Below are 72089 nucleotides of genomic sequence, written 5' to 3'. Positions count from 1 at the left end.
AATGTTCTCAATACTCTGGAATGACCTATATGGGAAAAAGAATATAAAAAAGAGTGGATATATGTATATGCACTGTGCTGTATAGCAGAAACTAACACAACATTGTAAATTGACTATATTTCAATAAAAATTAATTTAAAAAAAGCCAATGGTGACATCCTAATTCACATAGCTTCCTGAATTAACCTTCAAGGCTTTCCTGACTGCAAAACCAAACCCAAAGTTCCTGAGAGAGGCATCTCACAACCTTCCTCTTATGTTTTTTGGGCTGTGTGACATTTGAAAGTTCCATGACCTTTCTGGGTCTTAGTTTCCTATGAATTAAGGCAGATATATGTGTCACATGAAGGTTCTGAAGGATAAATCAGAGAAAGTGTAGGAAATGCTTTGTCTAATGTAAAGTGCAAGATCACTGTTCTCTTGCCTCCTTTTTTATTCCACTCTGTTGAAATTCTCCACCTTTGACCACAGGTTTCTTTACCCTCAGAGAGAGGTAAATTGAAAAGCTTGGCATTTCTTCTACTTTGTTTAAGTTCCTGTGAGACGTTCTCATGCCTCCCTTCAGTTCCGGCACTTCTGCTGAGAGTTGCTGGTATACGTAGGTGTCTAAGTGTTTCACAACAGTGCACTGATGGACATTTGGATGGCCACCTCGGGCTCCACCAATACAAATCCTGCAGCTCCCCATTAGCCTGCCTGTCAGAAAATGGGAGGGGAAGGAACCAGCCCAAGGAGACAGATCCTGCTGGCTTGTACCCTCACTAGGAGGAGAACCTCCCCTCCAGATGTGTCTTAAAGGGATTTGAGTGTTTAGAAACTGATGAACCCATCTATCTCCACATCGTATAGAAACTCCTAATTATACCCACTCCCATCACCAAACAAACTCTATTCCATAAAAAGCATTCAAGATTCAGGACAGTAGGGAGGAGTAGTACTTAAATGCAACCTTTGAACTCACCTTAGAGATCTGGGTCTTCTGTGGCCACTTGGGAACACCCGGCATCCTGGAGAGAAAGCACCCACTGTGCGTGTGTACAAGTGTGTACCAGTGTGCCGATGAACCCAGGCGTCCTGCAACTTGGCAGCAGGATGCTTACTGAGTCATCCCCTCCTGGGTGACAGGGCATGTGGGAATCTCTGCACTGCTCCCCACTCTGAGATCTGCAGCCTTTCTTCTGAGCAGAGTTTCCATGCTGTGGTGGTGACCCACATGTGGATGGAGCTTTGACTATTCTTTTAAAAATAAATTATAGAGTAGAGTGCATCAGAATCCATCACAAATAATAAAGGTAAGATGGTTTGGGGAAGCCTTCCATCGGTGGTGCACATGCATGATGTGCATGCGTGAGCTGTGAGAAGGTGCTGAGCTGGGCTCCACCTGGACATTTCTTGCACCTGGTGTCAGGAGATACACAGCAATGTGAGTGCAGAGCCAGGTGAACGGTTTGGAGCAGACCAAGTTCTCAACTCAGCGGCTTAGCCTCTACACTATGTCCCCAACTCAAAGATGCACAATTGTAGTCTTCTGAACATTTTGGAAAGCAGGATGCATCTTAAAACTGATTTGTACATTTAATGTAGTTATTTTCTGTTTGTACTCTGGAAAGCTATTCTTAGGTCCATAAAATGTGTCAGAATTATTGCCCTCTGAAAAATCAACAAAATTGCGTGTGTTCTCCCAAGCATTGAGCATGGAGATAAAATGAATTTGAACATAATAGAAATCCCACTCATCAAATGGGGAGAAGTGCAGTGTCCTGCTCTAGGAATACAGACTGCATCAACTTCAGAGGAGAATGTGGGCACCATCAATCCTTCTCCATCAATACGGTAATACCGTTCCAGAGGATCAGGATCCTGCAAATCCAGCTCTCTTCCTTCCTCTGTGTCTTAAACAGGTTATTCGAGTTCAATTCCATTTCAGCATCTCCCTTTTAAATGATATGAGAACTCATTCAAGTGACCAGTTTCAGTTGGAAATGCACTTTATTCCCTTTATACTTAATGACACAATGGATAACTTTGTATATATCAGTTGTTTCTAGTTTTGCTTTATTTTAAATGATTTCATACCAGTCCTCGGGGGCTGCTGGATCAAGTTTTAAAGTCTCTTTTTCATGTTGCCAAGCTAGTTTTGAAAAATGATATGCTTATTATCAATACTAGCAGGGTATGATTTACCAGCCTCGCAGTCAATACAGCATTATTTATTTGGTTAATTTGAGAAACAAAATATTACAATGTTATTTTCTTCTGCATTCTTTGATTGTTCATTGGTTTGCATATATTTTATGCATGTTTCTTTACTAATTATATAGGTGAGGGGTTTTAATTCTGAGCACTAGACGTATATAATTGAGCAGCATAGATAAAATTTTTCCTGCCTGGATACTCTGGGAAGCAAATGTCTAGATGGAGTTAGAGGTCAAAGGTGACACAGGGAGCATGCCATGAGGCTAGAGGGGAGAGGGAGCAGGAGAGATGGAGAGCCTTCAGACCACATCCTGATAAGGTCTGGCACCTGTGAGAGGAGAGAGAGATAGAGGGGGGACCAGACAAGAGGAGCCTCAGACGGCAGGCATTCCTGAGAATGTGCCGGCCAGCACAATGGGCGTCTCAGAGCAAAAACTAACCTTCAGGACAGACCCTTGTGGTGTCAGGGCAGGAATGTCCCACTGCAGCTCTCCTCCCTGCTCTGTCACTTCAGGAGAGAAGCCTGACGGAGGAGGATCCTGGCATGAACAAGCCCCCACCTCCCAGCCTTCAGCTAACTGTCCCTTTAGCAGCTCCCTCTGCAGGGTGGAGGGGAGTGATACCACTCCTCACAGAGCTTACACTTTAGTCTGAGGGAAGAAAAATAAGCAAATGACAAAAACACTCTGTATTCCAGAAGTAGGTGCTGTGGAGAAGAGCAGAGCAAAGAAGAAGGATGTGTATTACAGAAGGGAGGGTTATAGTTTAATGCTGCGTTAACTTTGATGTTACTTTGTTATGGAAAACAAGTGATATTTGAGCAGATGTCTGAGGGAGGAGAGAGGGAAAGCATGTGGAGATACGGGGAGAAGTCTCTGGGCAAAATGAATGGCAGGTGCAAAGGCCCTGTGGCAGAGGATTCACTGACACTTTCATGGAGTGGTCAGGTGGTCAGTGTAGCTAAGCGAAGTGAGATGCAGGAAAGGAGTAAAAGTGCTGCTAAGGTTTCACTCTGTTCGGAAGGGGAATCCACAGGAGGCCCCATGATGGGGACAGTGGGGAGTCCCAGAACCACTCTGACGTGGGTGGAGGAGAGACGGCACAGGTGCATGCATGAGCTCAGAGCCCTGCTACCATACAGGAGGCCACGTGGGCAGGACCAGGGCAGGAACTGGGGGGAGGTGAGTGCAGGTCCTGGATATTCTTCAAGGGAACAGCCAGCAGGATTTACTTGCAGGCTGAATGTGGTTGTGAGAGAGTAAGAAAAGTCAAGGCTGACTCCTGGCTGTTGGACTGAGAATTGTTTTAGGGCTATTTGTCTTGTCTATTTCTTTTAAGTGAGTTAAAATTTAAATAACATGAACGTGCTCATGTTTAAGTGTACAATTCAGTGGCATTTAGTACATTCTCAGTGCTGTGCAATCATACCACTATCTAGTTCCCCAAGTTTTCCCCAAAAGGAAGCCAGTATCCCCATTAGGCAGTCACTACCCATCACCCTCCCTCCAGCCTCAGGACAAATGTACATTCTGTTTCAATGAATTTATCGATTCCGGATATTTCATTTAAATACATTCATACAATCCATGGCCTTTTGTGTCTGGCTTTCCTCACTCAGCATAACTTTTTCAAGGTTCATCCATGTTGTTCCCGAGTCAGTACTTCATTCCTTTATATGGCTGGATACTATTCTATGAATGTACTACATCTTGTTTATCCAGTTGTCAGTTAAAGGACATTTGGGGTTATTGTAAGGAAAGCAGGAAGGGACATGGATGTGAAAATATGTGTCTAATATTGTTTTCAATGCTTTTGTGTGTATGCCTGCTGAGAAATGTTTTAAATGGGCTGTCATGATTGAGTTGGTCTAGGCTATGGGAAGATGCAGTCTGAAAGGAAAGAGTCCTGTTCTGAATGATGCCAAGTCTGAGATGCTTATTAGACACCCAAGAGGAGGACCTGAGTGGAATGTAGGACCTAGGCTTCTGGAGTCAAGAAAGCCATTGAGGATGGACAAGTAGGGCATGGCATGTGGTGAGGGCGTCTCAGTGGTCAGGGGAGCAGAGGAGTGGGGTGTGAGCATGAGGGGGACAGAGACAAGGAGCGTAGTGTTTAGATGGCAGGCACATGTGCATTTGCTGTTGAGGAAGATTCAGGAGAGGGGAGGAAAGCGAGCGTGCTGGGGAGAGGAGGGGAGAGCTATTGAGGATCCCTCCTGGGTAGGCAAGAGAGGTGGAGTCCGATCTTATTGCTTGACATTTTCCAACCACAAGCCGACCTGATCCACCTGTAGTTTCCTTCTACATTATCTCACACAACTAAGAAATATATATTTTTTGTATGAATGAATAAGGGTGTTAAAACTTCTGGGCCACAAGTTATACATAGTTTACATTTTAGGAAATACTTCCAAATGGCCCCCCAAGGTAGCTATCAAAACTTAGTGTTTGAGAATATTGATTTCCCTCCACCTCCACGAACACTCATTATTATCAAACTTTTTGGATTTTCTGAAACGATGGGAAAAATAAATTTCATTTTATTTACTTTTCCCAAGTTGAGCATCATAGGTCCTGAGGTTTGTTTGTTGACCATTTGTATTCCTCCTTAACTGAATTGCCAATTCATATACTTCCTTGTTCTTTCCATTTTCTTTCTTATCTTTTTCTTAAGTGTTTGTGTTGATTCAGTTTTGTGACCCTTTGTACCATACACTGCAAATATATCCCAATGTATCAAGCAGCTTTTATTTCTAAATTTTACTGCTTTTAATTTATTCTTCAATTTTTTTTACAACTCCTGTTTGCAGTGGAAAAGGTAAGGACGTGGGGAAAACAGGGCAGGGAATGGATGTGATTTCAGGTGAGGTCTGGCTCTTGGATGCCCTGGGGGCTCTGTAGGGAGCTACACTTCAGAGCCATCTGACCCTGAAGTGAGGGAGCCAACGTCCGCAGTCCTGGCAGTTTAAGTGGGGATTTAGAGCTACAAATGTCCAGGCATTTTCAACCACCTGCATGTGCAGGATACACATCTTCCGGAGCCCAAGGGTGAATAAAAAGGATTCAAGGGCATCTGAGCAATTTGCTTTCTATTTCAATGAATTTTGTAAAGTGAGACTTTTCCTAAGCGACCTAATTATTTATTTATACCAGTAACAACTCTTAGTTAAACCTTCTTTCTTATTGCTTCATCAGTTTATTATTTTCTTGTGTTTAGTCGTCATACTTCAGATTCTTACAAATAACAGTGCACATTTCTACCCTCTTACTTGCTTTCAGTCATGTGCAAACCTGTTTCTGAGCTTAGATAAGCATGGGGGCGCCACATGCTTCCTTTCCCAACCTGGCTCCAACCACTTCCTGATGAAAAACAAGTTACAGAAAGTGCTGGAATAATGAGGATCCCAAAATCATGCTATTTTGCCATTTTTCCAAGGAGAATATTTTAAAATTGCTTTTGTCTAAATTGAATGCATTAAGTGTTTTGGGGGACATGGTTGAAATTGATTCTTACTTATTAAATTTACTTTGCATACATTTAAATTTTACATGAAGGAAGCCAATAGATTAATCTAAAATGTTAATTTTCCCTGCACTCTGTTGACACAGAACAATTTTATTTCAAATGTTCATATTGAAACATTGTTTCCAGTATCACAGGAAATGCTTCCTGTATCGCTGGAGACAGATTTCCAGAACACAATGTACTCAGCTCGACTTAAACACTCAGTGATACTGCCTTGCAGAATTCATTTATGGATGCTGGCATGCCTTCATTCTACAGATAAGGTAACTTAACTTCCGTAGAGTGGGGTAGCTTGCCCAGGGTGAAGCTCCAACATGATGGACTTGCTTCCTGGTCACATTTTAAGCCATCCTGTTACTGTTTCTCTACTTCTTTCTGTCAAAGCACTCTTTAGTTTTATCTTCTTGATGAATTTGAAACCTTTTCCTAATGTTCCGTGAAAAATTATACCCAAACTTAAGTGGAATCCATTAATTAATCTGATAAAAACTGACATATCATAATTAACCTTCCCACCTAGAAAGTGGGATATTGATCGCTGTATTCAAGTCTTTTATATTTCCAAAAAAAACTTTAGTTATTTTCTGTATAAAGGCCATGTGTCTCTTCTTAAATTTGTTTCTAAATATTTTATGTTTTTGTTTCTATAGTAAATAGAAATTCCTTATAAATGATTTATTCCAGGTTACTCCTGGTATGGAAGACTATAATTGATTTTAGGTATATTTACTTTATGTCTTGCCAATCCATACAATTTTTATTGGGTCTAAAGTTTCCTAACAGAAACATTTAAACTTTTCAAGGATGCAATTATATTTATCACAAAACTTTTTTTTTCACTTCAATTTTTAATCTTATTTTGTTTCAAGTGTCCATGTCATGTCAAGAGATTCAAGGATGTCATAGGAATCTCACAATCGGTACTGGAGTTCAGGCCTCCTGGGAATCAGAATCAGAGTCCCAATGTGATAGGGGTAAAGTACCCACTAAATATTTCCTGGTTCATATCCCTGGAACTTGTGAAGGTTACCTTCAAGGAAGAATCTTCTTTGTAAATGTGATTAAGGATTTGGGGATGGGGAGATTATCCTGCATTATCTGGGTGGGTGGTAAATGTAATCAGTGGTGCATATGAGAGTGTAAAAGAAAGATTTGACTACAGAAAGAAGAGAAGAAGACCACATGATGGAAGCAGAGAGGAGGCAAACAAGAGAGAGAGAAGATGTTATGGTGCCCTTGGAGATGGAGGAGGGTCATGAACCAAGGCATGCAAGGAAAGCAGCTCTAGACTCCAGAAAAGGCAGGAAAGGAAATGGATTTTCCCAAAGAGCCCCCAGACAGCACACATAGTCAATGGAAGGCTGCTGTTGTGTCTATAGCCCCTCACCATGGAATATGAGGACACAGCTAACCAGCAAGGCCTGAGTGATAGAGGAGGAGTTTGTTCAACAACACCTATTTCTGGCTATATGCCAACAAATTGGACAACCTAGAAGAAATGGACAAGTTTCTAGAAACATACAGCCTACCCGAACTGAGTCAAGAAGAAACAGATAATTTGAACTGGCTGATCACTAGAAGTGAAATAGAATCTGTAAAAAAAAAAAAAAAATTGCTGCAAACCAAACTTCACTGGGGAATTCTACCAAACATACAAAGGAGAATTTATATCTATCCTTCTCAAAACCTTCCAAATAATTGAAGAGGAGGGAACACTCCCAAATTCATTCTAAGAGGCCACCATCACCCTGATACCAAAATCACACAAAGACACTACAAAAAAGAGATAATTACAGGCCAATATCTTTGATGAATATTGATGTAAAAATCCTCAACAAAATATTACCAACTGAATCCAACAATACATAAAAAGAATCACACGCCATGATCAAGTTGGATTCATCCCAGGGTCACAAGGATTGTTCAACATATACAAATCAATCAATGTGCTGCACCACAGCAGCAAAAGAAAAAACAAAATACACATGATCTTTTCAATAGAGGCAGAAAGAGCATTTGACAAAATTCAATGTCCATTCATGATAAAGACTCTTACCAAAGTGCATGTAGAGAGAACATATCTCAACACAATAAAGACCATTTAAAACAAACCCACAGCCAACATAATCCTCAATGGTGAAAAGCTGAAAGCCTTCCCACTAAAATCAGGAACAAGACAAGGATGCCTACTCTCACCACTTCTATTCAACATAGTATTGGAAGTCCTAGCCACAGCAGCCAGACAAGAAAAAGAAAGAAAAGGCATCCAAATTGGAAGGAAAGAGGTACATCCAGAACTATTTGCAGATGACATGATACTCTATATAGAGAACCCGAAAGTCTCCACATGAAAACTATTAGAACTAATAAATGAATTCAGCAAGGTAGCAGGATACGAGATTAATGTACAGAAATCTGTTGCATTCCTTTACACTCATAGTGAAATATCAGAAAGAAAAGTTTTAAAGATCCCATTTAAAATAGTATCAAAAACATAAAATACCTGGAATAAACTTTACTAAGGAGGTGAAAGACCTATACGCTGAAAACTATAAACATTGATAAAGAAAATTGAAGATGATTCAAAGAAATTAAGAGATAACCCATGCTCTTGACTGGAAGAATTAATATTGTTAAAAGGGCCATACTACCCAAAGCAATCTACGATTTAATGGAATTCCTATCAAAATACCCATGAAATTTTTCACAGAACTAGAACAAATAATCTTGAAATTTATATGAAACCACAAGAGACCCAGAATTGCCAAAACAATCCTGAGAGAAAAGAAAAACACTGGAGGTACTGTAAGTCCCCTATGTATGAACAAATTCTGTTCCAAGAGTGCATCGTAAGTCCAATTTGTTCATAAGTCTAACATAGTTAGCCTAGGTATCCAGCAAACACAATCAGCTATATAGTACTGTACTGTAAAGGTTTATAATACTTTTGATGCAAATAATACAGAGAAAACAAATAAACACAAAAAATAAAGAAAACATTTTTAATCTTACAGTATAGTACCTTGAAAAGTACAGTAGTGCAGTACAACAGCTAGCATACAGGGGCTGACATGGTGAGAACAGGTGAGAAGAGTTACTGACTGGAGGAGGGACAGGAGCTGGGACATGGGAGAGTGAAGGATCCTCAGCAATAGGAGATGGAGGACAAGTTGCAACTTCACTCATGCCTGACATTGATGGCACAGGTTCTAGTTTCTTGCTGGATTCAATTCTATCTACCCTTTTGAAAAAATGATCCAGTTATGTCTGGGTAGTAGCTCTTTTTTTTCCCATTATAGGTGACACGGTAGCACTGAATTGCATTCTGAATGGGTGCTTCAACCTTCATGTACCATTCTATGTTCAGGTTCTGTGCCTCAAAAACTAACAGTGCTTCCTCAAATAGAACTAACTTACATGATTAGACATGCAAACACACGTTCGCATCTTTGAAAGTTCGCAACTTGAAGGTTCATATTTTGGGAACTTACTGTATAACTCTTCTAGACTTCAGACTATATTACAAAGCTACAGTAATCAAAACAGTATGCTATTGGCACAAAAACAGATGTATGGGTCAATGGAACAGAAGAGAGAGCCCAGAAATAAACCCATCCACCTACAGTCCATTAATCTATGACAAATGATACGATGATATAAAATGGAGAAAAGAGTCTCTTCAACAGTGGTGTTGGGAAAGCTTGACAGCTACACATAAAAGAATGAAATGAGAACATTCCTTCACACCACTTACAAAGATAAACTTAAAATGGTTTAAAGACTTAAATTTAAGACATGACACCATAATACTCCTAGAAGAGAAGATAGGCAAAATATTTTTTGACAAAAATCATAGCAATATTTTCTTAGATCAGGCTCCCAAGGCAAAAAAATAAAAAGAAAAAAAGAAAAACTAAACAAATGGAACCTAATGAAACTTGAAAGCTTTTGCACAGCAAAAGGAGACCATCAACAAAATGAAAAGACAAATTACAGAATGGGAGAAAATATTTGCAAATGCTGTGACCAATAAGGGGTTAATATCAAAGTATTGTATATGAACAACACATACAACTCAATATTGAAAAAGCAAACAACCCTGTCAAAAAATGGGCAGAAGACCTAAATAGATGGTTTTCCAAAGAAGACATAGAGACGGCCAACAGGCATATGAAAAGATGTACAATATTGCTAAATAGTAGAGAAATGTACATCAAAACCACAATGAGGTATCACTTTTCACCTGTCAGAATGGCTATCACCAAAAAGTCTACAAATAATAAATGCTGGAGAGGATATGGAGAAAAGGGAACCCTCCTAAACTGTTGGTGGGAATGAAAATTGGTGTTGCCACTATGGAGAACAGTATGGAGGTTCCTTAAAATACTAAAAATGGAGTTACTATATGAAGTAGCAATCCCACTCCTGGGCATATATCTGGAAAAGACAAAAACTCTAATCCAAAAAAGTATAGGTACCCCAATGTTCATAGCAGCACTATTTACAATAGCCAAGACATGGAAGCCAAGACATCCAAGACATATGTATATATATATGAAATGGAATATTACTCAGCCATAAAAAAGAATGATATGATGCCATTTGCAGCAACATGGATGGACCTAGAGAATATTATGCTTAGTGAAATAAGTCAGACAGAGAAAGACAAATACTATATGCCATTTGCATGTGGAATTTTAAAAGTAATACAATAAATCTATATACAAAACAGAAATAGACTCACAGACATAGAAAACAAACTTATGGTCACCAAAGGGGAAAGAGAGGGGAGAAAGGACAAATAAGGAGTATAGAATTAACAGATAAAAACTACTATACATAGAGTAGATAAGCAATGAGGATTTACTGTTTAGAACCAGGAATTATATTTAATATCTAGTAATAACCTGTAATGGAATATAATCTGAAAAAAACCCTGAATAACTATGCTCTATACCTGAAACTAACACAATGCTATAAATCAATAATGGTTCAGTTGAAAAAAGAAAAAAAAAAGAAAAATAATTATACTCATTCCTAGAGGAACCACGTGAGGAAAAGGAAGCTGCAACCTCTAGAACCTACACCTTCGCAGTGTCTTCGTCATAAAAACTGGGACACAGAGATTGTGGGAAGCAGATATGAGGGCGGTGAAGGACTGCCCTTCCTGATCTCTGCATTCAGTTCAGATCTCTTCTTTCCCAGATTCTTCAGAACTGGAAATATGATGATGAGCAAATGAACATGTGTGAGCTCTCCCAGCCCAGGAGTTAACTGAAGTAGCCTAGCACCCAGAGTAGAGAGAGGGCTTTCTCTCTCATCTCAGTAAAGAAAGAACCAAGGATGGGGCATCCAAACTGTCTCTCTGCTCAGAAATACTGAATTTTACAAGTTGTCTGCAGAAGAAGGGAATACTCAGCACCAGGACAACTGGTCCTGACATTTCCAGAGGGATCATCTGGAGACAGGTGCTCTACCAGAGTGCTGTAGACTGAATGTTTGTATCTCCACAAAATTTATGCTAAATCCTAGCCCCAATGTGATGGTGTTTGGAGGTGGGGGTCTTTGGGAGGTGATTCAATCTTGAGGGTGGTGACTTTATGATAGGATCAGTGTCCTTACATTGTAAAACAGCGGTCCCCAACCTTTTTGGTACCAGGGATCAGTTACGTGGAAGACAATTTTTCCATGAACAGAGGTAGGGGGGATGGTTCAGGAGGTAATGCAAGTGATGAGGAGTGGTGGGGAGCGGCAGATGAAGCTTTGCTTGCTCACCCGCCGCTCACCTCCTGCTGTGCGGCCCAGTTCCTAACTGGCCAGTCTGCAGCCTGGGGGTTGAGGACCCCTGTTGTAAAAGACCCCAGAAAGCTTCCTCATCCCTTCCACCAGGGGAGATTGTTGGGTTGTGAGAAATAGAGAAATTGTGAGAAATAATTTTTTTGTGTATAAGCCACCCAGTTTATGGTGTTTTATTACAGTCATGCAGACTGAGACAGACAGAGACCCCAATGGCATTAGCCTTCCCTCATTCTTTGCAAAGTCACATCAGCCTCTGTGAAGTCCCCCTTCTTTCCCATTTCTTTCCTCTCACCCCCCTGCCAGATTCAACTGTGTTAACATCTTTTGTATTTTCTCTCCTACCTACCCAGACACTGGGTGTTCAGAGTCTTCAGACTCTCGACTAATGCTCAAAACTTCTCTGTCTCCCCACCCTCATGAAGAACAGTTTTATCTGGCATCAAGACAGCAGCAGCCCTCAGACAAGCCCTTTGCATCCAGTTACTGGATTTGGGATTTGCGTTGTCCAGTCACATATTTCTCGCCTGGAATGTTTTCATATTGGGGCAGGTAAACAGAAGAGTATGAAATTTTAAAAAAGCTGGACATTTTTAGCTGTTGCCTTTTCACTGCAGTGCTTACATATCTAGGTCACACGTTCCTCTTAGAGATGAGAACTAAACTGTGACACTATGTTACATGTTTAGGGCCCTTATATTTAATTTTGATACATAGGAAACTCCAATAATCCAAGCAGAAGTTTAGAAGCTATGAGGAAGTTATATATTTTACATTTCCCTCATTGAAGAAGCGTATTTCTGGCATCATCAAAATGCATCCTAAATTTTTTGTCCTTGCTCCAGGACGTTCAAAAGAAGGTGGTGAATCTGATTGATCACCTGACTTCCATAGCTTTTGGCTCTGCACTCTTTCACTGTCGTTCTTGGTATCGTGGTTGTGTCACACCTAACGACAATCTTGAATGATGATTCACTGACAAGTATTCTGTCATAAATGCGAACAGACAATAAAACATTAGCCCATTCTGCTGCTTAATGCTGCAAGCAGCTTTAAATGCTTAGTGGCTGATAAATTACAGTAAGCGTAGAATTTGGGAAAAGACTACGGATGCTGGTATGATCATTCCTGGGGCTAGAGGTAAAGGGGCCCAAAAGTGAAGAAGGGAAGGGAGGGAGGGAGAGGGTAAGAAGGGCCGGGAGAGGCAGAGAGGCGTAGTATGGACGAAGGTGCCTCCCGTCAGCATGAGATGCTGTCTTTCCAGAAAAGCCTAGGTCACATTTCAGGACATTCTATCCATGGCCAACTTGTTATCAAGGTGGAGAAGAATTGAACCTCTGGTCCTGGCCCCATGTGTCCCTTATGTACAGGAAGGAAGCTGGTGGGACCAGAGTGCCCAGTCTGTGAGCCCTCCCCCAGCACAGTTTGGAATCCTTGTGAAAGAGTCATACCTACATTGCTTACACTCAATTGGTTTATTGCCTCTTTGCTCTCTTTTAAGCGCTTTATATTGCAAGGTGATTCTGTTTATTCCATTTAGGAGATGGCATACACATTTTTGGAAAGCCCAGGAGCTCATTAAAAAGTTGCATATTTAAGGAGGGCTGTTGAGATAAAAGGCATGCATTTAAGAAGCACCCGGTCTGTTCTGATGCAGGACTCAGGTGTGGGGTGAAATCTCTCTAGCGTGAATGACTGAGCAGAGTGCTGCTGTCTCATCCCCACACGCACCCGTTTACTGCTGCATCCTTTAATGGCTCAGCTGCATATCTGGGCAGCTTCGTTAACCTGTCAGTTCAGCCATCCGCTCTTGAAGTGATGTATGGGGAAGTTCTATCCGTGCTAAATAAGACCCCTTTTTGCCATTATTAATAATACCACAGTGATTCAGAGTGTGAAGCCATTAGAACAGTAATAAAAAGAGACTGTCATTATTTCAACCACAGAGCAGAAAACGAGAGGATCTTCCATAATTATGGACATTTGCAGCTGCCAGGCTCCAGTTGGGAGGGAAAATGCAGAGCAGAGCAGAGCCAGCCCAGCAGGCTGCCACTGCGGGAAAGGGCAGGCCAGGGGAACTCAAACTGTTGGCTTTCCCCCAGTCCTATTTGCCCTGAGAAGCACAAACAGGCTTGGCCTTCCTCTGATTGGTCTGCCCTGACCTCTCTCAGTTGTTTGGAGAGGAGGGCATTTAATATCCATCTTTCTATTGCATTACTGTTCATCGAAACACCCATGCTATGACTATACCACTATATACCGTATACCTCCATACACCACTACAAACTATGGGTGCTTCAGAATGCTCCTTCACAATTACAATTTTAGTAAGTAGCAGCTGTTATCGCATTTGCTTATTAAGGCTGTATTTATGTTTCTATTACCAAAGTGCAACTTGATTCAAGAGAACTGTTCTTTTTTTTCAGCAAATCCATATTTGGCCTTTGGTAGTTTTTTTTTGACTTAAGCATATCATCTAAAATCCAGCTTTGCATTGCAATATTCATCTAATATCAGACTTTGTTTTAACATCTAAGAGAAATTAACACCAATTCTTCACAAAGTCTTCCAGAAAAATAGAAGATGGGATACTTTTAAACTCATTCTATGAGGTTTGCATTACCCTGATACCAAAATCAGACAAAGACATTAAAATTAAAGAGAAAGCTCTCATTAAAATAAGAGAAACTATAGACCATTATCCCTTATGAGTGCAGATACAAAAATCCTCAGCAGAACACTGGCAAATTAAATCCAGCAATATACTAAATAGATTACACACCAGTGAGATTGAACCTAGAAAATGAGGTTGGTTTAACATCTAAAAATCAATTAATGTTGTCAATCATCTCAATAGATGCAGAAAAATTATTGATATAATTCAACAGATTTTCATGGTAAAATAAAACACTCAGAAACCTAAAAATTGAAGGAAACGTTCTCAACTTGATAAAGGGCATCTATGAAAACTTACATATAACATTAAGCTTAACAATGAAACACTGAAAGCTTTCCCTCTAACATCAAGAACAAGACATGGATATCTGTTCTCATCACTTTTATTCAATGTTGTACTGGAGGTTCTATCCTGGGCTGTTATATCAGAAAATTACATATAATGCATGTTGCTGAAAAAGGAAGAAGTAAAAAAGTATCTCTATCTGAAGATGATGTAATCTTGTACACAAAATATCTGAAAGAATCCACTACAAATTATTGGAATAAGTGAGTTCAGGGAGGCTTCAGGATACAAAGTCAATATATAAGAACCAATTTTATGTATACACATTTATAATGAACAACCTGAAAATAAAATTAAGGAAATAATTCCATTTATTCTAACATTGGAAAGAATAAAATACTTAGGGAAAATTAAGCAAAAGAAGTCCAAAACTTACACTCTGAAAACTACAATGCATTGTTGAAAGGAATTAAAGAAGACCTAAATAAATGGAAAGATATTCCATGTTCATAGATCAGAAGACTTAATATTGTTAAGATGGTGATACTTCCCAAACTTATCCATAGATTTGACACAATCCCTATTATGATCTCAGTTGAGATTTTCGCAGAAATTGACAAGTTGATTCTATAATTCATAGGCAAATTCAAGGGATGAAGAATATCCAAAACAATCTTGAAACAGAACAGTTTCCAATTTCTAAACTTACTACAAAGCTAAAGTAATCAAGATAGAGTGGTACTGGCATAATGATAGACTTGTAGATTAATGAAACAGAATTAAGATCCAGAACTAAAGCCTAACATTTTTGTCAATTGACTTTTGAATAAGGATACCAAGACAACTCAATGGGGAAAAAATAGTCTCCAGCAAATAGCCCTGAGACAACTGGATATCTACATGAAAAAGAATGAATTTGGATCATTACCTCTCAAATATATAAAAATTAACTCAAACTGAATCAAAGTTCTAATGTAAGTTCTAATGTAAAAGCACAACTAATAAGCAATGCCAAAAGCAGAAGCAACAACAACAAAAAAAGATAAATTGGAATTCATCATAATTTAATACTTCTGTGCTTTGAAAAGTGCCATCAGTAAAGTAAAAAAAAATACCACACAAAATGGAAGAAAATTTTTGCAAATCATATTCTGATAAGGAATTTGTATGTATAATATATAAAAACACTTATAAATCAAAAAGAAAAAGTAACCCAAATAGAAATAGGCAAAGTATCCAAGTAAAAATTTCTCCAAAGGAGATGTACAAATGACCAATAAGCACATGTAAAGATACTCAACATAATTAGCCGTCAGAGAAATGTAAACACAAAGCACAATGAGATACACTTCATACACACTAGAACAGCTGTAATCAAAAGGGGTGATAAGAATGTTCTAAAATTGTGGTAATGGTCACACCATGCTACATATACAAAAAATATTGAATTGTACACTTTAATGGGTCACTTGTATATGAATTATAGCTCAATAAAGCAGTTATTAAAAAACAGAGTAAATATTGGTGAATTACACCTGCCTTTCATTTCCTCTTACTTTTGTCTCCTCTGCCTCCTCCAAACTTCTTGCAAATTGTAACCCATTTATTTTAGGACTTAAATCCCATTATACAACTCTCATAAATGACTGATTAACCAAGGTTTATGAGGTTATACCTTTCCAGAACAGTTACATTTTAAGAGCGGTTTTTAAAGAAATAAAAAGCTTAAAAAAACAGTTTCTGCATATTTAATTTTTGGAAGATCAGCTACTAACAGAATAATTGGAAAGACATTGGAAGAAAAAACTAGTTCCTCAATTCATGACGTTGATCTGTAAGGTCACCTCAACTCTATTCCGGAACAAAAATAAATCCAAATGTGCTTTGCTACAATCACGGGTCATTTTGAATGGTGCCCATTAAGTCCCAGGGGGGTTTATGGATGCTGGCTGGCTTCTATGTCACCTACAGAACCTGAGAAGTCATCACCTCTAACTCGGTTGTCGCCTGGGAGGACACTTGGTTTGTTCTGTTCTTTCTTCCTGGTCCTAGTGTTTCAGAAGGATGAGATCCACATCTGTGTGTCTGGGATCAGAATGGACTTGGAGCCTGGGGCCAAATCCAGAGGTAATCCTGGCACCTGGGAAAGCAACATTTTCACTGTAGGCTTCTCTGTCTTTGAAAATACTTGTGGATCATCCTGAGGTCCTACATGAAGATGAAAAGACACTAAAAACTTACACCTTTGTTGCTTTCTTGTCTTTTGAGTACTTAAATTAAAACAAATACTTGAACAATTTCTAAACAAAATTCTTTCAGTGTCATCAACCTGTATTCACTGCCCGGGCTTGCTGTGCTACCCATCCTGTGCTCCGGGAGAACTGTTGCCCCCCTGGTGGACATACATTTGCAGTCCTGGAACCTTGAAGAACCAGGGGCTGTGTCACCCTGTATGGTCATTTCCAGGGCCCTGGTTTAGGCTGCCTGTGAGCCCAGAGAGCAGATGAAGGAAATGGTCAGCCCACCTTTCCTTTCTCATTCCCACGTGCAAAGCAACAGCAACAACAGCAAAAACAAGCAGCAAAGATCTAAATTCCCTTGATGCCCCACAAATAGTCAGTGAAGAAGAGTTTGTGGATTTTTTTAAAAAAAGCATCAGAGAACTGAAGGTTAGTATTTGGCTACTACATGGGGTTAGGGAAGGCCTGGTCTCTTCCCAAAGTTCTGAGATTGTGGGTTAGTGGCCTTTCCCCCATCTTTGGACAAGCTGGTCTTCACTGGCCATTCTTCCTCAATGTAGACTGCCTGGGACACTTCAAAGAGAAAAATAACATAAAACAAAATATGGCACTAAACTATTCAGATGTTTATGGGGCTTATCATCTAGAAGTTTCCCCAGGTGGTAAAATATGAACCTTATTACAAATCAAACTTAGAAATACATCCTAGCAACACTGGGAAGAAACCAGTTATGCTGAGTGCTGACCATTGTTAAGGAATCTCATTTTCCACCTGCATAATGATGGAAGATGTGGCAGAGGAGCCCATTGCTTGGCAGGACAAGATTTTATTTTTATATACTATGTGTAGTGTAGGAACATATAAATACAGCTTTATGGAGGAGAGTCTTGAGAGCATTAGTACTCCCAAAGCTGTCACTGTCTTTTCATTTTTTGGGGTGAAGAAAATAGACATTGGATATATCCTTGTGTCTTCAATCACAGCTGTTTTGCTGAATTTCACTCAGCTCTTTACACTAGTGGCTTCCCCTTAAACACCCCCTGTATTGGTCCACTTTGGCTGCTATAACAAAAATACCATAGACTGCGTGGCTTTTACACAACAGAAATTTGTTTCTCACAATTTTGGAGGCTGGAAGTCCAAGATAAGGCACTGGAAGATTCAGTATCTGGTGAGATCCCCCTTTCTTGTTCATTGTTGGCCCTCTTCTTGCTGTGTTTTCACAAGGCAAGAAGGGGCAAGGGATCTCTCTGGGTCTCTTTTATAAGGGCACTAATTCCACTTCTGGGGGCTCCATTCTTATTATCTAATCACCTCCCAAAGGTCCCACCTCCTAAAACCAATACTTTGGGATCAACATATGAAGTTTGAGGGGACACAAACATTCAGTCTATAGCACCCCTTCACCTCTACTTCCTGTAGGTGGGAGTTCCATTCATCTAATGGAATAAACTCAGGCTGATGGGGTGTGTGTTGTGTGGTCATGAACCCTGTAAATAGCCCGGGGAACTTTAAGGAATAAACATGGGCTGGAATTAAATTGTAATGCTAAGTTCATCTCCATCTTTTGCCCCCTCTATAGTTGTATTTCTGAAAGCTCTCATAATATTGTTGTTATTGCCAAATGGAAAATTGGATTTTCTATAATGCTCCTCAATTTTCACATTGATTTTTCATCTCCACTAATACCAGATTAACAAATATCAATAGCACAAAGAAAAAAATAAATGTTCAGTGTTGCATATACTATTCAAAGTAATATATGCAAGATATTTATCTCACAATAATTTTAACTCACCCCTAAAGCAAAGTATTCCTGATTTTCTCACTAGAATCAGTCCCCAGTGGCATCATGATTCCTTGACAAAAGCTCCTTTCATGGGAGGTACACTTGAAACAGAACTGGGTTGTGCATTTAGTAGAACAGAGGAATGAGTTTTGAGTCAAATTCAGAGCTCAATGGCCCCAAGCATGCATCTCAGAGGATATCTGAGGAAATCTCTCTGTTTGGAACATTTCTAGTCATTGCTTTTCTTTATAGAGTAAGTATGCTAAGCATTTGAAGAATTAGTAGTTCCACAACTGGTATATTTTCATGGGGTAGATTTTCATGGTTTCTACGCCTTCTGCACATAGAAACTTCTTCCTCTCCCAACACACATCTGTCGATCAGGCTTCCACATCCCATGTCCTGCCTCTGGTTGAAAAGACAGCACTTACATTTGCACTTCGTAAAACTCTGTAATTATATCAGCCTCATTTTTATATCATTACAATTTTCCACAACAATCTTTCCAATGTATGAATCAGTAAAAAATGTGATTATGTCTTGCAAGACAGCTGTCACTGCACCTTTAAAAGGTGTTCTTTGCAATTATTTTTTTGCCCAGAAAGCACAGGCATAAAAGAGTGGAGACTGGGTTATATTATAATACATTTCTGTTGTTGATGTTCAGACGATGCCTCCAAGTCAGAGACCTCGTGGCCAGCCTGGTGTTTGCTGCTGAAGCTGCACAGCCCAACACCTGGAGTTGACAGGGTACAGTGACTCTTTAAAACATCACAGTTTTACAGCTCAGGAGGAAAGTGGGCTAGAGCAACTGGCATGATACAGGACATATGATGAGTGGTTTAATCCAAACAAAAAGCGGGTCCAGATCTTCTGAGTCCATATTCACGGTCCTCACCATTGCCATGGTGGGAAATACCAGAGTTTCTTAAAAACTCATGTTGAAGCTGCCAATTGGGAAACTTGAATACCCCTATTTTACTGAAGCCCTGCTAGTCTGTGGAGAGACTTCTTCCCTCTCCAGGCACACTCCCAGGGAGATCCAACTAGAAGAATTAAACAGAAGGGTCAAAATCAAAGCCAAACACCCAGGATATGTATTCTCTAAACATTCCACCATTAGGGATTCATTTACTTGGCAATGATGCATTGAATGATCATACTAAAGTATAATTTCTTCAATCCTTGATCTTATATAATAAGACAATTGTCAGGAACATAGGTTTTGTGGAGAGATCTATATTGTTAATTGTGGCTGGACAGAAGGAAGAGCCCAAACACAGAAGATTCCTATTTTTCTCACTAGAATCATACATTAGGCACAGAGTATAATTCTTCAACAGAATATTTACTCTCTTACAGATCTACAGTGACGTTTATTTTTTTTCAAATTCCATATTAAAGTGTTTTATTTCTGTGTTCTATAAATCAACTATCACATAGAGAAAATGGTGCAACATTAGATTTAAGTTACTTTAATTTAATATTTTATAATAACTATAAAAGGACTAAAATTTTGGACCTTTACAAATTGTGAATTATGTTGTACACCTAAAACTTATGTAATATTATATATCAACTATAACTCAATAATGAAAAATAAATGTTTCTTTAATTGACGTCTTTGAATCCTGAGCTTGGAGGAAAAATGCGATCCACCATTTCCTCTCCTAGTCTCCCAGTGAGGGAACAGAAAAAATCTCTCTGGAGGGTTTGAGATGCATCAAGGCTATTCATCCTGGATAAATTCTTCATGAGTGAATGTGCCAGTTGATTGTATCTGCTCCCATGATGTCACATGCTCTCAGGTTTAAACCTTTCTAGGCTGTGTCCTTTGGTTGCCTTTTGGAACCATGTAAGACTGATGTGGAAAGAACTGGGTTAAAACAGAAACTTGAGACATTACACCTGAATTTCATAAGTTACATACAAAGAAACTGCCTCCCCAAGTTCTGAACAGCCCATTTTCAGCTGAGTTGAACCAGAATCCAGTCTTCTCTGACACTTTGGGGTCTTTTAGATGTACTCTGATGCTTCAGACAGGAAGGGAGCCACCAAGGGTGCCAAGAAAGGAGGCACTCAGCACCAACCCAAGAGAGAAAAATGTGAATTCTACAACATCAAAGGAAATTTTGGAAGGAGTCGTAGATACTTTGTCATATCTTTAATTAGTGTGTGTGCAGCCATATGTTCTTAGAGGCTAAAGACAGCAGGAGTTCTCACGCTCACCTGTCACATTAGGGCACAATTGATCATCATTGTTTAACATGATATACGATTGTGTGAAAATTGTATTCGTGAGTCTATCAAAGTAGAATCTTCGATTTGGAATTGAACCAGAGGTCTCATTTCAAATGTGTCCCTCTATCCATGAACAAAGCTTCCTGACATTTGGTGACCTGCTTCTTCTTGAAACTCTCCTTTTAAAGGCCAATCAGCCCCTGATAATGTTAACATTAACCACCTATTCGGGGAGCTTCACCACTACTTGGTTTGACAAGGTCCTTCCTATAAAGTGGAGCCGAGGATGCCCCAGGGCTCTGGGTGTGGTGTCTGCTCCCTCAGTGCCTGCTACCTGCCATTGCTCCAACTAGTCATGGGTCTGACCTGGTGCCCACAGGTCCCCCACTGTGCAGAGCTGCTCCATTCTGTTGCTTTTCCTTCCATTGGGTCTTCATGTTTTCTGCACACACACACACACACACACACACACACCTTTCCCTGCCCCCGACAGAGTGCTTTGCCTTCGTTCTTGACTTAGTAATTGATATGCAGCTCGGTTGCCATGGATCTCTCCTTGTTTCTTTCATTAAGTCAGATTCCCTTGTTTTAGTCCATTCAGGCTCTTATAACAAAAATACTATAGTCAAGGTGGCTTATAAGCAACAGAAATTTATTTCTCACAGTTCTGGAAGCTGGAAGTCCATGATCAAGTCACCAGAAGATTTGGCATCTGGTGAGAACCCACTTCCTGGTTCATAGAGGGCTGTCTTGTCACTGTGTCCTCCTATGGCAGAAGGCACAAGGGAGCTCTCTGGGTCCTTTTTCATAAGGGCACTAATCCCATTCATGGCGACCCCATCCTCATAACCTCATATAAACCTAATTACCTCCCAAAGGCCCCACCTCCAAGCACTATCACATTGGGAGTTTCTGATTCAGCAGATGAATTTTAGGGACACACATCATCTGGTCCATAACAGATAGGCAGGTCAGTTCTCACTCTGAATGTTCATGCAACTCAGTTGAGCAGGAGCTATATAACGAGTCTTGTTAAACACTGTCCTTAAAATCATCTGTTTGTGCCTAAGTCAGACACTGGTCAGACCAGCAGTATCCTTCCCTAGTAACCCATCACCACCCACCACCCCCTGCCCCACCTCCAGATGGTGTTTCTGCTTCCAGGAAAGTTCTGTGAACACAGGAAAATCTACACAGAGAACTGAACACCAGGTATTGGACACCCACCCACAGTCCTGTACACACATTTTCCCAAGGTAGTGTTTTATTTCTGCTAATTCTAATAAATTACTCTCTTTTCTAAGGATAAGAATGACTTTTGATTTTGGCAACCACAGAACAAAGAATAAGCCCATATTGTGCAGGAAGCAGGGGTGATGCCTTTTAATGGAAAGGCCCTTCTCCTTCTTCTGTCATGTTAGAAAGGTTATTCCTTGAATTCACAGTCCAAAGTAAAACACACCCATTTTCCTCAGGATGTAACTCACATTTCCTCCTTCTAGCCAGGCGTGTTATATTCATTCAACCCACAGAAGTAAACGGAAGGCCCACTATGTCCAGTCTATGTGCCAGATGTAGGGATGGACAGCTGATCTGATCCCTGTTATGGTGCTTACCGTCCAGGGAGGAGGACACACACTCTCCAGAAATGACACTTAATCACCACTGAATGTGATGGTGTAGTTAGTTCATGGGATAACTCATGTATCCTCTTGCATGTCTAATTCCATCTTGGCATTTGCTTCTCAGTAGATACAGATTAAGAAAAATTGTAGTCATTCAGATGGTACTTGAAGCCATAAAAAAAGACAATATTAATGCTCCTCAGTATGAAGGTAGAGAATAAGCCTCAAGCCTTAGCCTAGAAGAAGAGGAGCAGGAGAGAAATCAGAAATTCTACTTAGGGTGGGCAGTACACCAAGAAGCAAGCTGGTTTATGCTGTGGAATTCCAGATTTCAGGAATTGGAGGCAGGCACTGGTCCTTCTGCAGATAGGGATGGGGAATATCTGGAAACAGAATGAGTGGTGGAAAATCTGCATTAGAAGCAGTTTGACCCATAGAGCCTCTACTCTCCTCCAGCTCAGCAGAAGACTGGAGACTTCCCATCTGCACTGAAGGGCACCAGGCATAATTCAGCAGGAAGCCATACCGAAAACACAGAATCAAGTGAATGTCCACTCACTGAGTGGGGAAGACAAACCCCCCTGCTCTCAACTGTCAGCATGCTGGTGGCCAATTTCATGTGCCCAGGCAGCAGACTGGAAGGTCTTTCCAGGGAAGTCAGCTAGTGCAACTAAGAGTCAAGGGCTCCTTGACTTAGTTGCCCTACAGTGAAGCCCACCACTCTACAAGCCATACCCATACAGGGTTCCAGGCCCAGTTTTAGTGTCTCACTCTTAAAAATACACAGACATCCACTGCTCAGGATTCTTGGGGGAAAGGGGCTATCATGAAACACAGAGAGCAGAATAAGCAAACAGGAAAAAAGGAACATGGAGGGAACAGACAATGCCAAAAGGAGTAAAAAAGGATCTTATAGTAAAACCCATGTAATCAGTGGCTTTAGAGAAATAAGTTTGCAAACATTCATCAAGCACAGTATTCTATACAAAGGGAATATTCAGAGAGCAAAAACAATCTCTAGGCTATTAAAAATATTATGGTAGAAATAAAAAAAGAAATTCAATAGGCTTTTTGGAAAATAAAGCTGAGTAAATTGCCCAGAAAGTAGAATAACAAGGCAAAGAAGTGAATAACCAGAGAGCAATGGAAAGAAAATTAGAAGATTGTTTTAGATTATCTAACATCCAACTGATAGGCACTGCAGAAAGGAAGAAAGCAGAAACTGAAAAAGAAGAAATTATCAAAGAAATACAATTCCCAGGATAGAAAGACTTAAGCCACCATATCGTAAGCTACCATGACATACCCAATGTGAAAACGAGGGCTTGCCATTATAAAATTTCAGAACAATGATAATAAAGATGTTAAGGCATGAAAACAGGGATAAATGAAAATAAAGAATGGGCAATTAGAATGTCATCAATTGCGCCACTAGAGTCAGGACACAGTGAAAAGATGCCTTCAAATTTCTTCAAATTATTTCTAATTTATAATTTTATGTTCAGCTCAATGATGGGTTTTCACACTTGGAAAAAAAAATTACCCTGAAGGATTTTTCTTAGAATATACTCAAAAAGATGCTCCATCAAAACTAGAAACTGACCCTTTATTTAAAAGTATAAAATAATTGCATACAGGAAGCAGAATGTCTCTAAAGGATAAAGGCAAAGGCAATGTGAAGGTAACTGATAGGATGACTACAATGCAACAGGGAGAGAAAGCAGCCTGTGTTGAAGTGACCAGAATGGAGATATGCAGAAAGAAAAAAATATATATAAGAAGGAGAATGGACAGATTATTTGATGTGTTTGAATTAATGAGAAGATGTTCTACTTAAGGAGGAAAATTTAGGGATCAGTTACAGATAGAAACACAGAAAATCAAGTAATAGAAAAAACTCAAGGTAATTATTAACTCAAGATAACATAAAAAGTGTTAAGAAACAGGAAGGAATTACAAAACCAAGTTTGAGGTGTGAATTTTGACCTAGTCTTAATATTTTAAATACTAAATATATTGTTGGGAGCAGAGTGAGAGGGCTTAAGAGAGAGCTAAAACCTCATCTTTGGTAGCAAATCAATACATCACAGCTACAATGGAAAATAATTAAGAAATAACTATATCTGACTGTATTTAAAAATATAACTATGTTGTGGCCTTAAAGTACTGTTTCTTGTAAACAAGCCAAGGCTCCATGAAGAAATAGCAATTTGAGGTCTTAGGCATGAAGCATGCAACATAACATTCAATAATCCTGTCACACCAGAGAGTAAGGTAGCTGCTGAAGATGACCAGGACCACATTTAAGTAACTTGGTGGCAAAATTTAACTCAGGGGCTCTCACTAGCCAAAGGCGGGAGAATTTGAGTATCAGTAGAATAATAATTGCAGTAGATTGAAACGCATCAAAAATACCTACATCCTTGAGTTCATAAAGATTTTTAAAAGAAAATGCTAATTGATCACTGTTGGAAGATGCTAAGGAACTAACCCATTCTTTTGAAAACTGGTGAATGCAGGGAAAAAGCAAACATCCATCCTGATTTTCCATGTAAGCTGTATCACTGGACTTCCAAATAGTAGAAGGGAACACTATCTATGCAAAAATACTCCAGCTAATAAATGAAGGCAGAATAATAGAATCAGAACATCTCCATTTTGTCAGCCCCAAGGGATGAAAGGACCAAGTTATTGATCACTAATCCCTGCCCACACCACAAGATGAAAGACAACCAGACAATTCAGATTGAAGAACATAGACACCTTTGAGGCGATCTTGTGTGGGGCAAACTTGAACTTGATCAAACCTCTAGCTCCATTTACCAATGGGCAAGAGCCCCTGCTAAATGACACCACAAGGTTTCAGTCAACAAAATCCAGACTCTGGGAAACTCTATAGGACAAACGTCCTTTTCTTTAACTAATAAATTGAGAGGAAACTAACAAAAAGATATGAAGGGAGAATTTGTCAATTAAAGGAGTCTTTAAAAAAAAATTATTGGAGTATAGTTGCTTTACAATATTGTGTTAGTTTCTGCTGTGCAGCAAAGTGAATCAGCTATACATATATATATATCCACTCTTTTTTGGATTTCCTTCCCATTTAGGTCACCACAGTTCCTTCAGTAGAGTTCCCTGACCTATACAGTATGTTCTCATTAATTATCTATTTTATACATAGTAGTGCATATATGTCTATCCCAATCTCCCAATTCATCCCACCCCCTCCCCTGCTTAGTATCCGTATGTTTGTTCTCTACATCTGTGACTCTATTTCTGCTTTGCAAATAAGTTCATCTGTACCATTTTTCTAGATTCCGCATAGAAGTGATATTATATGATATTTGTTTTTCTCTTTCTGGTAAAGGAATCTTAAGAGACATTTCAACCACTCCCCCGCTCTCTCTCTTTTTTTTTTTTTTTCTCTTAGTTGAAGGTCTTGCCTTCTCTGACTTCAAGGTGGAAATGTAGGTCTCTGGCAGGATGTTTATAATCCCTGCTCTCAAATCTACAAATACCCTGGCTATAGTATCAACTAAGAGCTTGGACTACAGCCTGGTAACTCTTTTCAAGTACCTGATGCTTTTGGCAAACTTCTGTATCCTCACCACTTCCCTGTGTTCTCACCTCCTAACTGCCCCCCAGAGAGCAGGTGTGCAGAATTACTCACACTGGAGCCCCTTCTCTTCTCTTCTTCCTCACTCTGTTTTCTCTTTAATATATATATATATATATATTTCTCTCTCTGTCTCCATGCCAGTTCTCTCTTCACTCACACATTGCTCTGCTTACATTTTCTAATAATCAGACCTCCAGAAACACTGACTCTGCTTTCACTGTGAACAGACTCTCAGATAGGCAACCCGCCTGTCGTTATAGGTCTAGTGATTTGGAAATGACAGGAAATGAAAATGAGAGAATAATGACTCAGCTGATGCTGGAGTAGAGACATGTAGTGTGTCTGTCTGTTTCTCTTACACACACATACTCACATTAAAAAAAACCTCCTCCATGTGCATAAATAACTGGTATTTATCATTCTGTGATAAACAGACCCCATCAAACCAAGTACTAATGAGATAATAGCAACAAAATCCTAAGTACAGGAGAAACTACTATTTAACATACCTTTACCTAATTGTTTACCCCAAATAATACAGGGAACAAAAAGATTCCCTCAGGAATGCCAAGTTTCCTGAATCCTGTAGTTCAAACCAAGAATGAGTGAATAAAAAGCCTCCTTTTGAAAAGGAAGAAAAAGAAAGTATTTTTGACAAAAGTGACTCTGATTATATTTCATTTCTAACATTCAAATACTGGAGGAAAAAGGAAAATGAGATATTTATAGAACAGAATTCAAATCTTATATATTTCATATAGCATAAATTTAAATTGATTATTATGTTCTTTGGGAAATTTCCTTCTTCAGAATATTTAATTCAGTACAAAGTAAGTGTGTGTGTGAGCTACCAGTGCATATTAGTGAGGGCGCCAGCTGGAAAGGAAATTTATATGAGAAGGGATCTCTAATGAAGGGACTGTATGAAGCATGGGAAGGGTTAAGAGAACAAATACTGAGGTGCTGGACACAAGTGATACCAGAGAGCTATCACTACTTTAGAGGAAAGGGTGCTCCTGGAGTCCAGAATGACCCCAGGTCCTAGAGGAAAGACCACGGGGAAGGACCACCCAGGAGAGCCGTTGTCACAGATGGACGGACAGCTGGTCACCTGAGATGTACAACTGAATGATGAGGAAGCAGGGAAGAAACACTGGCTCTCTCTCTTCGCACCTGTGCTCCTCCTCCTGCTGGCTGAATCCAACCTGGACCCTGGTCTGGGACCCAAGTGATGGTTGGCACAGGGGAAAGCCGCCTGGGATGAAAGCAGGGCAGACAAGGGCAGGAATGCCAGGTGGAGAGTGGACATGGCAGGACTGGAGAGTAAACAGCACCCAGGGTTACTCGTCTCCTCCTGAGTTATGTATCTGTGTTTCTTTCTGGACACAGTTACCTCGAGGCATCTGGCACCAGATAGTGATACATCTTTCTTCCTTCACTGACTGTTACGGTTGCTGTTATTTGAGCTTAATGACCTAGCTGGAAAACTCCGAGTTTTGCCAATGTTTTAGATTCAGTGTCCAAACTCAGCAGTGTTTGGGTTAAATTTCTGGTTGTCATTTGCTCTTTCCACCCCACAGGAAATTAAATCCAGATTACTTTGGTGGAACATGAGCAGGTCTATATGGCAAAAATATATCAGCTGTCCTGGTTGATCATCATTTAACTAAGTGATTTTTAGGTACAACCTTCAGGAACTCAGTCCCTTGACCATCAACTACATCTGTCAAGTTTATGTCCATTGCACCCGCACAGAGTGTATATGGGTCATGTACAAACCCAAATTCAAAGAGTGGCAGATGCTGAGCTACCCAAGGAATCAGAGATGGGTGGATGAGGAACTGCTCCTCTCCCCAGAGAGACCCAGATTGCTACGAGATCTGGGTAATAGGAAGGTTTCATCATGAGGGTTCAAGTTTACAAATTCTTCAACTTCCAAATGTGAAACCTACTGTGCTTTATTGTAGAAGGAAATGGGAAAGAATGACCCACAAGAAATGCATATCTGGACTAGGTTCCAATCATAATCTTGTCCCTGCTTCCTGTTTTATAGTTGAACATATAGTCAGTTTGGCTCGGGGCCAAACTGAAATAATCACATTGCAATGCCTCCTCTCCCTCTCAGCCCTTTGCTAGTTAACCCAAGAGGCTGACTCACCACAACTAGTTATTTCCCTGTCCACGCCCTGGTTTCCTCATTACATCCTCTTCAGTTATCCCGTTGTCTGAGCCAACTTTTATTGGTTGAAATTAGACTGATAAAGCTATTGAAACATCTTTGCTTCTGTTCTAAATGTGATAGGAAGATATTGGAGGGTTTTGAAGGAAAAAATGACACAAGCTAATATATGGTTTTAACATATCACTCTGGCTACTGTATGATTAACAGCCTAAGACTCTTATTAGCCTAAGACAGTGCATTCGTGCAAACATAAGGTGTTGGTGGGCTAGCCTTGCTTGGGTGCAGTGCAAGTGGTAAGTAAGGGTCATATGCCTTTAAGATAAAGCCAGCCAAACATGCTGATGGTTTGGATATGGGGCTTCAGCCGTCAAAGCTGTCCCTCAGGTATTCGCCTGAACAACTTGATAAATGAGCGTATCATTGACTACAGTGGGAAACTGAGGGAACACTGGCAGGAAAAATCAGGAGTTTTGTTCTGGACATTGTAACTGGAATATTTCCTTTAGATGTCCAAGTGGTGATGTCAGAATACATGAGTCTGGAGCTCAGGACAGAATATAAGCATTTGAGAGTCTGCAGTTTCTGCAGTAATTAAGGATTGGGATAACACAAGGTCACCTGAAGAGAAAATACATGGAGAAGAATTCTAAGGAAAGAGCCCTACAGGACCCCAAAATTTAGAGGCTGAAATAAAAGGGAACAAGAGAGGGAAATGGTCCCAAGAGGAGCCTCCGTTTAGACAGGAGGGAACCCATGTGAGTTTCATTTTTCTTTTCCTCTAAAAATGCGGTACTGTCTGTAGAAAAGTGGATGCTGGAAGACAATCGTGACTCATATAAATTATATAACACAAGACCAAGGGAGCAATCCAGGGCATTCTCCCTAATCCAGTGCATGTGTGCGCCCACATACACACTCAGGCCCGTCTTCACAGACATGATGTTAAGCTTCTGTCTGCACATTTCTCCACCTACAGCCATATAGCAATGAAGACACGTGATCCCTGGCAACCTATTCTAAATATAACCAGTCTGTTTTACTTTTCTGGAGGATCAATTTGACATTTTAATTATGTGTAAAAGTTCAACCAAATATATTACTATTGAATATTTTGACAAGGTCTTTCCTTCTATGCTCTCATTGAGATTCCAGGAACCCACTGCTTGGCTATAATTACATAAAATGAGAAAACAATAAAAGAACGAGTGGGCAACTTACCCATTGAATACTTGGAAATAAGCCTTAGATTTCTGAGCTCCTGCCTCTTTGTTATCTATTGCTGCATAACGAATTGCCCAGTACTCAAAACAGCATTTATTATCCCATTACCCCACAGTGTCCATGAGCCAAGCATCTGGATGCACCTTAGTTGGGTGCCTCTGTCTCAAGGTCTCTCAGAAGACAGTAGTCGAGGTTCAGCTGGGAGAGGATCTACATCCAAACACTCTCACATGGCTGTTGGTGGCCTCAGTCCTGGCCGTCGGCCAGAGGCACTGATTCCTCGCACCTGGACCTCTCCATAGGGCAGCTCGCAGCCTGGCAGCTGGCTTCCCTCCAAGAAAGTGAGAGATGGCACCCAAGGTGGAAGCCAGTATTCTCGCAGCTTAATCTCAGAAGTGACGCCCCATCACTTCTGTCTACCATATTTGTTAGAAGCCCGCCATTCAATCCAGCCCACCCTCAGAAGTGGGGACACCACAGAGGGGGTACAGTGGGTCCCTAGGTGATGTTGCTTCCAGCCCATAGCCCAGGGAGCTGCATTTCTTGACACAGTGCTAAAAGACTGTTCATATATGACACAGATGCTCTGCAGTTTCAGATATTCCATAACCATTTTTAGTCTCCACTCTGCACACGTCTGGAAATTGGCAGACAACGGGGAAACAGTGGTGCTATATTCCCTACTGCGGTGATTTTCCTGCATCTCATCGCAGCTCAATGCATTTCAACTGAGCAGCAGCCATGTAGCAGGAACAGGAACTTGGCAGTGTAGGTTACCTTAATGAACACTTTAAACAAAGTCTTCACCATCTGTTCTGCTTCCTAATTACAAACCTACACTCATTTGCAGTTGTATCGTTAAAAGTGAAATTCTGGTGAAGTGCTCTAAATGCCTGTCAAGCTTGTCCTCTTGATTCTATACTAATTTTCTCAGTTGTGAAATCCTGAAGTCCAAGGCATCTCATTTGAGGCAAACACATAGAAAACAATATTTCTGTACATACAGTATTCAAAAGTATGAATTCCTGTCTGTATTTTCCTCTCTCTCTGTCTGTGAAACTCAGGAATTCTTTTTAAGAAGGATTTTACATTTCAAATTCCCCAAATGTCTTTGGTAATTTTAGCTTGCTTTAGGGATAAGGAGAGGATTTAAATGGAAGCCCTTTAAACAGGAATTAAACTCATTTGCACAATTTAAACCTACAGATTTCTCCCATGAGCATGATGAGGCATTTTACAGAGTTTAACTCTGCAAATATTGTTTTACTTCTTTGCTTCCCCCTCTAAGGAATTATTCATCAAGATGAACTCTAAGGCAAATCAAGAGATACCAAAAGATATGATATGCAGCTTTTAAAATAATCTGTTCGTATTCAAAAGATAGTAAGCAGTTTTGCATCTCAAAGGATGCTAGAGTTTAAGAAAGCATGGATGCCAATCACTAAGACCACTGTTGTAGCTGCATAGGTAAGCAGGCAGGCACTGTGGGCCTTCTGAATATGCATGACCTGCAAAAGAGCAATTCCCAGTAGCCCTCCCCCACACACAAACTGTGAAACATTCTCTGGCAGCCCTCTGCCTTCACTGAACGCAGGGAAGCATGGCTAACACCTCCCCCATCCACTAGGTACTGGTGATGGGCATACCCTGCCAGTTCAAACAGTTTTGTTGAAGAAGTGGCACATGTGTGCTTGTGCCTAGAAACACCAATCACCTGGTCCAATGCCTTTTGTCAAATCAGCAGATGTTTCTGATTGGTAGACAGGCCAGCGGTGGACACAGGTCAGCACTGAGTCTGTTGAGTCTGTGCGCAAGGCAGTTTGGGCTGTTTCCTTGGATTTGTCAGCCTCGGAGACCATAGGTGCAGTAAGATTCCTGCGGCAGTGATTGGTCCCATGCTGCAGAACTGCTCCGGACCCCAAAGCAGGCAGAATAAGTGGCAAAGAACCTTGGGGAGAATCTTGGTGGAGAAAGAGGCCTCAGATTTCCATGCAGGCCCAAGGCTCTAATTGGAATGCATCTGCATGTTCTCCCTTTTGGCCAGGTTTGTATAAATCCCCCACTCATATTCTCACTATTTTCCCAAGGATGACCTGTCACCCCATCGCAGAAGACCACATTGTCCTAATTTTCTCAGCCCAGGCTGAATTGTGCTCCAAGAATCACCTCTTAGCCTATTGAACGGTGCATGGAGAACGAGGTCCCACGCTATTTCAGCAGTACCTAATTCTGCTAAAGTCTGCTAAGCAAATAGTTTCACAAAAACTGCTACTGCTGTTACAGGCTTCTAAATTTCCTGTCATTACCAGATGCTGGAGTTTTAAAATGTAAGTCTTCAAATGCAGGTGAGAAACAGCACACTAGATAGTGCAGGTACATCGAGGGAATGTTTATTTATTTACTTATTTATTTTAAATTGGGGTATAGTTGCTTTATAGTGTTGTATTAGTATCTGCTGTACAAAGAAGTGAATCAGCTATAAGTATACTTATATTTCTTCCCTCTTGGACCTCCCTCCCTCCCACCCTCCCACCCATCTAGGTCACCATAGAGCACTGAGCTGAGCTCCCTGTGCGGGGGGTGGGAGAATTGGGAGACTGGGATTGACATATATATATATATACACTACCTTGTGTAAAATATATAGCTAGTGGGAAACTGCTGTATAGCACAGAGAATATTTTAAGGGCAGAACCTTCCAGAGAGAGAGTTTGCTGAACACATGTTAACTAGAGGTGAATTCCTTTTATTCCAAGAAAGCAGGGGAAAGTTGGTGAGTATCTCAAAGTGCTTACTCTGGACTTTTCTACATTCTGGGTAGTGTGAGAGGTTCCCATCCCTGGGGTGCTTGCTTTCTTGTGTGGAATCTGGGACTCTATACCTGAAAAATTATGAAAATAGTGCTCTATAGTCTGGAATCTGAGGACAGAGGAGAAATAATAAGCATGGCAAAAATTCAGAATGGAGAGAACACAGATGAGCATAGATTCCAAAATAGAAATTGTCGATAGAAAATAAGCTGAAGATAGAAGAAAATTGCACATGAAAATGTATGGAAACAACCAGCTATATTCTCTTTGGATCAAATATTATTATTGTAATGAGCTTTTTTAAAACCTATTTTTATTGCTGGAGAGTAATACTTGTTCATTTTTGCTTTCTTTTTTTAAATTTTATTCTTTTTTATTGAAGTGTAGTTGATTTACAATGCTGTGCCAATCTCTGCTGTACAGCAAAGGGACTCAGTTATACACATAGAGACATTCTTTTTTCATATTCTTTTCCACTATGGTTTATCACGGGATATTGAATATAGTTCCCTCTGCTATACAGTAGAACCTTGTTGATTATCCATCCTATATAATAGTTTGCATCTACTAATCCCACACTCCCAGTCCTTCCCTCCCCCACCCCCAATAATTGTTCTTAAGGGAATTGTTCTTGATGCTTTTTTCTAAGTATTTCTTTGTTCAGCCTTTTCACAACTTTTGAGCCCTTGAAAGGTGAAAGGTGACGAGCACTCGGTTACTATTTGGAGCTCTGATGTAAGCTGTTTTTGGAGGTGGAGCCCCAGACAAAAGATCTGGAGTCCAGAATGCTGGTTTGGTGGCTGGTTTTGTGACTTGAGATTTCCCAACAGAGTCCATTTCTCAGTAGATCCTGGGAGCGTGCCACATCCCATACCCTGTAGGACAGACAACTGATCTGGAGACATTGCATAACTGGTAAAACACTATACAAAAACTAGCTCCTATTAAAAGTGATCATTGTGGAATTTGTAAAAATGTGCAGAAAGTCTCAAGTTGTGTGGATTCAAACTAACCACAAATCCCATCCAGTCGTGTCTGGTGATTGATTAAAAGACATTGGTGTGGGCGAGGAGACATAGCTGGTGGGAGTTGTTGAGAGCTATCTTGGTCGTTCCAACTTTTACATCCACTAGTGACTACACCAGTTCCCATGCCTTGCATCCTTCTAGCCACGAAGCGCTTAACGATGCCTAAACAAAATTTCCCGTGCTTTATACTGACTACCATGGACCTATCTCCCCTGTATTAAAATCTGTCTAAACTCTAAAAAAGCAATTGGTTCCTGATCCTAACCTTGCCATATTCACAAGCAGAAAGCTTCCCTGTGCACACCCGTATCTCATCTGCCATGTGGAAAACTGACCACACATTTCACCCTGTACTTTTACTTCATGAAGTGCCCTGGCTTTTCTTGTTGCAGAGCCTGGAAAGCGCAAGCTGGCCACATCTGGCTCACCCTGGATCATAGTGGATCAGCAAGAGCTACCTGAGATCCCCAGCTTTACCTGGGACACAAAAGGTCCTGTGGTCACACATTCTTGTAGCTCCTGCCTCTTCTTGGTGGTACAGGAACGAAACACACCCCATGCATTTCTGGGAGGCCCCAAGGGCTATGCACACATACTCCTCAGTCTGGCCAGCTCTCTGTGTGGCATCTGCCTGTCACCACCCTGATGGCTCAGCTGTCCTCGACCCTGAGAGCCAGGTACCCTCACCCTCAGGCAGCTATAGGCTGTCTCACTGCTGTGGCTCTCACCCCGGGCCTTCAGCTTGACAGAGTGTCTTTCTGCAGCTAGAGGGAAAGAATAAGATCACATACCTACCCTCGTCATATGGAAATGACAGTAGGTTACCAAAGGGACCTGCTTGGGTCTCATGTCATCATTTGCTTTTGGAATAATGGATCTTTGAGGTATTACCTGTAGCCCTACCTCTGTATGACCCCTCTTAATGGGTCACTGGGTAGCCAGGCCAGAGAAGGATCAGCATGGTGGACACCAACTGTGCTCAGAGTCTCCCTCGCCCAGCCTGATTCTGTAAACCCAGGTCTGAGGGTGGGACCCCTCTCTCTCAGTGAACTGATAGCCAGAAAGCCGGAAAGTTCTTGCAGACACAGCCCTGTAGGCATCACTTAGATGTCTCCAGGCAATCACCAACACCCACCAGGGCCAAGTGCATGTAGGTGCCTGCCCCCCAAGGAAAAGACACCATTTCCAAAGTGCTGGGGAGTCCTAGTACCCTGCTATTCCATAATGAAGTGTAAATCCCAGGGTTATGCCAAAAGCTTCCCTTATGCATGCACAAATCATTAATCTGTTGAGCTTTTCCATTTACTTTTACCTGGGCATGCTGCCTCCCAAATAAACAAAAATTCCCTTTAAAATAATTACCTCCATAATAATGAGGCCTACAGAACCCATATTCTTTAGTGATAGGAGAAAATTTTAAGGTGCAAACAAAAAGATAATAATGAGTCATCTAACATTTATAAGGCAAGTCAGCCCTCATTTTCTTTGTTGTGTATGAATTGCTTCCTTCTTAGCTATAAATCATTCACTCAGTAAAAGATAAACATTTCATTATTATGACATGTGAGGTCCATATAGAAAATACTTACTACCAACAGTTGAAATATAAAAGATGCAGCTGTAGTAGAATTTGTCATTTCAGTTCTCCAAGTGTCAAAAAATACATGTAAATATTGACAAGTTACTCACGCAAGCCATAATAACAGATTAAAAAAATATATGCCTGCTCTACAAGGCCAGAAATACAAGATTTGGGGTGTGTTCAGGGGGGCTGTGGAATTTGTATTCTTTGATTATGAACTGCAAAGTCATTATTTCCACCTGGCGGTCATGAGAGGCATGGCAAACAGGTTTGGAAACACTGGCACTGCCAATGGCTGTAGAAACCCAGGATATTTTGTTCCCTTGTTCTCATTTTGTGCCAGTGGAAGGCAGCCCGGGAAACATTCAGAATGACAGGAACCTGGTGGAAGAGACAGGAAAACTATTTAGGAACAGATTTTAAAAAGTAAGCATCACCATTTTCTGTAAGTCAGACACTCAATGAAATAAGTTTTTCTGAACTCATTAGAAGAGTCAAGAAGTATTGCTAAAAGCCGGAGGAGTTCATAGCAATATGTAAATATGAATGTGATTTCAACCACTTTTTCCAAAACAGAAAAGAGAATCATTTCAGAAGACCGGCGAATGGAGACCATTTACCTGGCAAGAGAGAGTGAGGTGTTTTTGAATCCCTCCAATGTGTGTGTCAACCACATTGCCCATTGATAGTTTCATGGGTTCTTTTTTTCAAGTCAAATATTAAAATAAGGGAACCTGAATGGAAGCTAATGGGGTGACAATACCTTTTTGGGGATGTAACTACCCTGGGAATGAAGGCAAACAACAGAATGGAGAGAAAACAAGGACCCGCCCATTATGGTTCTATTTACATTTTTCTTATCAAGATTATTGTATACTTGGATCACAATTACTCCACTTTTTCCATGCCATACATTCTAAATTAGGCTTGAAGCCTCCCTAGGGTGCTGCTATATCTTACACTTCTTGTATTTCTTTTATTTCCCCACATCTCTTGAAAGCCATAACAAAGAGAAACTTTATAAATACTTATTGGCTAAGCAAATGAATTGTCCATGCGGAGGGGTCGATTTAATTACATATCTTGCAACAAAATTTACCCAGAACTCTTGTTATTGTGACATACAAGAAACCTTTAAATGAAAAAAAAAAGGAATTTTTATGGGTAAAGAATAATACAAAATGTGGAAATACTTCTTAGGAAGAAAATTTTTACACATTAATATTAAAAACAGACTTTATTGTAACCTCTGAAACAGGAGGATGGAATAAAGTGACGTTGATAGGTAAGTTCTGTAGTTTCTTTGCTTCTGTGCACTCTTACAGTTTAATTCAATAACCAGCTTGGATCTCTTTTTTTTTTTTAACATCTTTATTGGAGTATAATTGCTTTACAATGGTGTGTTAGTTTCTGCTTTATAACAAAGTGAATCAGTTATACATATACATATGTTCCCATATCTCTTCCCTCTTGCATCTCCCTCCCTCCCACCTTCCCTATCCCACCCCTCTAGGTGGTCACAAAGCACCGAGCTGATTTCCCTGTGCTATATGGCTGCTTCCCACTAGCTATCTATTTTACGTTTGGTAGTGTGTATATGTCCATGCCCCTCTCTCACTTTGTCACAGTTTACCCTTCCCCCTCCCCATATCCTCAAGTCCATTCTCTAGTAGGTCTGTGTCTTTATTCCTGTCTTACCCCTAGGTTCTTCATGACCTTTTTTTTTTTCCTTAGATTCCATATATATGTGTTAGCATACTGTATTTGTTTTTCTCTTTCTGACTTACTTCACTCTCTATGATAGACTCTAGATCCATCCACCTCACTACAAATAACTCACTTTTGTTTCTTTTTATGGCTGAGTAATATTGCATTGTATATATGTGCCACATCTTCTTTATCCATTCATCTGATGATGGACACTTAGGTTGTTTCCATCTCCTGGCTATTGTAAATAGAACTGCAGTGAATATTTTGGTACATGAATCTTTTTGAATTATGGTTTTCTCAGGGTATATACCCCAGCTTGGATCTTAAATACCTAAGAAATTACCAGTGTCTGTAGCATCCTCCCAGTTGTTCATAAAGCTATTTAACACTGCTTTTATTCAGTTTGTGTGAAGTTGAATGGAAGAAAATATCTGGGGTTTTAATTATGAAGAACACATTCTATAATTTAATATGAAGCTCAGAGACATTTTATTCTTATTTACAATTGTAGGTGTTTTACTGCATTCATTTATGATTAGAGTTTTAGGATCACTAATTGGGCTTATCCTGCTGTTAGCTCAGCCATGACAAAACCCTGGAATGTCATTGCCAATTGTATGCTTGGTGACACACACAATGGTGGAATGAGGTGGTTAAGTCTTAGCTATCTATTTGGAGACGGCTCCTGTTGGTTGAGTAAAAAATTATTTCTAAACTGTCAGCTTATAGAATCAATCTTTTGTATTTTAATAAATTGGTTCAGAGAGCTGCCCAGACCCTGTTTTGTTGATGCACATGTATCCTCCTATGAACAATGATCATCACAGAGGAGTGATTTGACAGAATTTATATTTTGGGATAAGATCATCAATGTTTGAAAGAGTTTTCACTAAGCCATCTCTCCCCACTGAGCAGCCCTGGCCATGTTAGGGATGCCATAGGGCAGTTAAAACATCTCTCTCTCTTATGTTCTGTACAATAATGCTATCCAGAACACTCAAAATACCATCTGGCCATAGCCATTTCTATGTCCTTTGTAATACAATATGCACTGCTCTGGGTAGACGATTGTTCAACATAATAAAAGTAGTTAGAGATAATTTGGTGGCTTACTCTGAAGGATTTTCACAGGGACAGATACTTTTGAATTACAGACAAAATCCCTCAGATTCTGCCAAAGATTCATGCCAGAGTTGTCATCATTATACATCTCAGAGCATTTGTTCTTGCCAGCAACGAATTAATGAGATGATATCACTCCTAATCTTTGAATATTATGAAATAGAAACAGAAATAAAAGAATGGTGAATGAGGGGCCTCATTATAGAAGAAACAATTTTCTGTTGTTGCAAAGGAAGACCATCTTAGCAGATGAAACCCAAAGAGAGTTCTGGTTTCTCTAACCTTCATGAATAGAGTCTTGGCAGAAGTGAGCAGCACTTGTCTACTGAAGTAGACAAGATCACCTCTGTCCATCAGCACTAACTCCATCCTCCCCCCCGGCCCCATACACACTGTGAGCTCCATTAACATCAAAACTTCTTTTGCTCCCTTCTTTTGCTTCCTCTGGCCATCTTGTTGGGACCACAATCATCTGGAACAATATGAAACCTTCCTTAGGTAAATCCATGCTGCTTCACACCATGCAAACCATGTTAAAATAGAACAAAGGTCCTTCTCTTATCCTGGAAGAGTGATGTTTCAATAAGTATAAATTCCTCTGGTGAGTGATGCACCATTGAAATAAATACAAGCAGAATAGTCAAGTTAAAAGGCACTCGAGTTCCAGCAGATCTTTAAGAAGCCATGTGAGTTTGTGTAAGTTCTTTCACTTCTCCTAGCTTCTCTGTTCTCATTCTCATGATCACAGAGGGCTTTCTGACTCTATGAATCCATGATTCTCTGAGTGTCATAAGGTAAACACATTTCTTGAAATAAGAAAACTATGCAGAATACTTTTTTATTATATTATGAAGGACATGTGATCTTTATATTTTCATTGTGCATTCATCTACTTATTATTTTTAGTTACAGCTAGATGGATATTTAGGTAGGTAGGTGGATGGATAGATACTTAGAAAGAAGGATATACAGATGGATGAATAGAGAGATAGAAAGATGGATTTTAGATATCACAGGTAATACAAACTGGGCATAGGCAAAAATCCCTATTTTAAGGATCAGAGATAGAGGGATAGGCTGTAGCTCAATCTGCCATCTGGTCAACAATATTCATCAGTATGAAAGCACATGTGTGAATGTACAGTTCAGGCCATATGTTTGCATTTCGGGAATCTGAGGTGAGGGAAAAGAATGTGTGCTTTTATAGATGAGCTTTCTACTCTGGTGTGTTTCTTGGAAGAGTCACTTTTCCTGTAAAAAAAGAAAAAAAAAATCATTTCTTACATGATTTCAAAGTAAATCAGTTGTTTTTCAAACTTATCAAACTGTCCAATTATATATTAGTTATTAAAAAATCATAAAAGCTTGAAGAGGCTAAAAAGGCAATTTAGTTTGTTTACATGCCTCTAGGCAGGACTTACACACAAACCAACAGAGATAATTGGTACCCTGCCAAATGACTATTTTTTGACCCAAGCAATTATTTTTTTTTCTAATTAGTGGTGTTAGCCTAAGATTCATTTCTTATAATTAATGAGGACAGTTGCTAGTTGCTGTTCTAATATCACATTCAGCACATGGAATCCATCAGGACAGCTCAGCATCTTACCTTGGGCTGTGCCATCGCCAAGTAGCCACTGACAACATCTCTGAGGCTGGCCAGCGGACAGTGAGTGCCACCGTAGAAGAAAAAATAATCACCTTAAATATGTAGAATTCAGCTTCTTTATTGTTGCGTTAATTGCTGTCATTTAGAAAGCCTTTCCTGCTCTTATACCACAAATGGCCCCATCAGTTATGCCCAGAGAAGCAAAGACAAGGAAGTGTGTTCTGGAAATCTGATCCAAGGTGAAGAACCAGATAATGTATAGCTAATGACAACAACAACAGTATTGATCCTTGCTGTAGGATCCCTTTCAGGTGTCTTTTTTTTTTTTTTTTAATTGGCATATAGTTACTTTACAATGTTGTGTTAGTTTCTGCTGTACAATGAAGTGAATGAGCTCTATGTATACATATATCCCCTCCCTCTTGGACCTCCCTCCCAGCCCCATCCCATCTTACCCATCTAGGTCATCACAGAGCACGGAGCTAGGCTCCCTGTGCTTTAGAGCATGTTCCCGCCAGCTATCTATTTTATGCATGGTAGCATATGTATGTCAATCCTAAACTCCCAATTCGTCCCACCCTCGTCTCCCCCCGCTGTGTCCACATGTCCTTTCTCTACGTCTGTGTCTGTCTTTATGTAACTATGTACACGGGTTTTCTAGTCTCTGTGAACTCTGGATGAACATTGATACATCGAGATGATATCTAAAACCATAAGGTACTCAATCGGCTCAGCCAAAAGCCAGTTACTTAGTTCCCACATAATTGGACATGGATTGGTTTCTGCTGTTGGCAAAAGTCATTATTTAAACACTGCAGTTCCCCACTTACACGCATAAGAACCTAGAGCTCTAGCTCTCGTATGAGTGCTTACAGAGCACATGGACACAGAGCAGCTCTTTTCCAAATGTGAACGCTTTACAGAGGTGTTAGCTGCAAGGCCTACTTAAGAAGAAGTTTCGAGAAATTTGTATTCAGACAGTCAATATAATAATGTTTCTCAAAAAAAAAATAATGTTTCTCTGAGGAAGCTCTTGCTAAGAGAAACTTGAAACAAACTGACTTAGCTTGATGGCTAAACAGAAATTTAAGGGGTGTGCCCTTCTCTTCCTCTTCCTCCTCTGCCTCTTTCTTTTCCTTCTCCTTTTCCTTCCTTAAATATAATAAAACAAACCTTTAATGATTATTTGTGGACAAGATTCAAAATGAAGATTTGGTCAATATGTTTCACCAGGAGGTTTCAATGGAAGCACTTTATCTCAGTTAACAATCCCTAACAGCCAGGTTTGGTCTAGAAAGCAAACACTGAAATAATAACAACAAGAAAATAAACATATTCCAACACCCTTGAGTAGCAGCAGCATAGATTTATATCAGCACTGTTCCTCCGGAGGGCTGGCGTATATTCTTGTGATGCACATTTCCTGTGAAAGGACAAGCATGAAGCTTCTCTGCTCCTCTGGTAGCAGCTTGAAGACACTGAAATCTGATGACATGGAACAAATTGTCTGCAAAAGGGGTTCAAATTATGTAAATTGACTAAGGTGCAGACATTGCAATGCAGAACACCTTTCTCTTGAGAACCCAAGCTGAACACAATCAGGTGTCATAAAATATGTTGGTATTAACCAGAGAAAGAGGGTGTGATGGGAGGAGGTGCCTCTTTCTCACTGGGTGGGAAGGAAGATGTGTCAGCATCCTACTGGAAAGGCATACAAACAATGTGTCATCTTGCAAATGGAAGAGTTTAGTGGTTGTGTTTAGGACTACTAGGTGAATTTATTTTTAACTCTGTAGAAAATAGAGAAAAGCAAAGCAAAGCAAAAGCAGAGTAATGGAGTCTAATGCTAAAACAGAGAGCCTCACCCAGAGGATTTTCAGAGGAAAGAAGGGACATGATAATCACAACCTCTGGTGTTGACTGCAAATTTCAACAACGTCTTCTTGTCCCCATCTCCAAAGTGCCCCTCTGATGTGGGGTAAATTGTTCAGCTCTTCTCTCCACAGCAGCTCTCAGGATGCCAGATACCTGTTGAGACCCAAAAGACTGGCCCTCAATATTTAGAAAGTTTAATTTTAGATTTTGAACTTTTCAGAGAGCTACAGGTCCCTGATCCAGGTACTTTAGACATGTTACCTCCCTCTAATCTTGAAAATGCAGTATTGTTGCCGAGTCCAAGTTCACACTTCTTGCCACACAACAAGCTGATCAATCTAGAGATGAGGTGTTGGAGCAAGGAATAGTGACTTTATTCAGAAATCCAGCAGACCAAGAAGATGGGGGACTAATGTCCTAAAGAACAATCTTGCCTGAGTTTAGATGCTCAGTTCTTTTATTTTACAAAGAAGGGGAGGTGAAGAGGTAAAGTAAAAAGGTGATAAGTTGCCACAAATTTCTTGGTTCCAGTCAGACTCCAGAGAGATAGTGTTCATTTCTTTTTACCTGCAGTAATTCTCAGGTGGACCTGGTCAGGATGTTTCCTGTGAGTTAAGCAAAGCTTAATGCTTAGGCTTGGGAGGCAGGGTTCCCAGGGATGGGCCATCATGTCCTGTAAGATTTAGGCTACATTCCTTTAGTGATTAACTTGCAGCCAAAGCAATAGAATACAAACTTTAAAGTAAAAGAATCAGCTCCAATACGGTGTCAGATCTGTTCTTCCGTATTACAGTATCAATGTCCCTAGATTGTGAAAAAAGACCTTGCTCAAAAATAAGGAAAAGTCCTGGAACCAGGTCTGTAAGGACCCCAGTATTCCCACTCCCTTCTCAGACCTCCCTGGGCTTGAGTCTAGTCTTTGGAATTCAGTACAAACTTGTCTCCAGGTTTGAAAACCAAAGTTTGGAAGTTAGATCCACATATTTAACAGAATTTGTATATTGTGGGTTTCGGTGGCCTGGTTGATTGTGCACAGGACTTAATACAGAACAAATGTACTGGATTGAAAATTAGGAGCCCAGCATTCTATCCGTCCTTTCAAACTAACTAGCTTTATATCTTCATTTCCTAATAATTAAAATGAGAATATGTATTCCAGTTATGTCAGTAGTACATATAAATTAAAGAAGATAATGGATGTGAAAGTGCTTAAAAATCATACAGAGGTATACAAGTGGGAATGGTTATTTTCCTTAATATGGTCAGATTTAGAAAATTATATAATCTAAGTATTGAGTGGAAACTAAGTTATCTAGTTGAAACTTCCTCTCAATGCAAGAAACTATTCTACAGTCTTTGATTCATATATCTATCCATCCATCTGTCGACAAAAAAAATTATTTACATCCTAAAAGTTGAGAATTATGTTTTGTTAGGTGGGAATTTTTTAGGATTTCAAGCCCAGGAGGCAGTTTCTCAAGTAACCCTGTAAAAACTACTCCAAGGAGATGTGGGAGGTGGGAGCCAGGATATATAGAGTTTTTCCAACAAAGGGCAGCTATCAGGAAAAAAAGGATTACTGTTAATAAAAGAAAACTAGATATCTCAAGTTAAGGAATTTAGAACTTTTCTATGGTTGGGAAGGTGCAAGAGTCTAGGCTCACTGAAATCATTCCTTTGAAGTGCACCTCAGTTATGTGGGGCCAGTATCCTGTGTTATCACATTCTGAGTTTCCTCAGGGCTCATGGTAGGGAGTAACTGCAGTCTAATGGCTGCTAGGTGACATTTATTTTTTGTTTCCATCCCGAGTTCCCTCAGGGCTCACAAGCTCACCATAGGCTGTGGCTATAATCACTGATGACTGAGACATCCTTTGTTTACTGATATGGCAGGCAATATTCCACTTATCACATCCATCCACTAATCTATCCATCCACACATCCACCCATTAATTTGTTCAAAAATATGTCCATATATGACAAATTTTTATTAAGCTGCTTTTCTCCAGGCACAATGCACTAGGTTTGTGTGCTCAGTGATAAAAACATGCATGATCTCTTATAAATCCTGGTGAGGAATACAGACAGTAAACAGGTACTTTGAAGAAAAATAAGAGATTGAGAATAAGGGCAGCACCCATTATGGAAAGTACAGTAAGTCCCCTACATATGAACCTTCAAGTTGCAAACTTTCAAAGATGTAAATGTGCATTCACATGTCCAGTCTCGTAAGTTAGTTCACGTGTCTGGCTTACATTGTCACGTGTGTGCGTCCTCTACAAGTGGTTTTGCTTTTGTGTACTTTACTGCACAGTACTGTATAGAGTACAGTAGTACAGTACTTGTATAAAATAGAAGTGTTCATTTCTTTGGTACTACTGCAGAACTTCTTAGAATATGCAATCTTAGAACAAAATATTTCTTTAAAAATTATATTTCAAGCTCATAAAATAATTTCATTCTGAAGAATTTTGAATAGGAATGTACATTAGATAGTATAGACATTGGATTGATATATAAAAATCAGATATAATCTTTTAAATCCAATTAGTTCACTGTGAACACATTTGTTAAAACTGAGTTTAATATTATGTGTGTTTTTTATGACTTCTTTGGATCATAGTACCCATATTTATTTCAGCAGACATAATATACTTGTATGAACAGTATTGCAAACCTATTACAATACAGTACTATACAGCCGATTGTGTTGGCTGGGTACCCAGGCCAACTTTGCTGGATTTACAAACAACTTGGACTTAGGAACTTGCTCTCAGAAGGGAACTCGTTGTTCATATGTACTCTCTCTGTACTGAGAATCATTGCTGAACAGGGCCTAGGAATGCTGCAGGCTAATGTCCAGACCTAGACATACACTAGTTTACAGTATCTTCTAACTAACATCTATTGTCAGTGAATAGTGAGGTCAATCAGAATTAAGAAGAAGAGTGGATTATCTAGTATATTTTTAAAACAATTTAATTTTAATAATTTAACTAAATTCTAATGATTCTACCAGGTGAGGTCTTTAGAAGATAAGTTAAATTTTCAATTAGCATAAAATCACTTGCTTTTAGTGTGCAGTGTAAGTATTAGCCTTACAATCTTATTTTTGTTATTAAATTCCCAGTACAATATGGAGAAACCTACATATATGTTAAGGTTATGTTACTGTAGGTAACAAAAGAATCTTTGCAGACAAGATTAAGATTATGGGTCTTGAGATGGGGAGAATATCCTGGATTAGATGAGTGGATGGAATCCAACCACAGCAACGTTCAGAAGCAGGGAAGTCAGAGAGATGTAGGGTGAAGGAGACTTGTCCAGCACTGCTGGCTTTGAGAAGGAGGAAATGGGCATGAGTCAAGGAATGGAGATGGCCTTACAAAGCTGGAAATGGCCTCAGCTGATGGCTGGCAGGAAAACGGGACCTCAGTCCCACAACCTCAAGGAACTAAATTCTGTAGTCAATCAAAATAAGCAAGTCTCCAGGTACTAGGAAAGACAGAGAGATAGAGGAAGGTAGCCTGCCGACAACTTAATTTCAGCCCGTAAGACCCTTGTTAGAGTCCTGACCGACAGAACTGCAAGATGATAAACATGTTTTAAAGTGCTAAATCTGTGGTAATTTATTATAGCAGTGATAGAAATCGAATCAACCTAGAAACGTAATGAGTGATTTTCTGTGTGGTATTTCCTCCACTACCCATCTCCTGAAATTATTTAGTTGGGAGAAAGAGAAAAATACCCACAGGATGCCAGGTCCTTAGGCCTATAGCTGCCTCCTGTCAAGTGTTTCCTCTGTGACTGAGGAGAAAGTGGCGCTACCACTGTTTGCTCCCTGCACATGATTCCTGATTCCTCTAGTTCAGGTGACCTCTTAATAGGGGCCAAGGTCACTACCAATCCTACAGCGTATGTGAATTCTTCTCTGCAGAAAATGGCAGAACTTTGCTGAGAGACTCCCATGTAATCTAGAACCTCTTGGATTTAGAATTTATCTTTCATTATTAGCTTCCAGACTTCCATTTTTCCCAACAGTAAATATTATAAACACAGATAACAAGAAGACAGATTTCAACCTTAGGAAGGATCAAAAGACAAGTGACTTGAATATAAACTGAGTTTTCAGAAATAGGTAAGTTCAGGGTGCAGCAGCAGCAATAAAAAATCCAGTTGCCTGATAGCATATAAATTGACGACCATTGCTCCAGGTTTGGAATTTGCTGTCATTTCTGGGTGACAGCTTTGCGCACCTCTCCAAGCCCTCCAATTAACTTCTCCAATACCCACCCTCACCTGCCCCCAGCCACACCTGTAGTGCTCTGGACCTGTCTGGGTTTCTTTCCCTTAAGTTCTGCTGCACCTCCTGTGAGGTGTCTCTCTGTGTTTGTTCTATTTCCTTGGCTGTGTCTGACTTGTTTCTCAGGAAATGGTCACGCCTGACTCCATCACTCTCCTCTTCAAACCCAGCTAAGCTTCAGGTTGGAAATTTATAAGTGCAGGTTGTAACCAGTATTTATACTGTACTAAGTAAAAACACCCAATTTTCAAGCCAGCATTCCTTTTATACATAAACTTGCAAATAGAGACCTTTCACTTGTTTTTCTAATTTAGATTTTCTTCTATTTCTCTGTTAACACTCATGGGTTGACAATTAAATGTTTCCCCAAAGTACATTGGTTAGCAAAATAACCAGGTCATTATATGTCTGCCTTGCATCCCCACCCTGCTGGTTCCTTTTACATCTTCACAATGTTCCTTCTTCGGGATCCTCCTGAGAGCCACCAGGACAGGGAGGAAAGTGTGCAGGAGGGGCCCTCTGTGGTAGAAGCCCTATAAAGGGGAAGGTAGCCATTCTCTGTGTTATTGGCTGCAGGCTTGGCCGCAGAGCCTGGGTCCAGCAGGATCTGCCCCATAATACCTCAGTTCCACTGGGCAGCTTCTTTGAGCTTTGGGGAAGATCAGGGATGTGAGCCTCAACTGCTCCAACAAAGGTCATACAGGAAGGTCCTTGAGACCTCCAGATCTCATTCACATCCTTTGTTCTCATTCCAGGAGGCCTGGTACTCAGGGAACTCCAGAGCCCAGAGGAAAAGAGCACCCTCTGTGTCTTTTTCTTAAATCCCAGCTAATGGTTGAGAGGTGCCCTTGGGTTAATGAGGGCAATCTCAGGGGGGGTGAAGCCCTTAGGGAGACCACCAAGGACCAGCAGAGTATATCCTGGTGGAGGTTTGCTCTATGGGAAAGCTGAGCTAAATCCAGTATACTTTGAATGTTTTCTGGTACTTACAAACTTGTTAAAGAAAATGCACACACTGGAAACAGGCAAATCAGGGATTTCCCACTTTGCAAGACTATCCATCAATGAGTTTTTTTAAATAGTGAGCTCACCTAGTTTATGTAGAATATGATTCCACTGCGGTGACATGAAATCTTTTTTTTTTTTTTAGTTTCTTATTTACATTTTTATGATGATTATCCTATTATAGAAAGTTTTTTTACCTTTTTTTTTAAAACCTCTTTATTGGAGTATAATTGCTTTACAATGGTGTGTTAGTTTCTGCTTTATAACAAAGTGAATCAGCTATACATATACATATATCCTCATATCTCTTCCCTCTTGCATCTCCCTCTTTTTTGACATGCAACTACTGTATAAGCAAGTGAGGGACACCTGCCCACAGGTAAGTGCTCTTCAGTCAAGTGTAGACTGTGGAGAGGGGTCTTGAAGTTGATCTAAGTAAAAGAGATTCCACCTCTAGTCTATGTTGCTCTGTAGCCCAAAATAAAACCGCCTTTGGACAGCAATGGGGATCATATATATATATATATATATATATATATATATATATATATATATATATATATATATACACCCACATATATAATATATATATTCTGGAAAGGCCGAGAGGCTGGTTCAGGGAGGAGACGAGGGGTAAGATGGAAGTGGATATTTCAGATCTCTTCCTTGTCCACATATCTTCTCTGAGCAACAGTGGGCCAGCTCCAAGGCCACCCTCTAGTCTGAAAGCCTGGGGGCCTGGGCTCCTCTCCTCCCTGCACAGCCTGGCAGGTTGGCTATAGCACTTGGCAACTCCAAGCTGCTCTGACATGCTAATGAACTTGAAACTGCAACTGTGTGTTTCTAATCACTCTGCTCAGACCCTTTCTTCCACCTGTATGTTTATAAACCTCCTGCATTTCCTCTAGGGAGGGGCAGAGTGTAAACACTTTACTTTTTTAATCCAGATATTCATTGTTTTCAGTAATTAAGTTTGTAAAACATCCCTTTTCACCTCTTCTAAATCTAGGAGAGGGTGGATCTATATGTTTATATTTTAGAAATCCCCTCAGCATGAAGCAGGTAGCTGTCATTTTTAAATTTCATTACACTTAATTATGTAAATCATCAAATCTCATTAGTAGGTTTAATAATTCCTCCTTCCTCCCTTCACTGTTTACTCCATAAGGCAAGCAAATCACAGGCCTATAATTTTAATGTAATGTCAATGATTTCAATAAAATTATAATTTCAACTGTATTCCCAATTAACACAATTGAGTGTCATAACCAATTCTGTGAAGCAGGCAAGGATCCTAAACTTCAGCATCAATAATTAGGAATGATAAATAGTTACCATAAATCCTAAATATCCATCTGGTGATTTGAGGTTATTCTGGGTGCACTTTCATGAGAAAGGCAGAGAAGGGAGATAAAATGGCTGTCAACATCCCCACCTTCTATCAGCTCTGTACTCCTCCTCCTCAGGATGTAGCCAAGGAATGATTACTTCGGTGATATTCTCTGGAGTACCCTGCTGCTGCCGAGATGTATCCGAGCTGAAGAGGTCCCTACGCAAATGCTGAGGTGCAGAGAAATCATGCTATTGCTGGCCGCGGTGCCGGTTACCCAGGGCTAATGGCTAAAGCACCTTCTACTCAAAAACACGCGTTCAAGCCTAAATTGAGGAAGACACTAGGGAGACATTTTCTACCCTTTTTGGAGCACACGGAGACATGTCAACAGTCCCAGAATCATGATTCATCAGAAAGAGCCAGGAATGCATACAGCCAGTCGGCAGACCCCAAATTGCTGTGGAAATCTACAGCTGTGAAGAACAGAGAGAAATGGATCAAAGTACTCAGGTTTTCCTTTTGATAGCAATGCCAATAATGTGTGGTTTTACATAAGATATTTCAAATTCAACAAGGTCATTAGTACTCATTAATAAAAGGCAAGGTGTTGAAATGTTTATAGTCCATTTTGAATTTCACATCAGACTCAGGTTCAATAATAAGTGACCATTTTGACCTCTGTCTTGAAGTATAAAAATGATTTAGACCAATATATGATCATCCATCTCCAAGAATACACTAAAAATTGATTACCACTTCAGAACGTTATTTTATATAATGGATGATGTCAGGTGTTTTTTGTTGTTGTTGTTTGTTTGTTTTTTGTTTTGTTTTGTTTAGATTTCACACATACAACATCATAAGTTTCAGAAACTGCTCTTTTAAAAAAGTTACTCCTTCCTATGCATCCACATACTTTTTAGGAAAAGGGTTTTTTGGTTAGAAAAAATATTCAGATTTTTAAACTGTTCCAAAACTGCTGGGGCCTTCCCTGGTGGCGCAGTGGTTGGGAGTCCGCCTGCCGATGCAGGGGACACGGGTTCGTGCCCCGGTCCGGGAGGATCCCACGTCCGCGGAGCGGCTGGGCCCGTGAGCCATGGCCGCTGAGCCTGCGCGTCCGGAGCCTGTGCTCCACAGCGGAGGAGACCACAGCAGTGAGAGGCCCGCGTACTGCAAAAAAAAAAAAAAAAAAAAAAACTGCTGGAATTTCTGAATTTTACTTTGTGAATTATGATTGATGTTTAGAAATTTTTGCTGTCAAATATACAATTTATTTTAGGTTTTCAGGATGCATTTGGCCTTCACCACCAAACCCAAGAAGGCCCAGGCATTCTGTTTCACATTTAACATAAGTGAGATGTGAAACTAATTTGGTACATAAGCATTCCAGCCTAAAAATTGTTCCATCCTGAAGCCAGAGAGCATGTTGGCCCTATTTGTGCAATAATTTTGTTTTCTAAACCAAACTGGAACCTTAAGGTCTGAGAAGCATAAATGTTCCTATGGCAACCAGGATAGATGGCTTAAGAAAACCCAGGACTGATGATCTGTAGGATAAAGGACACTAGAAGAGCAACCACCATTCAACTGCTTTACTGGTCTGGGTTCCAAGGTGTGTGCATATCCTTCCACTGGTCCTCCTCATCCACTTTTGTTTTTATACTTACTCCTGAATTTTTCTTGAACCTGAATTATTTCCACATCATTCTAACTCATTTCTCATTCTCACTTTACAGTCTACCCAGTGCCTGGTTTTCTTCTCACTCATTTGGTTACAATATTGCACCTACATCAATTCTTATTGACCCTAATTTGTTTTACCTGGAGTCTCCAGGTTTTGCCCTGTCCACACCACAGGTAAAGCAGCCACCTACCAGTCACCTACTCTTAAATCCTGGGAGGTCCTGTGTCTCTCCCCTGATCCTTTGTTGGGTTCCAGAATTAAGGCTGTGACATACATGACAGATTCTGCTTATACATACAAAGTACATCAGAAGCATTTGTTTAGTAAAAATGGAAAGAGAGGATTGGTTTACTGAAACATGATTTATTTTCCATGATAGAGGAAGGAATATGGACAGTCCTTCCTGGAGTGGTTCATTTATTCTGTATTTATTCAATGGTCATCCAGTTATGTATTAATTCAATGGTTCATTCAAACATTCAACTTACTCCATATGTATTAATTGAGCATCTACTGTGTGAGTGTGGCACTGTCCTGGATGCTGGATAAACAGCAGTAAACAAAGTGGATTCAAAATCCTACTATTATGGAACTGACTATGTCAGAAGGTAGTAAATATAATGGAAAATTATAAAGCATGAAGGGACAGACATGCCTAGGAAGGGTATCCAAAGGGGTAGGCTGGGAAGGGTTCATAGTGAAGGTACCAGTACACACAGGTGAGGAAACTACCTGAGGCAAGGTGAAAAATAACCCTAAAGGACTGGAGGGCTAGTGCTTGGGATCTGGGAATGGCATCTGTTTCCACCAGCCAGGCTCAAGAACCTCATGGGATGTGTGATGGGACTTCCACAGGACAGGCGGAGGGGTGGCCAGAAAGAGTGTTTGAAATAATAATGTCCAAAAGTTTTCAAAACTTAACACAAACTGTAAACTTACAGATTCAAGAAGCTCAATGAATCCCAAGCACAAGAAACATGAAACAAACTACACAAAGTCACATCATATCTTAGTTGTTCAAAGCCAGCAATAAAGGGAACATTTTAAAAGCAAGCAGAGAGGGAACAAGTCACAATAAAAAAAGAGGGCTACAGATACAAGTGCCATTCGATTTCTCATCAGAAACAACACGAGTGAGAAGATAGCAGAACATCTTCAACGTACAGAAAGGAAACAAAAAGCTATTGATTTAGAGGGCTGTACCTCACAAAATCTACTTCATAAATAGAAGATAACTTTTTGGTTTACATAAAAGCTGAGAGAATTCATGACAAAAAGTGTTCAATAGATTCCTTTAGGAAGAACAGAAATAAAGCCAGATGGAAATACAAATGTACACAAAGGAAAAAGCACTTAAAATAATATCTTCCTGAGTAAAAGTATACTGCATTTTTCCTTATTATTTAAGTCGCTATAAAAGATTATTGATTCTTTCAACAAGAATAGTAGCAATGTAGTGTGGAGTTTATACCATGGGAAAGTAAAATGTATATTAGTAATAGCACCAATGTTGGGAGTGGAGAAGTGAAAGCAGGTGCTATTGTAAGGTTTTTGCAGGATACATCAAGTGGTAGAACATCACCTGAAGGATGTGATGATAAGTTAAAGATGTATACTACTAATCTGATTAGTTATAGCTAATAAGTGCATAAAATGGAATCAAGAAAGTGCTAAGTTATTTCAAAAGATGGAAGAAAACAAGAGAAAAGGAAACAAAGGACAAATGGGAGAAATAGAAAGCAAATATCAAGATAACAGACTTAAGCTTAACCAAATCAACGATCTCATCAAACACAAATGGTCTAAACATCTTACTTAAAAGATAGATTGTCAGACTGGGTTAAAAATGTAAGACTCGAGGACATTCAAGATGGCGGAGGAGTAAGATGTAGAGATCACCTTCCTCCCCACAAATACATCAAAAATACACCTACATGTGGAACAACTCCTTCAGAACAGCTACTGAATGCTGGCAGAAGAGCTCAGACTTCCCAAAAGGCAAGAAACTCACCACGTACATGACCATGTGGCTGACAGAATCTTAGTGTTCTGACCGTGTGTCAGGCCTGAGCCTCTGAGGTGGAAGAGACGAGTTCAGGACATTGGACCACCAGAGACTTCCCAACCCCATGAAATATCAATCGGCAAGAGCTCTCCCAGAGATCTCCATCTCAATACTAAGACGCAGCTACACCCAACGAACAGCAAGCTCCAGTGCTGAACACCCCATGTCAAACAACTAGCAGGACAGGAACACAACCCCACCCATTAGCAGAGGGGTTGCCTAAAATCATAATAAGGTCACAGACACCCCAAAACACACCACGGCACATGGTTCTGCCCACCAGAAACACAAGATCCAGCCTCATCCACCAGAACACAGGCACCAGTCCCCTCCAGCAGGAAGCCTACACAACCCACTGAACCAACCTTAGCCACAGGGGGCAGACACCAAAAACAACAGGAACTACAAACACGCAGCCTGCAAAAAGGAGACCCCCAAAACAGTAAGTTAAGCAAAATGAGAAAACAGAGAAATACACGACAAATGAAGGAGCAAGGTAAAAACTCACCAGATGAAACAAATGAAGAGGAAATAAACAGTCTACTGAAAAATAATTCAGAGTAATGATATTAAAGATTATCCAAAATCTTGGGAATAGAATAGAGAAAATACAAGAAACCTTTAACAAGGACCTAGAAGAACTAAAGAGAAAACAAACAATGATAAACAACACAATAAATGAAATTACAAATACTCTAGAAGGAATCAATAGCAGAATAACTGAGGCAGAAGAATGGATAAGTGATCTGGAAGATAAAACAGTGGAAATAAGTATTGCAGAGCAGAAAAGAGAAAAAAAAAAGAATGAAAACACTTGAAGACACACTCAGAGACCTCTGGGAAAACAATAAACACAGCAACATTCAAATTATAGGGTACCAGAATAAGATGAGAGAAAGAAAGGGACTGAGAAAATATTTTAAGAGATCATAGTTGAAAACATCCGTAATATGGGAAAGGAAATAGTCAATCAAGTCCAGAAAGCACAGAGAGTCCCTTACAGGATAAATCCAAGGAGAAACATGCCAGACACATATTAATCAAACTATCAAAAATTAAAAACAAAGAAAAATATTAAAAGCAACAAGGGAAAAGCAACAAATAAATTACAAGGGAATCACCATAAGGTTAAGAGCTAGTCTTTCACCAGAAACTCTGCAAGCCAGAAGGGAGTGGCAAGACACATTTAAAGTGATGAAAGGGAAAAAAATTACAACCAAGATTACTCTACCCAGCAAGTATCTCATTCAGATTGGAAGGAGAAATTAAAACCTTTACAGACAAACACCCAACATAGGAGCACCTCCATACATAAGGCAAATGCTATCAGCCATAAAAGGGGAAATCAACAGTAACACAATAATAGTAAGGCACTTTAACCAATGGACAGATCATTCAAAATGAAAATAAACAAAGAAAAACAAGCTTTAAATGACACATTAAACAAGATGGACTTAAATGATATTTATAGGACATTCCATCCAAAAACAACAGAATACAATTTCTTCTCAAGTGCTCATGGAACATTCCCTAGGAGAGATCATATCTTGGATCACAAATGAAGCTTTGGTAAATATAAGAAAATTGAAATAATATCAGGTAACATTTCCGACCACAACAACATGAGACTAGATATCAAATACAGGAAACAAAGTGTAAAAAATACAAACACATGGAGGGTAAACAATATACTACTAAATAAACAAGAGATCACTGAAGAAATCAAAGGGGAAATCAAAAATAAAAAATACCTAGAAACAAATGACAATGAAAACACAACCACCCAAAACATATGGGATGCAGAAAAAGCAGTTCCAAGAGGGAAGTTTAGAGCAATAAAATCCTACCTCAAGAAACAAGAAAAATCTCAAATAAATAACCTAAAATTACACCTAAATCAGTTAGAGAAAGGAGAAAAAAAAACCCCACAAAGTTAGCAAAAAGAAAGAAATCATAAAAATCAGATCAGAAATAAATGAAAAAGAAATGAAAGAAATGATAGCAAAGATCAACAAAACTAAAATCTGGTTGTTTGAGAAGATAAACAAAATTGATAAATTATTAGCCAGACTCATCAAGAGAAAAAGGGAAAAGACCCAAATCAATAGAATTAGAAATGAAAAAGGAGAAGTAACAAATGACACTGCAGAAATATAAAGGATCATGAGAGATTACTACAAGCAAGTATATGCCAAGAAAATGGAAAACTTGGAAGAAATGGACACTTTCGTAGAAAAGCACAAGCTTCGAGACTGAACCAGGAAGAAATAGAAAATACAAATGGGCGAATCACAAGCACTGAAATTGAAACTGTGATTAAAAATCTTCCAACAAACAAAAGTCCAGGACCAGATGGCTTCCCAGGTGAATTCTATCAAACATTTAGAGAAGAGCTAACACCTATCCTTCTCAAACTCTTCCAAATTATAACAGAGGGAAGAACACTCCCAAACTCATTCTACAAGGCTACAATCACCCTGATACCAAAACCAGAAAAAAGATGTCACAGAAAAAAGAAACTACAGGCCAATATCTCTGATGAACATAGATGAAAAAATCTGCAACAAAATACTAGCAAACAGAATCCAACAGCACATTAAAATGATAATACACCATGATCAAGTGGAGTTTTTTCCCAGGAATGCAAGGATAATTCAAAATATGCAAATCAATCATTGTGATACAGCACATTAACAAACTGAAGGATAAAATCCATATGATGATCTCAATAGATGCAGAAAAAGCTTTTGACAAAATTCAACACCCATTTATGATAAAAACCCTCCAGAAAGTAGACATAGAGGGAACTTACCTCAACAAATAAAAGCCATATATGACAAACACACAGCCAACATCATTCTCAATGGTGAAAAACTGAAACAATTTCCTCTAAGATCAGGAACAAAAGAAGGTTGCCCACTCTCACCACAGTTATTCAACATAGATTTGGAAGTTTTAGCCACAGCACTCCGAGAAGAAAAAAGAAATAAAAGGAAACCAAATCAGAAAGAAGTAAAACTGTCACTGCTTGCCAATGACATGATACTATACATAGAGAATCCTAAAGATGCCACCAGAAAACTACTAGAGCTAATCAATGAATTTGGTAAAGTAGCAGGATACAAAATTAATGCACAGAAATCTCTTGTATTCCTATACACTAATGATAAAAAATCTGAAAGAGAAATTAAGGAAACGCTCACATTTACCATTGCAACACAAAGAATAAAATACCTAGGAATAACCCTACCTAAGGAGGCAAAAGACCTGTATGCAGAAAACTATAAGACACTGATGAAAGAAATTAAAGATGATACAAACAGATGGAGAGATATATTCTTGACTTGGAAGAAACAACATTGTGAAAATGACTATACTACACAACGCAATCTACAGATGCAATGTCATCCTGTCAAACTACCAATGGCAGTTTTCACAGAACTAGAACAAAAATTTCACAATTTGTATGGAATTACAAAAGACTCCACATAGCCAAAGAAAACTTGAGAAAGAAAAATGGAGATGGAGGAATCAGGCTCCCTGACTTCAGACTCTACTACAAAGCTACAGTAATCAAGACAATGTGGTACTGGCACAAACACAGAAATATAGGTCAGTGGAACAGGATAGAAAGCTCAGAGATACACCCACGCACATATGGTCATCTTACCTTTGATAAAGGAGGCAAGAATATACATTGGATAAAAGACAGCCTCTTCAATAAGTGGTACTCAGAAAACTGGACAGCTACATGTAAAAGAATGGAATTAGAACACTCCCTAACACCATACACAAAAATAAACTCAAAATGGATTAAAGACCTAAATGTAAGGCCAGACATTCTAAAACTCTTAGAGGAAAATATAGGCAGAACACTCTATGACATAAATCACAGCAAGATCCTTTTTGACCCACCTCCTAGAGAAATGGAAATAAAAACAAAAATAAAGAAACGGGACCTAATGAAATTTAAAAGCTCTTACACAGCAAAGGAAACTCTCAGAAAGGGAGAAAGTATTTGCCAATGAAGCAACTGACAAAGGTTTAATCTCCAAAGTATAAAATGCAGCTCAATATCAAAAAAACAAACAACCCAATCCAAAAATGGGCAACATATCTAAATAGACATTTCTCCAAAGAGGATATACAGATTGCCAACAAACACATGAAAGGATGCTCAACATCACTAATCTTTAGAGAAATGCATATCAAAACTACAGTGAGGTATCACCTCACACTGGTCAGAATGTCCATCATCAAAAAATCTACAAACAATAAAGGCTGAACAGGGTGTGGAGAAAAGAGAACCCTCTTGCACTGTTGGTGGGAATGTAAATTGATACAGCCACTATGGACAACAGTATGGAGATTCAATAAAATACTAAAAATAGAACTACCATACGACCCAGCAATCCCCCTACTGTGCATATACCCTGAGAAAACCATAATTCAAAAAGACTTATGTACCACAATGTTCATTGCAGCACTACTTACAATAGCCAGGACATGGAAGCAACCTAAGTGTCCATCAACAGAAGAATGGATAAAGAAATGTGTCATATATATATATATATATATATATATATATATATATATATATATATATACACACACACACACACACACACAATGGAATATTACTCAGCCATAAAAAGAAACAAAACTGAGTTATTTGTAGTGAGGTGGATGGACCTAGAGTCTTCATACAGAGTGAAGTAAGTCAGACAGAGAAAAACAAATACTGGTTGCTAACACACATATATGGAATCTAAAAAAGAATGGTTCTGAAGAACCTAGGAGCAGGACAGGAATAAAGACTCAGATGTAGAGAATGGACTTGAGGACACGAGGATGGGAAAGTGTAACCTGGGACAAAGTGAGAGAGTGGCATGGAAATATATACTAAGTACTAAGTGTAAAATAGATAGCTAGTGGGAAGAAACCTCGTAGCACCGGGAGATCAGCTTGGTGCTTTGTGACCACCTAGCGGGGTGGGATGGGGGGGTGGGAGGGAGACACAAGAGGGAGGGGATATGGGGATATGGGGACATATTGTACGTATAAATGATTCACTTTTTTATACAGCAGAAACTAACACACGATTGTAAAACAATTATACTCCAATAAAGATGTTAAAAAATAAAAGACTCAACTATGTTATCTATAAGAAAACATTTTAAGTAAGAAGACAGAAATGAATAAAAAGTACAAAATTTTGAAATATGTATACAATACTAACAGTAATTTGAAAAACAAAAAAAAACCCTGGAGTGGCTAGGTTAATAGCATGCAAAGCAGATTTTAGAGTAAATTATGTCACAAGGTGTAAAGATTATTGCATAAAGATCAAAGGATCAGTTAATTAAGATGGCATATTTATTCCTAATTTTTTAATACATCTCATAGCAGGGCTTCAAAGAACATGAAAGAAAAACTATAGAACTATAAAAATATATATATATATACAATTTTAGTCAGAGATTTTAATAGCACTTTCTTAATGATTGATACAAACAATAGACATAAAATCAGTTATGATATATAAGATTTGAACAAAATGTCAACCAATTTGACATAATTGACATTTACAGACCACCCTATCCCACAACAACAGAATGTGTGTTCTTTCTGTATGCACATGGGTGATTTACCAAGATAGGTCATATTCTGGGCCATAAAAGATGTCTTAACCAATTGGAAAAGATTTAAGTCCTACCAAAGTTGTTCTCTGACCACAGTGGAGTTAATTTAGAAATCCATAATGGAAAGACCTAAATACTCCTTGGATATTTGGTTGAGGAACATGCCAGACTGAAAACATAGGAACCAAAGCTCCTAACTAGGACTCTGTTTGCCATGTCCACGCAGGAGTAAAAAGGAAAATGTGGTTGGAACCTGGGGAGAAAGGAGGGAAAAGTAAAAATAGTACCTGAGAGGCAGTGAGAGTGGAAGTAAATTTGTAAGCCTTTCTGGAAACTATGAAAGTGTGAACTTACTCTCATTGAGATGGACACTACCAGAAGGTTTAATATAGAAGAGTTAAAGGATCCCACCAGTTACTAAGTGGATGATAGAAATAGTAGAGTACTGGGTGGACAAGAGAACAGACTCAGGGAAACAAGTTAGGAAGCTCTTAAAATAACCTGGATAACAGGAACTGAGACCAAGGTGATGATAAGAAACAGTCATCTTCTAGATATATTGGGAAGCTAGAGTTCACAAGGCTTTTCTAGATTAAAAATAGGGAGTGAGAAAAGTCAATGTTGATTCTAATATGTTTGACTTGAGCAATTTGATGGACAGAGTTACCACTTTCCAAGACAGGGAAGATGGTGGTGGGAGTTGGGTGAGGTGGAAACAATGAAGACTGGGTGTTTGATGTTGTCCATGTTAAATTTCCTATTCAACACCCAAGAAGAATGGTCAGGTCGATGGTTTCATATAGATTTCATAGAGAAGTGTTTTCAATTAGAGATGAAAGTCTTCAAGTGTTCTGGGTATAGATAATTAAGTCCATGAGACTTGATGTGATAAATAAGAATAAAGAAGGATTCTAAGACGTAGGGAAATCAAACCTTCTAAGTTGGAGGGATAAAGAAAGAACCAGCAAAGGACCCTGGGAGGGAAGGAAGAGTGGAGAGTTGCAGAGCCTTGGGGCCCGAGAGGAGGACATGGAAGGAAGAAAGGGTGACAGCTGTGTCACACACTGTCAGATCCAGTGAGATTAGTGCTGTGTATGCATGTCGTGTGTAAAGAGCAGAGGTCTGGGTCAGAAAGATCTGTTGTAGAAGGCTGGTGCATCTCTTAGTATCTGTGCACAAATGCGAAGTGCATACTCCCCTAGAAAACAGAGATGATCCGTATCACTGAGACCCATTAAGAGTGCATCCCAGATGCCCAGATACCCAGTTCTCCATTCCTTCTCCTCTCCTACAGAGGGAAGAATGCCCAAGTGATTTATTTTGGCCAATGCAATATGACACGTTTTTGGAAGCAACTAAAGGCTATTTTGTGTTTTTTCCATGTTCTCTTCCCTGCTACAGTGACTAGAAAAGCAGGTTTGCAGATAGAAACACCACAATAGTGAAGCAGGTCTGCACTTTAGTCTAACACATGGCAGAAGCAATTTTGACAAGCTGACAGGAACCCTCCCGACTAACTGAGAACAAGAAATGAACTGAGGTTTGGTGCTATTTGTTACTTTAGCAAACTCTGTCCTTTCCTGATGGTGCAATTGCTTACAGGATTACTGTGATGGTTAAATAAGGGAGAGCTTGGAAAATGCCCAGCATGGACCCATGGATGGCAATCTCACCCCTCGGAATATTTTTAAGTCCAGACCATATAGCTTTGTTTAATGACTCCCAGAGCCTTTTTATTCATTGAATCAATGTGCGTGTGTGAATTGGATAGGCAATACTCTAAGAACGGCTCTCGTTTTTCCCCTGTTCAACCAGAGCTAGCAGACACCAAACATCAGACTACAGTAAGTCCCCTACATACGTACGAGTTCCATTCTGAGAGTGCATTCATAAGTCCAATTTGTTCATAAGTCCAACACAGTTAGCCTAGGTACCCAACTAACACAATCGGCTCTATAGTACTGTATTGTGATAAGTTTATAATAATTTTCACACAAAAAATCCAGACAAAACAAACACAAAAAATAAAGAAAACATTTTTAATCTTACAGTACAGTACCTTGAAAAGTACAGTAGTGCAGTACAACAGCTGGCACACAGGGGCTGGCATCGTGTTAACAGGCGAGAAGAGTTACTGACTGGAGAAGGGAGAGGAGATGGGAGATGGGAGACCCTATGGGAGAACAGAAGGATCGTCAGCAATAGGAGATGGAGGACAAGTTGCAATTTCACTCATGCCTGACGTTGATGGCACAGGTTCTGGTTCCTTGCTGGATTCAATTTTATCTACACTCTTGAAAAAATGATCCAGTGATGTGTGGGTAGTAACTCTTTTTTTTCTCATCATAGATGACATGGTAGCACTGAATTACATTCTGAACAGCTTCTGCAACCTTTGTGTCCATTCTGTGTTCACATCCTGTAGCTCAAAAACTAACAGTGCCTCTTCAAATAAAGAAAATCCCCTTGCCATTTACTGCATCGTGAATCTCTTCAGTTCTTCAGTTACTTCTTCCTCTTGTCTCTCTTTGTCCTTTCTCTGGGCCTTCAATTCCTTCAGGTCTTCATTAATAAGTTCCTCGTGTTGTCCAGCAAGGAGTTCAATGAAGTCCTCCTCTTGCAGATCTAGCTGGAAATAAAGATACTGAACTACTGTACTCTATACAGTTCTGTACAGTAAAGTACACAAAAGCGCAACCACTTGAAGAGGATGCACGTGTGTGACAATGTAAGCCAGACATGTGAACTAACTTATGTGATTGGACATGCAAGCACACGTTTGCATCTTTGAAAGTTTGAAACTTGAAGGTTCATATGTAGGCGACATACTGTTCTCTGTGCTAAGTAGCACAGTGCTGACTGGCTGAGTGGCCATTTAGACTTTCCCCACAGAGTCTGTTGGACCAGTTGCCCAAGGCTCCCCTATCGGCAGAGCTTCCGGGGTGGATGGAGGGTCTGCCTCCCACATCTCTCCCTCTCCCCACACAGGTCTCCCCTTTTCACACACACACACACACACACACACACACACACACACACACACACACACACACACACATACACACACAGTGCTCCTAAGGCCATAGGCCACATCAGCAAATTCACAGCTCTCCTTTGCTGCCTTTGACCAGCCTTGCAGGCAGAAGTGACTTGGAGGCCTCACAGCTCCACCACCAAGAGGCCCTTGTCTTGCCGACCCTATGACAGGCGGTCAAGTTTGAATACCTCCCCTTGGTGACTAGTGTATGGGACCAAATCTCTGAGCTGCTCAGCCTGATGGTCCAACCTGTTTACTCCCCACTAGCATAAAACAGAAACATTCACAGGACTCCCTGGCATTGTTGTCTTTTTTTTTTTTAATTAACCTTCTGTGCCTCAGATACCAGACATGCATTTATTTATTGAATCTACATTTAAGTCATAGGTAGTATCAGTGAAAGAGGTAATGTGGGAAACTAGCAAATTTCTTTTTTAAAAATCATAAGGAAAACTCCCATAGCCTGGCACCATAGATAAGTGTCCTTCTGATTATGTCCATTTTAATTTTTTTTTAATTTTTATTTTATATTGAAGTATAGTTGACTAACAATGTTGTGTTTGCTTCAGGTGTAGAGCAGAGTGATTCAGTTATACATATACATGTATCTATTCTTTTTCAAATTCTTTTCCCATTTAGGTTATTACAGAATATTGACCAGAGTTCCCTGTGCTATACAACAGGTCCCTGTTGATTATTCGTTTTAAATATAACAGTGTGGACATGTCAGTACTAAACTCCCAATCTGTACCTATCCCCAACCCTTCCCCCTAGTAACCGTAAGTGTGTTCTCTAAGTCTGTGAGTTTGTTTCTGTTCTGTAAATAAGTTCAGTAGCAACATGGATGGACCTGGAGATGATCATGCTAAGTGAAGTAAGTCAGACAGAGAAAGACAAATATCATATGATATCGCTTATATGCAGAATCTAAAAAAACATCATTGTCTTCAAACTGCCTTTTCTTTGTGTTCTTCAGTTCACACCCTTTATATCGGAACAATTAATGGAAGGCAAGTCTACTTGGATCGGGCAAAACTCACCACCAAAGGGAGCATGTGGAGGTGAAGACACATTTTGCTTACATCAAGGTGAGTCCACCTTTGGACACGCAGGGCCTGGTCCTCCAGCCAGGTGTCACGTGCAGTCTGGAGAACACCTGAGGGCAATTCCCTGCCCCGGGAGGGATTCACTGGGTGCTGCAGAAAAGCACACTCACTAAATCGCAAATAGGAGGACGCTAGTGAAGCCTCCACTTATTTATTCAAGGCTGTTTGTGCATAAGCCACACACCATTAAGAAGATGTCACATGCTCAATTTTACAACACATATGCAGCACACGGGGGATGAGAGGTGCGGGGAGAACACAAATCAGGGATGTTATAAAAGTTCAATACTCGGAGATCGTCTGCTAATGTGCACGATGTCGATAAAAACAAGGCTGAGTTGTTTGTAAGCCTTGTTCAGCTCTGCTCTGGTGGAGTTTAAGGCTTGACGGATGGAACAGGATAACCCAGAGCTCATTTCACCCAGGCCTACCAGGCTGTTCCAGCGATGCTGTGCATCAGAATGCTGCTTACAATCTCCAGGACAGCCGGCTGGCTGCTCAAATTCCCATACAAAATGACTCTCCAGGTCCAGAATGGTTTATTTAGGTTTTGCTTAGAGTTTTGCCCAGGTTGGATATATTTGTATACCTGCAGCCAGGTTTAGAAACCATTAAAAACACAGCTGTTCGAGTGAGGACTTGGCATGCAAAAGCAAATCACTGGACACACAAGCACACACACACATCTTCTGCATGAAATTACTGGGAAGTTTCAGGGAACATATTCATAGGAGTATTTTGGCTTTTCAAACACTCATTCACCAAATATTTATAAAGGATGAACTTTGTGTCTGACCCTACCTGGAGCAAAGGAGAGGGCAGTGAGAAAATGACAAAGCCATGTTCCAATGTTGGTCACAGTTCTTTCTGCCTCCTTCTTGGGACCATGAGATGCTGATTCTTTGAGATGACACATGGCCTTTAACCAATGAAAGGACAAGGACATGTGGCCAAGGAGCAGCTATCATTCTCTTTAACCAAAAGGAAACTGCTCCAAAGGGGGAGACACACAGGTGCCTACATACATTTGTCATCCTGAACATCACCAAAACATTTTCACCATGTCCTGATTCTTCTTCATCCTTTTCTCATTCCTAATATGGAATCAATGAACATTTTCTAGTTTGAAATAGAAGTTGAAAAACAATGATGTGGGTCTTTTTTAGGCTCTAAGGTAGTGTGGGAATGTAATACTCCTAGAGCATGCCTACCCAGACAATCCCTGGGGTCTTGTTAATCCAATTCTACAATCTACAAAGTGGAAAGAAAGATGACATATTACCCAATGGATTCCAGTCCTGTATACAGTTATTCTGCATGGCAAATCATTGCTTCATCTACTCCCAGTTCCCAGATGCACAAACAGTTGTTTGGGCAAGAGATCCTTACATCTCTCTGTGGCAACCTACCAAAAGTTACAAAAGATTCTGATGCACCTGCATTACAAAAGGAAAGATGTTTTTTATTCCAGGGAAATTAAATGGCAGGGTGGACAAAAGTAAAACGGTCACAGGGAGAGAAGTGATCATGACATGTTGCTCTGGTGATGAAACAGTCTTGATACATATTGAATTTTTTAAAATTCTTTTTCAAATTCTTTCCCCAATTAGGTTGTTACAGAATACTGAGCAGAGTTCCCTGTACTATACAGTAGGTCCTTGCTGGTTATCCATTTTAAATATAGCAGTGTGTATATGTCAATCCCAATCTCCCTAGCTATCTCTCCCCTCAACCCTTCCCCTCTGGTAACCATAAGTTTGCTAAGTCTGTTTCTGTTTTGTAAATAAGCTCATTTGTATCATTTTTTTTAGATTCCACATATATGTGATATCATACAATATTTCTCTTTCTCTGACTGACTTACTTCACTCAGTATAACAATGAAACTTAGAAAATATTCTAGATATGCTCTGCCAAAAAAAAAAAAACAAAACCACAACACCTTAGAAGTAAGGGAAAGAACCATAAAAGATAAGCATTGAACTACGAATTGAGACATTAAGCATGCATAATTAAGAAGATGGGCATGGAACAATGACTGAAAAGAGGAGAATTAACCTAAATTACATGGCTACATATTCGTATATCATGAAACCAGCACTTTGATCCTGCTGTTTTGGGACTTGTAGCATCTAAATTTATCACTGTTTGGATTCTTCCAAATAACACCAGCCAATATCCTGCCCCACAAGGAATGGTGGGGACCCTTGAGCTAACATGTCTGAAGAGCTTAGTATTCTGGGGATGAAAGGATTCATATGAACATGAGATATTATCAAAGCTAAACAAATTTTAAAGACCCGGGACTCCAATTGAGTTTCCCCTCCTCACAGGCCTGCTGAATAGTTTCAGTGTACCCAACGTGACTTTGAAGTTTTATTAAAGATGGCTGGAAGATCAAAAGCCTTAAAGCTTAATGCACAGAGACATGTGATTGAAGGATAGCATTAGCCAAACCATACCAACGTGACATTGTTTTATTAGATATCTTTTTATAAATTAATTATTTAAAAAGTTTTAAATAGAGATAACTACGAAGAATAGGAAAAGAAAACCCATATTCCTACATTTATAACTAATAGTTGACAGTTGTATACTATTTGATTACAGTCTATTTAAACATAAGAAATATTAAAGCTATAGCTAAAATCACTTCCTGTGGCCCCCACCAGAAGGAATCCTGTGCACCCCAACTTCTGTGCTAAGAGTCAAGTGTCAGAAGAAAAAAAAGTAAAGTATTCTGTTTTTTATATTTACTGCATTTCTATATTTCTTACATAATATATTGTACTCCTAAAATTATATACTATTTTGTGTCTACTATTAATTTGGGAGGATATGACACTATACTTACTGGTGTCCATTTTGCTTTTTTGTTCTCCATTTTTTTTTTTTTTGCAATATGTCTGCCCTGATATGGAAACATACTTACCACAGTCAAGCTAGTGCATTAAAACTGGTGCCATATTAGGTATCCTACCTCCAACTAATAGACAGACATTCCGTTTGTCTCTGAACTTTCAGTATTACAACCATGCTGCAATAAATATTCTTTTGCATATCACTTGGTGTTCGTGGGCACACATTCATCTAGGTTATGTAGTTATGTATCCAGAAGTGGATTGCTTGCTCGAAGGACATGCACATTTTTTGTTTTTTCAGGATGCTGATGCACTATCTCCACAATAGCTGGACTAGCTAGATCTCCACATGCTGAGCAGAAAAGGCCATTTCCCATCCTTTCTGACCAACATATACTCCGTCATACTTTCAATCTTGTAAAAATAGCGTTTCCTTGGGGTTTGAAAGTGCATTTCTCTGGTTATTAGGGAGGGTGAGCATCTTTTCAAAGATGTGATAGATACATTTCCTCTGTGAGTTGATCATTCATTTACTTTTCTTATCAATTTCTAAAAGTCCTTCATTTATTATGCATATTTACCTCTTGCCTCTTACATACCTTGAAATTATCCTTTTTTTCAGACTATTACTTGTATTTTAAACATTTACAGTGCCTTTTGAGATATTAGAGTTTTATATTTTGAAATAATCTAATTTACCTATAATTTTATTTTTATTTTTTTAGATTTTTATTAGAGTATAGTTGATTCACAATGTTGTGTTAGTTTCAGGTGTACAGCAAAGTGAATCAGTTATACATATTCATATATCCACTCTTTTTTAGATTATTTTCCCACATAGTCCATTTCAAAGTATTGAGTAGAGTTCCCTGTGCTATACAGTAGGTCTTCATTAGTTATCTATTTTATATATAGTAGTGTGTATATGTCAACCCCAATCTCCCAGTTTATCCCTCCGCTCCCACCCCCTGGTAATCATAAGTTTGTTTTCTACACCTGTAACTCTTCTTATTTTGTAGATGAGTGTATTTTTACCCTTTTTTGTAGATTCCACATATAAGTGATATCATATGATACTTCTCTTTCTCTGTCTGACTTACTTCACTCAATATGATAATCTCTAGATCCATCCATGTCACTGCAAATGGCATTATTTAGTTCTTTTCTATGGCTGAGTAATACTCCATTGTATATATGTACCACATCTTCTTTATCCATTCCTCTTTTGATGAACATTTAGGTTGCTTCCTTGTGCTGGTTATTGTTTGTTTGAGGTTTGGTGTTTAAATAATCAGAACAAACTAGAGAAGAATAACCTTATAACATCCAGGACAAAGGAACATTTTCTTAGAGCTCTTCTTCACTTTTAGTTTCTAAATCCAGCTGGAATTATTTTCGTGTACTGTGTAAATCGGGAACCTAATTTTATTTTGCTTTATTTTTCCTTATGGACAGTTAATGGTCTTGATTGCACTCATTAAATAAGCTTTTTTCCCACTGGTCTATGGTGCAAATTCCCTCACCTAACCCACTCTACATCTGTGTGGCCCCATCATAGTATCTCTGTTCTGTTTTTCCCTCTGTCAACACTGCACAGTTTATTACAGCTCTTGGAAAGTCTTCACATCCAAACAACTGTTCCTCTACCAGTTTTGATTCTTCAAAACATTGTATCTACTCGTGCACTTTTAATTTTCCATATAAATTTCTGAATTAATTTGTAAGTTTCACAAAAATATTACTTTGTGGTTTTTGATTGAAATTTTTTTAATTTGCAGGAAAATTTGGGGAGAAGTGACATGTTTACCATCCTGAGTCTTCTCATCTGTGAATAAGAGAGTTCTATGCATTTATTTGTATCTTCTCAGTCTTTTATGGCCCCCCCCATAATTAATGGACTGTGCATTTTTTGTTGGCTTTACCTTAATCTCAGTGTGCAGTTTTGATGTTTGTGTTTTTCCTGTAATGAACTATATTTTTAATATTACATTTTAAAATTCTTTATTTCCAATATAAAGGGCATATTAATTGGTATCCATCAACCTTATGCAATTTGCATAGGTTCTAATAGCCTGTTCATTGATTGTCTTGGTTTTCCTGTGTAGACAATTATATAACTTTACATAGTGACAGAACCATCTCTTCCTTTTCCAATTGTTTTAAATGTGTTTTTTATTTCTTATTGTTTTCCACAAAAACAGTGAGTGCCAACTTGAATATTGTTGTAAGATGGACAACCTGTTGTTATTTCTGATTTTTAAATAGAATATTCCTAAGATCCCACTATGATGTATAATGTTTCTTTTAGGTTTTTAGAAGTTACTCTACATGTCAAGAAAGAGCCACTCCATCCTTGTTTGTTAAGTTATGTTTGCTCGATGATGAATGGCTATTGACACCATGAAATATTTTTCCTGTGTCTGCTGAGATGAAAGACTAATTTATTTCTCCTTTAACCTATTAATGTGGCAAGTTACATTGAATTTTATCTTTCTATGTTTATGCAAATGATGTTTTTCCTTTATAACACAAATAATAAATGCACATTTTTCAAAAATTGGATACTAGGAAAGAAAGTAAAAAAAAACGTAAAGCTTAGAGCAAAATACAACACTTTGCTACTCCCCTGCCTATTCTTCTGTCTTGGTCTACAAAAGAAAAAAATGATGGATCTTCAGTTTTTGTTTTTAAGGATAAGATGTTGATCTCTGTATTTCTAAACAATGAGCTTATTCTTGCTTTCTTGGTCTGGGCAAGACCCTAAACCTGGAACTTCTCTTGTTCACACTCTGTTGTTGAACAGCCTGTGTCCTAGATTCCAGACTCTCCATTTCTTGGTTTCTTGATTCCTCTGGGGTAGGGAACAGGATGGGGGTGGTGAAGAGCTTACTCCAGGGTGGATCAGGTGCTCAGCCTGCACTTGCAGACCCCCCACAGGTGGGCATGCTGCCATGGGTTCCCCAAGGCCCTCACTCACCTCACCCTAGCCCTAGCTCATTTACTCCTTCTTTCTGTCACACCCAAATTTCCATGGCTTCCTGGGAGATGTGGCTTCTCAACTTATCTGTTGTGAGTGTCATAGTTACTGCATTTGGTCATCATATTTAGTTAGTCATTTGGCTAGGTATGGAATTCCATGGTGAAAATCATATTCTATTATATTTGAAGGAACAGCTAAATTGTCTTCAAACTTCCAATGTTGATGAAGAGAAATGTGAAGGTATTGTTTAATTCTTACCTCTCAAATATAATCTAATTTATAAATCAAATTCTGATTCATGTTTTTCCCATCTCCCCTTTATTTCCTGCAGTAATGAGATTTACTTTTTCATGGATATTTTTATCTATCAATAGTTTATCAGGCTCACAAGAGAAACTTTCCAAACTATGGGCAGTTTATTTCTCTTTGTTTTTTTTTTGAAATTCCTAGCAATTACACTCTGGACTCTTGTATCATCCTTCACATTTCATTTACTCATCCAATTTTCTTTTCTGTCATTTTTCTTCCACTTGCTGAGGGTTTTTCTATACCTTGTAGCATACCTTTCTATTGAAATGATATTTCTGCTTTATTTATTTCCCAAGAGCCTTTTCTTGTTTTCTGGCTGTTCCTTTTTCATGGCATCCAGTTCTTGTTTATGGATGAAGAATCCTTTTTTCTCTCAGGATATTTATTATAGCCTTATTTGTACTCTTCTGTCTTGATTTGAAATTTGATTCATTCCTTTCGTTTAATATACTTCCTCTGACTTTTCCCCTTTATTTTGGTTTCTTTCTTGTTAGAAAGAGCTCTTGATCACTGGATAAATTAGCTCCTAGTTACCAGTTAGATACTAAAGTGGTGATTGGCTCCCCTATCTAATGCATGCATGACAATGCAGATTTTTCCATTTCCATTATCCAAATACCCTTATTTGGAGATTTTTTCCCCACTCTTGGGGTTCTTATATCTCCCTATGAGCATCCTCCACTCCTTACTTACTTGGGGATACACCTACAGCAGGCTTAGAATCAGAAAGCTGAGCACAGGTAAATGAATGGGGTTTTCATGATTCAAAACAGTGAGCGTAGCTTCCCCCTTCCTGCTTCCAGACCTCTGCCTTCTCTGCATCACCCACAATAAGAATTTGGCTGCAGTTTCCCCTTAATTCCTCATCAGTTCAGCATCCCTTACATTTACTTCAAAATATTTATTTCCTTGAATATTTATTTTCCTATTGCTTTGTCCCTCATGGAAAGATATACTTTCTATAACTCTACTTATACTTTAGAGGTGGTACAGAAGAGAGAGAGGCTAAAAACAGGTGGTTAAGTCATAAGGCTTGCCAGAAGTATTAATAGATTTTCTAAGTTTTAACCTTTCTTTAAACTCTTATGTAAACCCTTGTCAATAATGATATATATTTACTACATGGTTGGATTCAATTTGTCAATATCTTACTAGGAATTTTTGCATCTATTTCAAAATAAAATTTAATATTTTTCTCATGCTTCTTTTTTTTTTAATGATTTGGGGATCAAATTTATACTAGTTTCACAAATAGTTCATTCTTGCTTTTTCCTTATCCATAGTTGTTTCTCTCTTCTCTTGCAAAGATCCTGGCTCTAATTAACTCAATGTGGTCACTTCCTTGGTCAGTCCTCCTGATACGAAATGCACATAGTACCCCTGCAGGTGTCCTCCTCACTCCGTTGGACCCCACCTTAATTTGTGCAGTCTCCATGCCCCAAGTCATGCTCCTGACCCCACCAGGCCAGTGGCTCTGCTCCACGTGGAAGCCAACCTCACCTGACCCCACCAAATAGTTTTTGGACTAAATTGTTTTACAGAAACAGAAAGGTTGCCTGCATTTCTTTATTTAAGAAAAAAAAGTAGAAGTAATTGAACCACTTACCACAAAAGTACCCCAATGAATCAATTAAAGAGAAAGATTTATTATTGTGGAGGAAATAAATATATAGTCAGTATAATACATATTATTATATAATACAAAATTATGATATATATTATAGTGGGAGAAATAAAAATATATATATATAGTCACTATAATGCATATATTATATAATATAATGTATATAATGTTATTTTATAATTTTATATCATAATATATAATAATAAATTTACTGACTACATATTTATTTCCTCCACAATAATAAATCTTTCTCTTTACCTGACTCAGTATTTTATAATTTTATATTATGATTTTATATATATATATGTATAACTGAAATCCCTGAACAAGAATAAAGCCTGGCTCTACCCCGTGTCCAGTGTGATTAATTTCAGCATGGTCTCACCAACAGTGGATGGCATAACCTCCACCTCCTTTTACTCCTGAGGGTCACTGAGAACTGACTCCACTGTTCAGACTATGTTTCTGTTTTCTCAGTGTTCTCAGTTTTAAAATTAGAAGTTGGCTGAGAATTGACTATTATTATGTAAATTTATACTTTAATTGCATATTATAGTCCTACTGGACTAAAGCCAATGTATTTTTTAGAGCACTCCACTACTGGAAATATTTTTTTCCAAACAGTTTTATCATTCTGGATCAGATTATAATTTACTTTTTATCCTTCTGTTTCTTTTGGAGTTAGGTCTGTGTTTTGTTGTATTAATGCTGTGGTTGTTATGCATAAATTGTAAGCACTCTGAAAATGTAATTTAATTCATCCTCAGCAGAGCTGTGAATGGTGGGAAGGTTTTTTCAATGACTTTGTTTTATTAATTTTATTAAAAAAATACAGCAAGTCCATTTTTAAACTTTTCATACAAAAGATGCAACAAAAAAATATCTTTTTTCTTTTTACCCAAAATAATTAACTTTAATAATTTGAAGTATAACATTACCTTATTTTATAATAATTTGAAGTATAACATTACCTTACCTTATAAGTATAACCTTACCTTATTTTATAATATATTCCTATACTTTATAACATTTAGATTATGCTATACTTTGAACACCATTTTACTTTCTTCACCAGTTATTTTACAGTTAGCATTTGCCATGTCTATGAATATTATTTTAAAATTATAAATAAGCAAGAACATTTTACTTCATAGATAGAATACATTTTATTCTATAATCTCCTATTCTTGGATATTTGCCTTGTATCCACCTGGCTAATATAACAGATAAAAATGTGCATTTTGCATGTTTTTTGCTTATTTATTAATTATATTTTTAATAGTTCTTAGGAAAGAACGTTTGAGAGGAAATTGCTGTAAGGTCTTGTGTTGGCCCCTGTCTGTTCTGTTTTCCCTGAGACTACCAGGTTTTCTAACACATAGCAAGTTCACAAAATTTTTACCTAATGAATAAGTGAATGAATGGCAATCAGTCAACCCAAATCTAAGATGCTTTAAAACCTCTTTTTTTTAAACAGCTTTATTGGAGTATAATTGCTTTACAATGCTGTGTTAGTTTCTGCTCTATATATTACCAAATTGTTTTCAAGAAAGATGCTTCCAAATTATACTCTCCCTGTGGGTGGCACCAACCAGAATAGGCTACTTCACAATAACAAACACTGCTCTTTCGGGAACTTAACACACACAAAAAGAGGTTTTCTTCTTGTCCATGTCCCAAGTCTACTGCAGGTTGGCAGCTTTTCTGTTCGTCATCATTCTCAAAGAACCTAGGATGAAGGAGGCTGCATGGAAAATGTGCTTCTAGCCTTGGCTGGGAAGACGGTATCACCATATGCTAGAGGGATCTGGAACCTCACCCACATGGGACACACACCACTTCTGCCTACGTGCTCCTGTCCAGAGTTAGGGTTGCATGGCCACACCTACCTTCAGGAGCAGAAAAGTGCCCCAAGGATAAAAACCAAGAAAACATTTGGTAAATAGTATTAATTATTCCCACAAAGTGAATACCCTTTGCTAGTACTGATATTAATTTTAGAAGTTTTGATAAAATGATAGAAATTATATCTGTTCAGAATTTAAAGTTCACTGATTACAAGTGAGCATAGACATTGTTTTATGTGTTTTACCTTTATTTTTATGAACTTTAGACCTTATATTTTCTCCCTGTATTTTAGTAATACCAATATTAACAATAACAACAAAGTAATAAAAAGCTCATATTATTCAGAGCACTTAAAATTGCTGAACACTGTTCCATGGAGATGCCAGTGAACTAGTAATCGATGTGTATGAATTTCTTACATATTTAGGGCATAACTTCTTCATCAAACACATTGCAAATATTCACCTAAGTTTCTTGGTCCTTTCATTTTGCCTATAATGTTGCCAATGTGATGAAAAACTACATCTAATCAAATCAATTAATGTTTATTCTTGAATTTACTTCTCTTGCTATTATACTGACAAATCCTTCCCCATCCTTAGATTAAATGTGAATTTATGCTGGAGAGGATGTGGAGAAAAGGGAGCCCTCCTACACTGTTGGTGGGAATGTAATTGGTACAACCATTATGGAGAACAGTATGGAGGTTCCTTAAAAAACTAAAAATAGAGTTACCATATGATCCTGCAATCCCACTCCTGGGCATATATCCAGAGAAAACCATACTTCAAAAAGACACATATACCCCAGTGTTCATTGCAGCACTATTTACAATAGCCGAGACATGGAAGCAACCTAAATGTTCATCAACAGAGAAATGGATAAAGAAGATGTGGTACACATATGCAATGGAGTATTATTCAGCCATAAAAAAGAAAGAAATAATGTCATTTGCAACAACATGGATAGACCTAAAGATTGTCACACTGAGTGAAGTAAGTCACACAGAAAGGCAAATATCATACGATATCACTTGTATGTGGAATCTAAAAAAAAGTACAAATGAACTTATTTACAAAACAGAAATAGGGTCACAGATGTAGAAAACAAACTTATGGTTATCAGGAGGGCAAGAGGGGGAGGGATAAACTGGGAGATT

Source organism: Grampus griseus (assembly GCF_964374135.1).
Source record: "Grampus griseus genome assembly, chromosome: 3".
Classification (NCBI taxonomy): domain Eukaryota; kingdom Metazoa; phylum Chordata; class Mammalia; order Artiodactyla; family Delphinidae; genus Grampus; species Grampus griseus.
This window is presented reverse-complemented; position numbering follows the sequence as displayed.